This window comes from Coenobita brevimanus, chromosome 47 (assembly GCF_032717465.1).
Source record: "Coenobita brevimanus isolate Jiangsu-jjx chromosome 47, ASM3271746v2, whole genome shotgun sequence".
Lineage (NCBI taxonomy): Eukaryota > Metazoa > Arthropoda > Malacostraca > Decapoda > Coenobitidae > Coenobita > Coenobita brevimanus.
Window position 1 is genome coordinate 10,043,614 of NC_137000.1, and position 65,517 is coordinate 10,109,130.

At 40.3% G+C, this 65,517-nt stretch overlaps 2 protein-coding genes across 2 annotated transcripts; one reads left to right on the forward strand and one right to left on the reverse strand.

Moving 5' to 3' along the window:
• Positions 1 to 5,307: 5,307 nt before the first annotated feature.
• Positions 5,308 to 42,561, reverse strand: LOC145398939 (PHAF1 protein CG7083). Its single transcript, XM_080271676.1, has 9 exons — positions 42,437 to 42,561; positions 38,617 to 38,699; positions 37,215 to 37,342; positions 35,139 to 35,298; positions 18,956 to 19,175; positions 17,934 to 18,136; positions 13,978 to 14,151; positions 6,098 to 6,244; positions 5,308 to 5,832 (listed from the first exon to the last, which is right to left on the reverse strand). The coding sequence occupies exons 1-9, from the start codon at positions 42,498 to 42,500 to the stop codon at positions 5,773 to 5,775; spliced, it is 1,239 nt and encodes a 412-aa protein (XP_080127802.1). The 5' UTR covers positions 42,501 to 42,561; the 3' UTR covers positions 5,308 to 5,772.
• Positions 42,562 to 52,368: 9,807 nt separating this feature from the next.
• LOC145399021 (uncharacterized) lies at positions 52,369 to 60,598 on the forward strand. The gene is made up of 7 exons (XM_080271750.1): positions 52,369 to 52,392; positions 52,762 to 53,007; positions 53,641 to 53,826; positions 55,038 to 55,144; positions 56,824 to 56,904; positions 57,417 to 57,569; positions 60,271 to 60,598. Exons 1-7 carry the CDS (start codon positions 52,369 to 52,371, stop codon positions 60,596 to 60,598), a joined length of 1,125 nt encoding a protein of 374 aa, XP_080127876.1.
• The last annotated feature ends 4,919 nt before the right edge of the window (positions 60,599 to 65,517 follow it).

Sequence of the window (65,517 nt, forward strand, 5' to 3'; positions counted from 1 at the left end):
TCATAGCCTAGTGGTCTAAGGCATCAGTCCTCATGAAGGTCTGGTGTTCTATAGTTTTATATCCCAGTGATGTGGCTGGGAATTTTTCAGTCATATAATGCCACCAAGGATGCAGGCTGATCACATATTCGTAAATATCCTGGATTAATACAGCCAAACCGCATGTCCTTAAATTGTTTCAGATTTTAAGAAATTACATCATCAACTTTTATCTCACAACAGCTAATATAATTTGCTTGTATGATTTATGCAGGTGTACCTTGCTATTTATTTGCCATGTACAGTTTTATGAGCGGAATATATACAGCTACATACAGTATACTGTATATACTCAACATATAATACATGTGCCAATACTGTACTGTACTGTACATAGTTTTTAATGTAAAAAAAAAAAATAATAATAAATAAACATAAACCAACTGTCTAGTTAGGGGGTACATACAGAAGGCTACGTTATAACTGAGATAAAATGTACATATATATATATATATATATATATATATATATTTATTATGAATCTTTGCTTCAACTTCTTAAAATTTTCTAGTCTGAGCCTGAGAGTCTGTTCTGTTCATTATACTGACCTAACCAATCTTCCTTGACATGCACAATAGTTTTGCAAATTTCTTCTTCTTCTTTTTTTTTTTTTTTTTTTCCCCCCCACCTTCTTCAACAAAGACAAAAGCATCTAACTTTATTTTTTTTTTTTTTCATTTTAAAAATCTAGATTATTAATTGTGTCTGCTTTCTATGCAAGTTACATAAAACTTAACTTCAAAACCACACACAAAATACATGACCACAATAAATATACAATGTTCCTTAAAAAAAAAAAAAAAAAAAAAAAAAAAAAGTTTCTTTCTTTCTTTCCTCTTCCTTCTGCCTAAAGGGTGACTTTGCATTCGCTCTTGTCTCTCTTTCCTCTTCCTTCTCCCTATGGGTGACTCTATACTGAGAGAGAAGCCAAATGGATTCCTGTACACCAGAAAACCATTTACTATGCAGGGTGGTAACCATATAACCAAATTATGGTGCCTGGTGGTTTAGTGGGTACTTAAGGTGCTCCAATCGGATTGAGCCGGTGCAGGTTTAAATCCATGGGGTGGTTTGGGTTTATTGCTCATGTAATGCCACTCAGGGATGAGTGAGGCTTGTCACTCTCATTTTAAATGTCAGGACCAACCTGCCTAACTCCGGGCTCCTCACTCCTCATGGGGTGACATAGGATTGGATAATAGATGGATGGATGGACAGTAATAATAATAATTAATGGATGGCAATAAATTAGTCTACAGATTAAATAATACCATAATGTAAAACTACCATCAAGCTAGTGTGCTGAAAGATGTTGATAAAAAGAGTAAATACAGTAAGCTTCAGGTTAACTTTCCAAATTATGTTCAAGAGTGTGGCTTGGAACAACTGTCTTCACACAGCCTGGCCCACTACCATAAGATTGTCCTCCCTCCATCTCACTCCATTCTCCTTCACATTTCTCTCCACCCGCTCCATTCATCTCATCCTGCCTCCCTCTCCACCTCAACCTCCCTCACATACTCTCTTCAAATAGTCTCTTACTCTCCATACAAGGCAGAGTTGATGCTACTGGTTGTAGGGTTTTATACAATACAGAACTTGTCAACAACTGTGATTTACAGGTACTGTAGCATTACCTGACATGTCAAGCAGTAAACATGAACAGAATGTGGCCTCAGTGGAAACACCTCAGATATGGAGTGATACAAACACCTCAGATATGGAGTGATACAAACACTTATGTCCAAAGCTCCATAATTATCTTGTACAGTACTAAGCATGTGAATAAAGAATGGGGAATATATATTAATGTCAATATGATGTGTGCAACCATGTACTAAAAATGTAAATAAATAAATAAATATTTTTACGAAATGTGCAACCTTGTCAAAGAAAAAAAAAAGGGGAAAAAAAGGGCCTTATTCATTTCTATCTAAATAAATAAATAAATAAACATATATATATATATACATATATATATATATATATATATATATATATATATATATATATATATATGTATTATCATATATAAAATGTTACCACTGAAGACACTCTTAGTATCACTCCCAACTGAAGGTATGATCAGATAATTCAGTACTTTTGTCGTGTTAACAGAAATGCGGTCACTCTGGAGAAACTAACAACCATGTTACCAAAACTTACAGGGCAACAGGAAGGCAAGCCCTTATCATTATTATGATTTTTTTTTTTTCCTTGTACACTTTTTAAAAACCATGACAAAGACAGAACAAGCCTGGCTTCTCCATATCGTACATGGCTGCATCCTACAAGGTGAGATGCAAACCATTTAGATTTATTCATCATAATTATCCATTAAATGTCCCATCAAAACTAGGGGGTTCCCCCACCCTTAAAGATCTCAGATCTAATATTACAACCATAAGTGTCCAGCATAATAACCAGATGACCAAGGTACAACTACTTACCATTAACTTTTGAAATTTAGTAGATATTACAGTCTGTCATATTATTTTTCGGGCAATTTAAGGTGGGAAATATATTTAACATTCACTAAAATAAATAATTAAATAACATCAGGGGCATTCAAAAGTTATCATGGAGTTCATCTGTTCCAGGGCTCACCTCTGCATACAGTGCTTGTACAATGTAAATATGTGTAGGTCTGTGTTCCTGTTGTATAAGGAAGCTCCCAAGCACCATTTTGTCACCCATTTAAGTTTGCATTTGGCAAGTTAATATTACTTTGTATGACACTGATGCATTCTAGGTTCACATTTAGTATTTCTCATAAAAGCAGTAGTTCACTCTTCCCATCTCAAGACAGTTCTACAAACCTTAGGAGCAGCTTTCCAAAAACGAGAAGTTGGATACTGTACAGCCTTCATCACCCCCTCATTACATAGGGGCTATCTGGAGGTCCTACATTGAGCTGAAGTTGTTAAAATATGAGCATATTTAATTGCCATATACAAAAATAACTCCTGTAGTAAGGAAGAGGTGCTTGGGAGTCTCATAACCCATACAGTATTCTCACTGGCATGGGAGACTTCACAGTCTCTTCCTTAGCAATTTCTTTTCCTTCTTACATCTAACTTTAATTAGTAACAGTATACAATACAGTTTGAGCTGATTTCACATAACCCCTTTGAAGCATAAGGGTTTGGTAAGCTAACACAGTTCAGAACACAAAAGGGTAATGGTAGATGACAAGCCTTCTGTACTTCCCCTGGTGGCATTGCAAACCCTCAGTCGCCTCTTGGGGATCGAACCTACAATGGGCCATCATTCTGACTGAGGCATTCTAATCCCCAGACTATCGGGCACTCTTGGAGTTATGGCTATCAATTTAATATTGATACAGTTTGCTTCAGTAACAAACAAGAATATAAGAAGATGTAATAAGCAAAGTAAATCACTATGGAGGATGTGTTGCGAAGTCTCCAATGCCTCTCTGAATAGAACACTTAGCCATACTTCACCATGAGTTGAGATACAAACATACATTTTCCGCCATAACCTGTACACTCTCACTGAATTTTGCCTGTTACTTATATTTAGATATCTGTATAACTACTATACAGTACAATAAAATCATCCAAGACCAATTGTATACTTCAAGATTACTGAATGCTAATATTAATATATCTTCCAAGTTGAATGAGCAATTTTAGTAAATATAAACTTATAAAGATTAATAAAAAATTACAAGTCATATAGATTATATAAAATTCATTTGTGCTGGCTTTTCTGTATGCCTTACTTGAACTAAAATATGCCCTTAACATGTATGCTACTCTAGTGGAGATTCACTTTTTTTTTTTTTTTTTTAAGTTATATATGAAATACAGTATCAGTATTTTAGGCAGCCTAAGCATACAGCCTATTATTTGAAGTATTTCATAATACTATATGACACTATCTCCACTTCATATGTTATATCTCTTACTGAATACTTCTTCAACTGTCAAATAAAATGAAGCATACTATAATTAACCATTAACCTACAGTAATAAAAAAGGATATGCAACAAAACCATGCTTGTCAGAATTATGTGGAAACTTCCATTACTGACATAATTCAAGTTTCCATCCCACTCCCTCACTTTTCTTTGTCACTGATTGTCCAATGCTGCATCATATGAAACCATCTAGAATGGCCATGACACAAGATATCACTCCAGATTAAGTCTGCTTCCTACATTTACTCCACAATACAAGCATTCCTCACTGCAAGTTAGGGGTGTGTTCCAAAACATTACCGGTACATCACCATCCATGCATGTAGTACAGTAAAGTGGGGATATGGTGAATGCCCCTGACTGGTTGCAAACAGAAATTTAACATACTTTTAACTTTCTGGGAAAAAAAAAAAAAATTGCTTCCAATAAGGCCTTAATTTATACTCCTAGCAAAGTTTATCCTTTCATAAATTTTATCAAAGTACAGTTGCCAGCAGATGACTTGATATCCAGTTGGTCAATGTTGAGGTGGGAAGCTTCCCATACTGGTAAGTTTGTGTACTGACCAACCTTTACTTAATTTTAATTTACTTCTTTTTATTTAGTTATTTACTCTTTCTTGTGCTCTAAACATACCATCCAGCAACATGCCCCAACACTAAGGGGAACACAGTCACTTGGGGCTTAAAAAATAAAAAATAAATAAAATAAAAAAATAAATAATAATAATAATAATAATAATAATAATGAGGTGGCAGAGGATAAGGAGGGGATGTCCCTGCCGACAGAAGGATATGAACCTGTACCACCTAAAACCTCATAAGAGCACACAATGATACTAACCTCTTGGTTATTCCTGACCACAGATTAACAACAACATGCAAAAATCAAGGCTGCAATGAATGAAGTAAATATGGGGCATGGTCAGGAGATGGTGTTCTTGTATGATCATGACAGCTGACTAATCTTCAGATTCTAATTTTCAGCAATAAGCTAAACATTCACTGAACACTGCCTACTCCTTACACAAACCTAAAATTACCATACAGTATATAAACAATCAAACTACTGAAGATTACTGTGATGCCCATCACAGACACAGCCAACTGGGTGTCCTCAAATAATCTGCTGATAACTGTGGCCTCACACAGCTTATGAAACCTTTTGCCATTTCCTTCCCAGGTCAGGGAATAACAATCAGTTTTCTGGAGCAGCATTTGTCACTTCATACAAACTCATTCTCCCAAGGAGAATGTAAAAGCAGAAATAAATGGAGCATGACCATCTTCTCATGCCATTAACCACTCTTAATAATAAAACTCACTGATAAGAAATATAAGGATTTCTTTACAAACTGCAATAACATATGACACATGAATGAACAAGTTTACCTTATCCAGATGCAGTTTGAGCATTCTGTGTCTTGCCGATGTAAATCTTGGTATATGTTTTGACCTCAGGCGTATGTTCCTGTTTCACCAATAGCACCATCACGTAAATTTTACCTCAACAGTAAAACACAACCTTAACCTTAAGAACATTTTCAGATTAGTCTCCATGAATGACAATGTGTTCTCGCCATCAAGTTCTTCCTAACAACTCACATAAAGTATCCAGTAGGCATTCATAACCACATGATAATTAAATATTTTCTCTAATGGGAGCGCTTTGTATACTTTCCTGAGGTTGCGGCAGAAGTTGATGTGTGTGTTGGGTATCACTACCTCTGGGTCTCTCTCCTGTTGCTGGCACAAGATCACCCTAACTGCTACCCTGTGCTACACCCAGTACTATGCTGCTTCCTCACTCTCATATAAGGTTACTGAAGCTATATGTCCATTTGCCATCACCTGTGGAGAAAATTGCGTCTGTTAATGTCAACACTAAATTAGCCACGTAATATCATCTAGCATTAGTGATAATAAGTTTGCTACCTCACTTTCACAATCATAAAGTTACAAATGTGCTGTAGATCATTCATGCTACAGTCAAACTGACCCAACACTTTAAATGGATGAGGCCATTAACAAAAAAAAAAATCTACATGACTGTCCCTGGCAATAAAATAACTTGAAAATCTGGATCCTTGTCAGTTTAAACTAAATGTTTAAGTACCTCGAAGATGATGTCTTGATATGCATGGCAGAATGTTGAGCCGAAGGGGTTGGAGGTGTTTGTGGAGGAGGAACGGTGAAGGACAACAGGGCCACCTCTGGGCTTGATGCGGGAGCCTAGTGTGTCCCACAAGGTGACACTCTGCACCTGGGGGGAGAACAGGAGTGGTAAGTACAATAAAGCCTCATAATTAGCCATCTTCCTTTTGGTGAGTACAGTAAAGCCTCATTATAAGCCACCTTCCCTTTGGTGAGTACAGTAAAGCCTCATTATAAGCAATCTTCCTTTATGATGTTCAAGTCTATAAAATATAAGAGAAAAATTGCCCACTAACCCCTTCAATCATATAATTATATATTTTATTCTCATCTCTAGATGATTTTATTCAACTTGGGATATATACTAGTGAAAGTGTGACAGTAAGACTTTATCTATCCACTTCCAGCCGAAGAGTTCCTCATTCACTCATTCACCATCAAATCCCAGTTTGCTCCACACATGTAGGGGCCTCCTAAGCTAAATAAACTCATTTGGAGATTATGTGACTAACTAAGTCACCACATTCAATGGGTTAATGTTCTATTGTTGCCTCTCCTGACTGCCAGAATACTTTGGGGTATCAAATCAGCTTCACTGCAAGTCCCTGGCAATTACTTATCATCATCATCATCATCCCAACATCCTTCCTCACCTCAGGGAAGGGTGAGGAGTAGCAGCATCCACAAAGCTAAAGTTTGCCCATTTCAATGAGCCACACTTCCATTCACTCATCATTTGGGGGAGGCGGTGGCTGAATCGGTAGAGAGGCGGCCTGCAGTCCTAACGGACCCAGGATCGAATCCCGACTGGGGCAGGGAACAGTTTAAGGATTTGAATTTCCTAAAAGCAGTCTTTCCTGATCTACCAGATGACCCGCCGACATGTCGTAAAAATACCCCTGCTAATACCAGTACACCAGTCCTGTATGAGACAGCCATAGCATGTATTCAGCATGGATGGTGGGTGTTAGTGCCGAAGTGGTGACATGTGGAGATGTAGGAGGACTACTGGGCCTTGGGATAGGTCACTGCCCCCAAGCAATAGGCCCTGAAGCCTTTGCCCAGAGTCTATCTATCTATCTATCTATAGCCCGACGCCCTAATCCCGCAAAGGGTGGCCGCAGACAAAACGCCTCCAAGTCACTCTGTCACCCACCATTTGACTCCCCTCCCCCCAACTCACCCCCCCCTCCCTCATATACCTCTCAACTCCATCCCTCCACCTCATCCTCGGTCTACCCCTCCCTCTCCCTCCCTCCACCTCACCTACATACACCCTCTTAGTCAGTCTTTCATTCTCCATCCTCTCCACATGTCCAAACCACCTCAGTGTATTTCTCCTTATCTTTTCAACCACATCCACATCTACCCCACAACGTTCCTTCACTTCTTCATTCGTCAACCTGTCCCTCCATGTCACTCCACATGCTCCTCTCAAGTAACTCATTTCCACTGCTCTCACTCTTGACTTGTTCCCCTCTTGCAAGGTCCACGCCTCGCTTCCATACGTCAGGGTAGGAATCACAATACCATCATGCAGTGACTTCTTAACTTCCATACTCACCTCCCTATTTCTCATCACTGCTTTCAGTGTGCCAACAACCTTCCTTCCCTGCTGTACCCTTTCACGTACTTCATCCCCCAAAGTTCCATCCTTACTCATCACACTACCCAAGTACTTGAATGCACTCACATTCTCCATATCCTCACCATCCAACCTCACTGCACACTCTGTGACTTCATTCCTCTCAAACACCATAACTTTACTTTTGTTTACATTAACTTTCAGCTTCCTCCTCCTACACACTGTCCCAAATTCATTCACCAAACCTTGCAACTCCCATTCATCTTCACTCAACAATACTGTATCATCAGCAAACAGCAACACCGGAAGCTTCCAAATCTCACCCTCATTCATTAGGGCCACCCCCACATCCACTGCCCTACCTTGTACCTCCTTGCCCAGAGTCAGAAACTTAAAAAAAAAAAAAAAAAAAAAAAACAAAAAAATCAAGCCACAGAATCCTGGCTCCAGGTGATGGGCCAAAAGGTTTCACCACATACTGTAGCTTCATATATACCTATCTGATAAAGTAAATCTGAATGCTGTCACAATAAAAAGGGGGGCCAAATCCCTGGCCATGCACTTCTCCGCACAAAATTCATCCAGCCAGCTCGATCTCTTGTCAGTCCCTTCACCTTACCAACTTCCATACCTCTTTTCCTCCTACACTCATCCTCCATATCCCTCCACCTTCTTCTTGGCCTACCTTGCCTCCCCCTCCTTCAGATTTGCTCAGATATATCTTTTTCACCACTCTATCACTATCCATTCTCTCCACATGGCCATATCATCTCAACACACACTGTTTGATTCAAGTGTCCACAGACTTCCTCACTCCACATCTATCATGAATCATATTATTCCGTATCCTATCCACTCTCTGTACTCTACATACAATCCTCAACAGTCCCATCTCCACTGCTCTTACTCTTGACTTTTCATTTTCATGCCACACCATAGTCACACCCGTATGTTAACGTCGGCACTAACACTCCTTCATGTAAGCCTAGAGCTGCTGCAACACTCAAACTTGTTTTTCTTATCAAGGCCTTTATAGCACCAGCTACTTTCCTTCCTTGTGTCACTCTACTTTCCATTTCCTTTAAAAATTTTCCTCTCTTTTCTATCACTGTATCCAGGTATTTAAACTCCCTCACTAATTCCACTCTCTTTCCATTCACTGTAACATCACACTGGGAGTCACCTTCTCTCTCAATAACCATCACTTTACTCTTCTACATTACTCTCAAGGCACGACGCTCATGGACATCTACAAAACTCTGCACTATTCTACCAAGCTTTTGTCCAGTATTTGTAATTAGTACTGCATCATCAGCATAGGCTACATCAACTTTGATATATTCCATCCATCACCATTCATTACCAATGCCATCCCTCTCTCCATTACTCGTGTTTTTACTTCTCTCATCACCCCAATCAACATTCAAATTTATCAATTCAACAAAATAGCTTTTCTTTAACCAAAAACAAAACACCAAATGACTTTATACAGTTTGGAGGGTGAAGTGCTTGAAAGGGTACAGCAGGGAAGAAAGGTTGCTGGTTCCTTGAAAGCAGTGATAAGAAACAGGGAAGTGAGCATGGAAGTGAAAAAGTTACTACATGACAGTATTGTGATACCAACTCTAACGTACGGAAGTGAAGCTTGGACATTGTTGGAAGGACACAAGTCAAGAGTGAGAGCAGTGGAAATGAGTTATTTAAGAGGAGCCTGTGGAGTCACGTGGAGAGACAGGCTGACAAAGGATATAAAGGAGCGTTGTGGTGTGGATGTGGATGTGATAGGAAGCGTTATGAGGAACACACTGAGGTGGTTTGGCCATGTGGAGAGGATGGAGGGTGAGAGACTGACGAAGAGAGTGTATGTGAGTGAGGTGGAGGGGGGAAGAGGGAGGGGGAGGCCGAGGATGAGATGGAGGGATGGGGTGGAGAGGTATATGAGAGAGGGGGGTGTGAGTTGGGAGCAGGGCAGTGAAATGGCGGGGGACAGGGCGACTTGGAGGCGATTTGTTTGTGGCCACCCCAAACGGGATTGAGGCGTCTGGCAATATATAGATAGATAGATAGACTTTATACAGGGACCTCAAGCAGTCTGAAAAGTCCCTCTTGATCTGACTGAAATAATACAAAGTTAGGGAAAAAAACAAAATTATTGTAGTCATGTGGAAAAACCCCAATACTGGCAGTACAGATCACACAGAATACAGATTATATTAAAAGATTTGGTTCAAAAGCTTTAGTTATCACATCATGCACTCCAACATCAATCTACTGCATGAAGAGCACAATAAAAAAATCTAGAAATAAACACAAAAATGTTTTAGAGAGGAAAATATACATGACCAGTGACTTATGTGTGAGAACATAAGCATCACAACAGTAGCATCACAGTTTGAGTAAGTTGGGCTACTGCAGAATTCTAAGTTATCAAAAACTTCCACAAGATTATTTTCCTAAAGCTCACCTCAATTGCTGGGATTAAGTCATCTAGTCCCAGCCCTCTATGCTCCTAATGGGTCAAAAAAGGATTGGATGAAGGATGGATGGATGAATGGTTAGATCTTGTCATTAAAAAATGAGTAGGCCTACCATCCTTGTATTCTCTGCTAGTCACTGACAGCTGTACTCTTTCCACTTTAGCCTGGCATAAATTTGATATTTTTCCATTCTGAATGCTAACCAGCTGCAAGAGGCTAACACTATGAAGACAGTCACACAATAATGCCATTTAGCTACAAGAAGTACGCTGCAACATGATGAAAATTTCCACCTAAGTTCAAGTCGTTGAATTATAACATGGACGGAGTAATGGATTAGTACACCCCAACCCACCCTTTTGGCAATGGTGTAGGGAAGTGACAACTCCACTGTCCATTACTGTACTTATATTACATGAACCCTTTTACAGACAGAAGGAAAACTAATGGAGCTTCCTTTCTTCTCTGATATTCTTCCTTAAAGAGATCAAAGCACCTCTCTCTGGAGATTCCCATTCCACAGGAAACTAGGTTAGGATGATGATCACGATGATGGCATTTGATACATTCAAACTCAAAAGCGAGTTCTTAATAAGTTAGCTTTTCAATGATTTGCACAACAAAGCTGGCTACCAGGGTATTATACAGTACACAAGGGGAAGCTGAGGATGAGATGGAAGGATAGAGTGGAGACTGGAGAGGTATATGAGAAAGGGGGGTGTGAGCTGGGGACAGGGCAGTGAAATGGCGTTGGACAGGGCAGTATGGAGGCGATTTGTTTGTGGTCACCCCGTACGGAACTGAGGCATCTGGCAATGAATAGATATATAGATAAATTAAAACTCTCACTTTATAAAGCACCTGAACCTCAAATTATTCACGATTAATGAAGCTTCACTGTACAATACTTATTAGGCAAGAAGAATGTATTCAACACAACATTCTCATGCAAACACAATGTTAAGGATCTCCTCTTACCATGATTGATAACACAGAGTGAAGGGAACAGTGCAGTTGATGTGGCGTACAAAATTCAGCAATCGGAAGCCAGCACAGAATCGATGGTTGGAGGTTAGATGTCAAGAGAACAGAAACAAAAAGAGAAAAAGTTATATAATAAACTCAGGGAAAGAAAGAACAGATGCTCAAGAGAATGCCACTGGTGAGGAATGTATCACTAATTAAGCAGAAGAGTTACTGACAGTTTATCAAAAGTATATTTGACAACTATAGTGTGCACTGAAGCATTTCAAGTGTCATTAACGTCTTTACTATACCAATAACTTGCATTCAAAACTGACATTGGTTGCACTTCTACCATCCATTTACCATTAAGCATGCAAATAAATATCATCTGTTAGGGTATTAGTAACTATCTACTTAAAAGCAACCATACATTAAAATGAACAAAAAGCTGTATAGGGACAGTCAACACTTATCTAAATATTAAGTGATCCAAGTTTTCCTAACCCAAACAGCCAGAAGATGAAATTCTCATTTAGTTCTAACTACCTCCAGATGATTTGCTTAGTTCAACAATTTTTTTCAAAATAGAGAGCTTAGATTTAGTTCTAATTAACCCATCCACAACTACCGGTCCTCTTCAAGTTTATTAAATTCATCAGGTTGTACCCTGATTTAAATGAAAAGAACATCATTGGACTGAAGAGTTTAGACACAGCTTCTACTACAGTACAGCCTCTTAAGATGGCATCAGTAGAACCAAACATGTGCTAGAGAATGGTATTAATTTATTCTCCTGGGGAACAAAAAGATTTCCACCTAAGCACTATTGTGAAGCCTGGATTCAAAAGGTCAGAATAACAGGTGAATGACTGCAGCCCACTTCAGAAGCCATGGTGCTGTATAGTTCTCCTACTTTTGTGCTTTCTGTTTCTGGATTCACATCTTGTAAGTGCATATCTGGGAGGGGATGATGATGGACAATGTTTTTCACTGTCATGTAATGCATTTGAGACAGGCAGCAGGGATCTTGCCCCCTGAAGCTTGTAGTAACTAATGAATTGTGCTATTCCATTATCCAACACTTTAGGATGGAAGCTGCCTCACAGCCCCTAAAATATAGGAGAGGAAGGGAATGTAACTTTTATGACTTTTCCTTTTCAGAACATCCCAAATCACTGAACCAAGCTCTAGAATTCCCTCCCCCTCTTTTCCTCAACACAAAAAGGAATAAGGGCAAAGATGATGACAGAGTTAATAAGACCCTTAACCCCTGTAAAATTTGACATGATTATTTATACAGGTACTACTAAATTACTAAAATTATTGGTCATGACGATGACTAGGTGACACTGTATACAGTACAAGTAAAATTCAAATACAATAAGTGAAATGAACTACTTTACATATTTATTCGTGTGTCTTCATTTTCCAATAAAGCTAACCAGCTATCTGAAGATCTGGAAGGTACTGAATGATTCCAAATTTATATATCATATTCTCAAGGTTGTTCTGTACTAAAATACAACAGACCATGCTAAAAATCAGTGCAATTCTACACTAAATGCAAAACATGGGTTGTTACAAAAATATTGTATCAACAAAAAATCGATAAAATCATGTGGAAACTTGTCTCAACTTCCATGTAAGTGCATATGTTTTTTTTTACTGTGTACTGAAGTATAAAAAACAGCCATGCTCATAATTACATACAGTGCACTGATAAGAAATGCTACAGAATTATTATCTATTACAAAAAAAATAAATAAATAAATAAATAAAAATGCAGAGGCTTTGTGTCATGGACAAGCATGATTACTCAAATATTCAGTTAAACTGTCTCTCACTAAACTTGTTAGTGAATGCAAGGAAATAAAACAACAAAAATGACAACACCAAGGTAGCTACAGGATATCTTTATTCTACCTTACTCTTGCTATCTCCAAATGATTCTTATTCATATCATGATTGAATTTTCTAACTGGACAGGTTAAGTTATGGCCTTGACTTTTTAGGTTCTCACCTAAGCTAAACTTTCTGGTACAACAAGAATAAAATATGAAAGACATCATTCAAAAAGGAGGTTAATAATACACTCTGGAAACTGATGTAAAACAGAATGAATGTTAGGTGTGCCATTATTAAACTTCAAGATGCTAAATTGCACCAATTTAATCTTTCTGTGGTAGGTGGGGGCATTTTACAACCACTCACTCGATGTTGTGCTGCTGTCGGATGGCTGCCCTTTCCTCTCTTCCTTCTCCCCTCTTCTGTTTTATCTTTCCTTCATTCTTTCCTCTTCCTTCTGTCTATGGGTGACCTTACACTCTGTGACAAGCCAAACGTTTCCTGTACACCAGGAAACCATATACTACACTGGGTGGTAACCACATAACCAAACTATGGCGCCTGGTTAGTGGGTAATTAAGGTGCTCCAGTCAGACTGAGCCGGTGTAGGTTTATATCCAAGGGATGGTTGGGCTCTATTGCTCACGTAATGCCACTCAGGATGTGTGTGGCTGGTCACTCTCATCTTAAATGTCAGGACCAACTTGCTTAGCCCCGGGCTTCTACGCTCCTCATGGGGCAACACAGGATTAGATGATATGATGTGTGTATGTAATCTTTTGACAACTAGGACATTTTCTGACTGAATAAATCACTTGGTGTCTGCCTAAACAGGATTCCTAGGCATACCAATTGCAAAGAAAGGGTTAGTTGAGACACTAGCAAGACTCTGACGCAAGAATTTCTATGTTAAACAAAATCCTCAATGGTTAGTGCAACAACCACAACAAAAGGGTTACGGATACATACTGTGATGGTGGTGGGGAGGTCAATGAGCTGTGTGGCATCCTCTGGCTGGCGGGGTACAGTTAGGGGCAGCTCAAACTCACAGCGGTGGTACATGTTGAAGTTGTAGTGGCCAGGGAAGTTGGTGTGCAGCACAAACTTCTTGGCACGCTGGGTCTTGGCATCAAAGAGGATGTCCTGTGGGTATGTGTGAGTACTTACAGAAATATGCCCAGTGTTTGTTTCAATAATAAATTGAGATACAGGGCATTAATGCACTGAAATCTCCTCCACCCCAAGCATCGTATCATACTGTTTATAAAGGCTCCAACATACTTGCATGCATCAGCCTTGGTCACCTGACAGCAGCTTTCCACTTTGTACGATCTCTGGCAGCCCCCCTCTTGTCCCATATCTCTGAGGTGACACACTATGACCTCGTTCCAGGTCTTTTTTTGGTCTGCCGCTTGCAAACCTACTCTCAATGTCCACACTTCTCACCTTCCACACCCAACTGTCATCATCCATCCTTTCAATATGTCCAAACCATCTCTCTCTCTACCCCTTTTTATCACAACATCTACCCCTCTTCATCACAACACCAATACTGTACATCAACGTCCCATCTTTCCTTTCTTCAACTGCAATCCTAGCCCCCCAAGCCTTGCATTCATGAACACACTACACATTCATCTAATCATTGTCATTTCTTTAAGTCTAAGCCAGTGAATATCCTCTTCCTTACACTCTAAGTCTCTCTACTGTACAGCACAGCACTCCTAACATATGCTGCACACAAGGATTCCTTAGCATAGAAAGAACCCTCTAAATGAAGGAAGAGACAAAAGCTCCCTGAACTTCCTCCAACAACTCCTTACCCTAGCCACAGCCCCTCCAGCCCCATTTCCAGAACATATCATCATCACCATCATCATCCGGACCTTTTTTCCCACCCAAGGGCTGGGTGAGGTGTAGCAATGTCCAGACAGCACAACCTTGCCCAAAGCAATAGGCCACACTTCCATTCACTCATCATGCAGGCCCCCAGAATCCTGGCTCTACTGGATATGCCAAAAACATTCATGACATTCTGCAGCTTCACACAAACGTATCCGATTAAGTCAATCAGGACGCTGCCAAAATTCCCGATCATGCATTTCTCCTCACAACATTCATCCAGCCAGCTCGATCTCTTGTCAGTTCCCTAGCCTCATCGACTTCCAAACCTCTCTTCCTCAAACACTCATCCACCATATCTCTCCACCTTCTCCTTGGCCTACCTCGCCTCCTCCATCCTTCAAATTCGCTCAGATGTACCTTTTTCACCACTCTATTGTTTTCCAGTCTCTCCACCTGACCATACCATCTCAGTACACTCTCTTCGCTTCTGGTGTCCACAGACTTCCTCACTCCACATCTTTCACGAATCACATTATTTTGTTTGCTATCCACTCTCTGTACTCCACATACATTCCTCAGCAGTCCCATTTCCACTGCTCTTACTCTTGACTTTTCACTTTCATGCCACACCATAGTCTCACACCCATATGTTATGTTGGCACTAACACTCCTTCATGTAAGTCTTGTGCAGCTGCAACGCTCAAGCCTCTGTTTTTTATCAAGGCCTTCATTGCACCAGCTACTTGTCTTCTTTATGCCACTCAACTTTCAACTTCTTTTGCACATTTTCCTCTCTTTTCTATCTCTGTACCCAAGTACTGGAACTCTCTCACCAATTCCAGTCTCTCTCCATTCACTGTGACATCACACTGAGAGTCACCTTCTCTCGCAATAACCTTCACTTTACTCTTCTCTACATTTACTCTCAAGGAACAATGCTCACAGACATCAGCAATACTCTGCACTAGCCAACCAAGTTCTTGTCTGGTACTTGCAAGCAGTACTGCATCATCAGCATACAACAAATTTGACATATTCCATCTATCACCATTCATTACCAACGCCATCCCTCTCTCCATTACTTGTGTTTTTACTTCTCTCATCACCCCATCCATATATATATATATTGAACAACCACGGGGACATCACAAAACCTTGTCGCACGCCCACACCGATTGTGAACCATTCACTTAAGATGCCCATTAACCCTTACACATGCTTCGCTACCATCATAAAAACTCTTGACAGCACCTTGCAGCTTACTATCTACACCATACATGTGCAAAACTTTCCACAATCCCTCTCTGTCTACTTTGTCGTATGCTTTTTCCAGATCCATGAATGCCATAAACAAACTTATGGTCCTTCTCACAAGCCTTCTCTGCTATCTGTCTCACTGCAAGTACTTGATCCACACATCCTCTGCCACTCCTAAAGCCACCCTGTTCATCACTCACTAGGACTTCAGATATCTCTCTTACTTTCTCTATAATAATTCTTCCATATACCTTCCCTACCACACTCAATAAACTTATGCTACAATAATTCTTGCACTCACTTTGTTCACCTTTATTTTTGTACAGGGGTACAATCACAGCCTTCTTCCACTCAGCAGGCAGTTTCACTCATCCATGCCTTCTTACATAATTATCTCCAACAAGCACTTCATTCCACTCTCTCACTAGACTTGAGCATCTCTGCATACACCCCATCCAACATAACATATCCCTCCACATAACAAAACTCCTCCACACACCCATGAAATTCACCAGCAAGATCAACCCTTTCATCTCTAAATCTTTACAAGCTCTCCCTGACACACTACATACATGAAATCAATACTATTTCACAGCCCCCTCTAATATCACAATATTTCTTATGCACACACTTACCACAAACACTGCAAAAGATGGAGTTACTTCCCACACCCTTATGGCAAACAGCACATGGCCACACTCCCACTGCTTTGACAGTACCATCACCAGCCCTAGATATCATCACTTTTTTAACCCTTTAACCGCGGGTGTCATTCCAGAATGACTTTGCAAAAACTGGACCAAACCGCGGGTGTCATTCTCGAATGTTTGTGGATATTTTGAATACCCCGCGTTTTTTCCGTGCGCCAATTGTTTCAAGGGAGAGTAGCTATTAAGTTCTTTCACTCCAGCTGACCCCCACCTCCCTCCTCCCCCCCCTGGGGCCCCACCTCCCACCCCCTGGGCCCCCCACCCCACCCCGGACCAAACACGCATCAGTATCTGTCCAGCTGTGTGAGTGACAACACTGCTGATGTGATAGTGAAGTGCAGGCAATTACAGTGCCTTTTACCTGCCTCAGTGAACACAGAGTGGGTGTTTATCGTATGTGCAGTGTTCATATATGTTTATAGTATTATTATCAGAATGAGGTTGGCATTTGGTAATGGTGTATGAACGAAGGTAATGGTGTGTGAGCGAAAAATAGTGATTTTAGATCGCTCACTTCTAATGGCACTGCCCATCCAGTGATAGTCAACGAAATCATGAAACCTACATCATTGCAAAGCCGAAGGTTAGTACTTACTAATGGTACCTTATTTTTCGCTCTACATTTATTCTGTGCAGAGTTATAAAGGTTTAAAGTTTGTTTACATTTTGGTCGAAACCCCCGCGGGAGAGGACAGTCGGGGCAAAACAATGCCCGCAGTTAAAGGGTTAAAATCTGCATTCACTCTGAAACTCATGTGCCCCAGTCAGTCTCCGTTTCCTATGCTCTTCCTCTGCCTCCCTGGATACTAGAATATTTTGGACAATGAAACCATTTAAAAAAAATTTTATCAGGGCCTGCCAGTAATAGAGTTATAACTATTGTCCATGTCAACTTGACCTCAAACTGCCATCTCCTGATCTTGAATGCTGAGTTAAAATAAGAGAATATGGTGCTCACTATGAAGAAGTGCTATGGAAAGGATATTATGCCTTAGTACTATTTTATTTTGCCACTAAACTGTGTGAATATAAACTGTAATGAGACAAAAGTCTCCACCAAGTTAAGGTAGGTACTCTATAGGTAGGTAAAGAAATGTAAAATCCATGACTCACCAGGCCTAAGGTAAAGTAGTTGAAGAAGAAGTCGGAACGTGTGGTTGCCTTGCGAGCATGGGCATTGTGTATCTTCATTTTGTCTTCTGATTTGTAGAAGATACGGGAAGGGGCCCCAAGTGCTGTTGCTGCCTCCTGACACGAAGCCCCAAACATAAGTGTGCGTGTGAAAGTCTGACGAGAATCGTGGTGACGTGACCTCCCTGCATAAAAGACACAGTTTTAGGAATACAAAGTATCTCCAATGATTATCCAATATGCTTCTCAACTGCTGGTTCAGAATGTCTGGCAATTTAAATGCTGCTATGAAAGAAAGTCAGCCTGTTACCCCTTATTTGATAAGGAATACTGTAGCTTAACCTTGGGGCCCCTTTTCCTACAAAAGGAATATTATGAGACTGACTTATTTTCACACACACGTTCTTTCAGCAGGGGCTGCAACTATTTTAATACCATATTAGGAGTGTGGAGATGAGGCACCTAGACTAATAAATTTGGGGCAAGTGACCAATGGGTTTTACATATATATATATATACAGTATATATATACATATATATATATACACAGTATGTAGGCATTGAATTTATATATACAGCTTCATACAGTATTGTATTTACATATACAACTTCATAAACCATTGAATTCTCCATGTAAATCTTCATTGAGTTAGTTTAGGTTATGTTTGAGCATACGGGACCGAACGACTCCCCTTATATAGCAAACTGAGTTCGGTAATCCCCCAGAAATACCGACCCCTTGTACATAGCAAACTTTCAGATATAGCGACCCACCCCTTCCCCTCAATTAGTTTGTTATATTGAGGGTTTACTGTATGTGTGTGAATATATATACTGTATATATATATATATATATATATATATATATAGATAGATAGATAGATATATAAACACCGGTATATACATATAAATATAAATATATATATATATATATATATATATATATATAAAAGTGAGAAACAACAAGGACATCACCATACTAAAAAGGTTATTTTCACACCCACCGTCATCAGTGAAGAGACTAAGTCGCAGCCCCTTGGTCCGTCCCATATCTCGGAGGACCAGCAGTGAGTCCAGGTGGATTAGGTTATGGATGCAGGAGGCCGGGAGTGGTGGAGCGCGTGTATCATTGGCATTGTTACCACTGTAGATCTTCATCTTGGACACTACTGGCGACACACCACTAGGGAACTGGAGTGACCCCAGGCCCTTGTTGAGGCTTGGCTGCAGTAGACACAAGTGGATGAGTAAGCTCGGTAGAAGTCATGAACATTAGTACTGGGAACCGAGGAGGGAAGGTACAAGTAGTCCTCATTACTCAGGAACAATCAGGGTCAAAGTCAGCTTACTATTCCACTGCATCTACTTCAAACTTTGGGAATGTCCATCACTATCTTCCCTAGCACAACACATTAAAGACAAACACCTGTGGGCAGCAAGGCTCTCTCAGTTTAGGAATATTAGCAAGCAGAGGAGAAAGAGATGTCCATCCATCCATCATCCAATTCCACGTTCCCCCATGAGAAGCATAGGAGCCCAGGGCTAGGCAAGTTGGTCCTGACATTTAAGATGAGAGTGACCAGCCTCACTCATCCCTGAGTGGCATTACGTGAGCAATAAACTACAGGAGGTAATATATTAGGAAAACTTTATCCTCAACTGTACTATCACAATCAAATGTTCACTAAAACTTCCCTGCCAGCTAAGGCAATGGAAGGTGTTAAATGAAATATTAGTAAATTATAGCAATATGAAGCACACCAAAAGTGAGATGGATGGACAGCCTGACATCTGGGGTGGAATAAGAAGAGGAGTGCCTGAAAGAATGAGATACGTGTGTAAGGATGGAGATGCTTTTGTCACAGCCATCCCTTGTCCAGTGGCTCGCGGGAAGAAGCAAGGTGTCAGAGATGGTAATGATGACTAATAAATACAGGAGGCAGGCCAAAGTTGGCAGGGAATTTCTGATGAACTTTTGCTTGTGACAATAGTGCATATACCAAAATATCACAATTTTCTCTTGACAATTGACACTGTAAACTGGAAGAAATTGACTAATGCGTTTAACAGGTACCAAAAGAAATTTAAAGGGGAAATTATTCTGTATGACAGTGTTAACGTGATAGCAAAAGAAACTCTAGAAATGTTAGGACTTACTGTACAGCTGACACATTCACACCATCATACATAAACTTAACTGCATACCATATATCATCGATTGTAAGACGAGGGGTAAGCAAAATTGTTGTCATGAGTCATCAACAGCTCAGATCCAACCATTATCCATTCATAAAATAGGGTATATATTAACAGGTACCAACATTCTTCTCATGTATTCTCTTATTACTGGCAGACATCACAACGCACCAATAATGCAAGGTACTAGTTTACTGTGTTCAGGATTCTACCATTGTCACTGCTAACAGAAACTGCATAACCCTTTCACTGCCTGAGATTGGTACACGAAGGAAGACGAGAATATGGAACACGAAGTGAAGAACAGGGAGGAGACAGGGAAATGAACAACTGAGAGGATAGGGATGGGAAGAAGAGAGAGAAAGGGAGTTGAGATAGTGGTAGGAAAGGGAATTAAAAACTGATGTCAGTCCTCAATCAGAGTCCTGCATGTGGCTGGGTGAAATGTTGAAGTATTTTAGTTGAAACAATGTGAGAAAGACTTTTGGTTCATGGTTGGAGAGTTAAAAGCATAAAAATGCACCCACTAATGACTTCAACTTTATAATGATGTATGAACAACTTTGAAGAATAGGTACTGCTTCACCAGCAATGTAACCTTTTGAATCTGAGTGATGTCCTTTTAAGTTAACTGCTGCTTCCCAACTATTTCATTCAACTTAGGAAAGGTATTCCTTCAGAGTTGGGTCAGGCTAGAAACCCATCCCAAGCTATTAAAAAAAAAAAAAATAAAAATAAAAAAAAAATAAAAATAAAAAAAAAAATCCCCAGCTGCACTGGGTTAATCATGAAACAAATACTACTATTTTTTATTTTTATTTATTTATTATTTTTTTTTAAATAGTGTGCCTGACAGTAGCAGAGTCTTGATGGTCTGTTCCCCAAGGCCCAACAATCTTACAGAACACACACCTTAACATCATCACTTCAGTGCCAATGCCCACTGTCCATATTCAATACAAGCTACGGCTGTTTCTTTCAGAACTGTTGTGATAGTATTATTGAAGGTGGGGAGACTTTAATCACAAGCTGGCAAATCTCTTCGAAGATCAGTTGTGTCTGCTTTAAGACAATCAAACTGTTCCCTACCCCAGCTTAGGCAAGCAACAAAAGGGTTATGGAGAAATATGCAGATGAACATTATCTCATCAACCACCAAATGAGTTATGCTTTAATCCTTTCATAGGTTGGCACTTACACGTGAAAACCAGAACTGCTACTGTAACATGACCACTATAGCATCTGCCAATGGAAGCATCCCACTGCAGATCACTGTGGCATGGTATGTATAACATCTGATTTTGTTAATAAAATCACATTTATAATGTAAAAAATATACTCATTTATTTACTTCAAAGTTTTCACATTAAAGATTCTAATAATGCATTTCAATGATTAACTTCTTGCAATAATAATTATAATATGATACAGTAATTACCGATACAGAGTAAGATATTATGGTTTCACTTCACACAATGCATGTATGCATGAATGGCATACATGTAATTTCAATTCACTAATGACTGTTCTATTCTTGGATAAACTGTTACTTGGTACAAATAGTTTTAACAATGGAATAATATCTTTTAATCATAAAACGTATATGTACTCAATATTAGCTGATAAGAAAATACTGAAAGTCTATGACAAAGAGTGAGTAAATCAAGGTAAATTTTGTCCTCTTATTATGATGAAGATACTACTCTTCCAGCAGTCAACAATACTGAAATTACTGTATTAATATCAAAGTCTATGACAAAGAGTGAGTAAATCAAAGTAAATTTTGTCCTCTTATTATGATGAAGATACTACTCTTCCAGCAGTCAACAATACTGAAATTACTGTATTAATATCATTAACCCCTTAAATACAGTGACATTATTTAATTCTTGCTATCTCCAAACAATTTTATTCCAACTAGGAAGAGACTTTTCAACCTGGAGAGATTAAGTATAAATCTATGTTTAGCAATCATTAACCACGCAAGCAAGGTCAGGTCTTTTCACCTGATGACAGTTTTCCATGTCATGATCTTGGCCTATTACTCTAGCCCAGGGATCTCCTTACACGACTTAATCCAATGATGACCTTGGTCTGGCTCTGGGTATTCTTCCCTCCACATTCACACCTGTGATCTTCCTCACCTATTTCCCCCCCCCCCCTTCAACAAGTCAAAACTGTCTCAACCTACGAGTTTGCATAACTTCTTTAATGTTCACGCCCAATTTCCCCTGCAGTACACTGTCACTCAGCGAAACCCTACCCACCCTTATGAAGATTTTCATTTCCGTACATTCCAATCAGCAAGTACCATCTTCCCTCACATCCAAATCTCACTGCCATTCTGCAGAACATTTATCACATATGTTTCATATGAAGTACCCCTGGCATGTGAGATGAGCCCCTTAATAGCCACGAGGCAACAATTCCTTAAACTTCTTCCATTCACTTTTCAGTCTTGCACTGGAGTTAGCTTTCATTATATCTTGAGCATGACAGGTCTTCCAAAGTTGAAGAAAATTGTGTGGAGTCAACAAAAAAAAAATAATAAAGATGAAATCACAGGACTTTAGGAGTTAAATTGTCAGTAATGAGAGAAAATGAGAGGATGCAATTATGGCATCGGCCTGCTGGATTTTATTATCAGAGAATCTTACTTACCCCATTTATTATTGTTACTAAAAAGGTTAATTGTCCATTATGTATCCCAAAGGCCCTTCTCAGCAATTCTGGTGGTACGTCTTCTATACGATGATATAGGATACTGGGTAACTAGGAAGGAGGGAATAAACAAATGACTTATCAGAAATAAGCATCCTCGCACACACAATGCTACAGTAAATAAAACAGCCAAATGGTTTCAGGAACTGAATATAACTTTTAAAGGATATAACACCTAATCTGGGCTTTCATTAAGGGTTCTGAAGATGTATGAAATGTAGCAGCTGGTTTGCAAACACCTGCCTTGGATGGGCAGCTCTACATACAAGTTTTAGCCATGTTTTAAAGGTTCTGAAAAGCACCTGACCTGCAGAGCCAAGGAACACCATTTTCAATCACTGGAAAATAGAACTGCTTCCACCCACTGCTTCATCCATGGGTACTGTTGTGCAAGACATCGGGAATGCATGGTACAAAATGCATGTTGATACTGTGTTGGAGTGGGTGTGTCTGAGAATGAAAGAGTTTGTTTATTGCACGGACAATTTCAACAGGGTGAAGACAACAAAACAAAAGGACTCACTTTTATACCATCTTAAGTATCTGCCTCAGGTGGGATTGGTCTTGATGATAAAACAAGTATATTATATTTGTCAACTGTACAATCTTTATTGTACCATAAAGCAATTAAAAGACTAGGTAAAGGAATGGGGATCGTAAGCAAAGGAATTATTGCGACAGACTGGAAATTTGGTGGACAGTGCAGTTGAACCAGGAAAGTATGCCCCATGAAACTAGGTGTTGTACAGTTATTAGCTTGAGGACAGTGAAGGTTTATTTCAAGATACCCCCCAAGGAATAGTCCCCCCCCTCCCCCCCCAAAAAAAAAGGGGGGGGGGAAAGGTGTTGAATGAGCTGGAAATTATGGTCAGGGGCAGGAAGGGGATATGACTACATACCACAAAAATATATGCACTGTAGGACCGATTATTTGAATGCCACAATTTTTTTTTTTTTTTTTTTCCCAAAATGAAGAAAAAGAAGCTCATACTGCTCTCTTACATCTGGCCCTTTGTGACACGGGTAACAGTTAATCATCATCATAATTGTAGTGAATCAAACATCTTGCTTCCTCCTGGATAACATCCCCTCCTCCCACAGGGAATGTCTATCTATCTATCTATCTATTGCCAGACGCCTCAATCCCGTTTGGGGTGGCCACAAACAAATCGCCTCCAAGTCGCCCTGTCCCCCGCCATTTCACTGCCCTGCTCCCAACTCACACCCCCCTCTCTCATATACCTCTCCACCCCATCCCTCAATCTCATCCTCGGCCTCCCCCTCCCTCTTTCCCCCTCCACCTCACTCACATACACTCTCTTCGTCAGTCTTTCACCCTCCATCCTCTCCACATGGCCAAACCACCTCAGTGTATTCCTCATAACGCTTCCTATCACATCCACATCCACACCACAACGTTCCTTTATATCCTCATTCGTCAGCCTGGCTCTCCACGTGACTCCACAGGCTCCTCTTAAATAACTCATTTCCACTGCTCTCACTCTTGACTTGTGTCCTTCCAACAATGTCCAAGCTTCACTTCCGTACGTTAGAGTTGGTATCACAATACTGTCATGTAGTAACTTTTTCACTTCCATGCTCACTTCCCTGTTTCTTATCACTGCTTTCAAGGAACCAGCAACCTTTCTTCCCTGCTGTACCCTTTCAAGCACTTCACCCTCCAAACCTCCATCCTTACTCATCACACTACCCAAATACTTAAACGTACTCACATTTTCCAATTCCTCACCATCCAACCTCGCTGTACATTCACTAACTTCACCTCTCTCAAAGACCATCACTTTACTCTTCCCTACATTCACCTTTAGGTTCCGTTTCTTACACACACTCTCAAACTCATCCACCAAGCCTTGCAGCTCCCCTTCGTCTTCACTCAACAACACAGTATCATCTGCAAACAACAGTACAGGGAGTTTCCAAACACTATCCTCTCTCACCAGGGCCACTCCAACATCCACTACCCTACCTTGTACCTCTTTTATTACCCCATCCATGTACAGATTGAACAACCATGGAGACATGACACATCCCTGTTTCAAACCAACTTTCAAAGAGAAAAATTCACTTAGTTCACAGGGAATGGCCATGACAAAAAACACCTTTAAGCTCTTTTGTCCTCACACTCATCTCTCCCCTTCTCAATCATTCCTCTACTTCTTCCTTCTCTCTTACCAATGTTCTTTTATTATATGGCCCTCCCTGGCAACCTACCTATGGGCACCCTCTGAATATGCACACAAAGAGAATTGTACTTCTATTTTTTGATCATGTTTCCTTAGATGGCCTTGTCTTTTACCTTCCAACTCAATGTACACATGAAATACTGGATTCTGATGACAATAATGATGACAATCAAACAGTATTCATAGGTTAGTATGAATGTGTTACGTAACTTGATCATTTACCCTTAAACTGAAAAAAAAAAAAAAAAAAAAATGAAAGGGACAATATATGCTATCACATACCACTACTTAATTCAAAGGATTCTTTTACTCTTTGAACCACAATATCATACAAATTTATATCCACTTAATGAAAGCCCTTCTTAACAAACCATACTGAAATTATCTAAGTACATGCATTTCATCCAAATAAGCAAAATGTATAAACATAAACAAATTCAAAAGTGCAGTGCTCAATGGAGACAACAGCTTATTACAATACCATACTTGGTACTACTACACTAAACAATATTGCATAAAAGTGAATGAAGAGTTTGTGCTAAAGTATGAAAACCAGCTGATAGACCTTAATGAACACTGTTGACCAAACACTCAATCACACAGTCACTGGTCATCGTATAATGATGTACTGTCATCGTAAACTTATGGCATTTTACATATATTGGGAATGGCATATCAAGGTAAAAGAATGCTTATTTATAATTTCTAAAAATAATTAAGCAATGATACAACCTATTCGTTGATGTCTAATACTCTCTCATTCATATGGGTAACTTATCAGTTTACTGAGCTTTGAGCAGGACAAAATATCTAGTTTTACAATAAAGAGCGGCTCTGGTGGTGACTCAACTGTTTATCATTTAATAAACAGCAATGCCAATAGCTATATTAATTGATTCAATCTGACAACAAACTTCATATTTCATTAATGCATCCTTAAGATGATCTTATTTTTCTTAGGAAGAGAAATCAGGGTGTGAAGGGAAGATTGTTTCTAGGCCTGTTACTTCAAATGGTCTCTCCAAAATTGAACACAATCATCTGGCGATGGTAAGAATTGTAAAAACACATCGTCAGACAGAAGAGGTTAAATACTGTTGTCACTGCAGCTGCTGTTAATACTCCTGATTCATAAAAGCATGAAACTCATTGGCTGCAAATATCTGACCATTTCAGCCAGGTGCTCCACCAAATATTCTGCTGAAGTTATGCTGCATGACCTAGAAGATGTGGTGAAGATCCAAAACAAAGAACCAGAAAATATTAATGTACCTAACTTGAACTCTTGGGTGTGAATGAATGTTGGTATGATTATACTGAAGGAATGTCTGTGTTGTTAAGATATGGTACATAGGGTGTGTAACAGCTAAATGTCTTTTAGTACAAGAGGTGGACTGAAGGATTGTGTTCAGTTCAGCTTTGCACTGGTACTAGTGATGTGGAGGGAAGTCATACTGCACTCTCCCTAGGTGAACTTTGGTCTCTCACAGAAGGGCAATATCTGTTTGACATATTTCTAAAACTGGTTTCTCTACAACAAATTCTGGCATGAGATTATTAAGTCTGTCAACCCTAGGACAATATTTCTGGCTTAAATTCATTATCTCCAGATGACTTAATACAGTTTAGGGGAGATCTCTTCAAATGATAGCATAACTGAAGGCCATAAGCAATCTCTCCAGTTTGATGAAGTCTCTGAAAGGCTGAATAAAAACTGTCTGGAGACAGAGAGAACTGATTACAAATAACATCACTGGATTCTAAGAACTGAATGACTGTGGTGGTTACATCTGTGCACAATGAATAACAGTGTGTAGGGCCGTTGTGGAAATATTTTCAAGATATCCAATAATGTCTTGAGAATTTGTTCTTTCATTTGATATAACAGTACTTTGTGTTGGAGTGTGGTGTTAACAAGCCAAGTCATTGCTGCTGCTGAGCAATCCATGTCTGTCCAGCCAAAAATATCTATCAACCACAGGCAAATAAGCACCCCTGCAGAGCCAAACCGTGAAGTAAACCAATGTTCTTTGTGGTCAACAGCACCTTGCAAAGGGAAGTGTGGAAGTTTGGTTCCTAGATGGATGCCACATTTGTTTTTCTCTACTCAGTTTACAGGGGTGCCACGGTAGGCTCCAGTCCACTCTTTTCTGGTTATATGGTTACCATCCAGCACTGCAAATGGCTTCCTGGGTTACATGAAACCATTAGGCTTGCCACTCAGTGTAAAGTCACCTGAAGTGGAAAGATGAGTACAGTACAGTAATAAAAAGTGACAGGAAGGATGGGAAGAAGTGGGAAGAGAGGAGGGCAGACAAAGAAACAGAATGATAAAGGTGATGGAAGTAGGCAGCGCTACATCAAGTGAGTGGATGATGGGCATCCCCACCTATCATCAACAAGTACAGTGGTTAGTTACAATGATGGGATGCATCTTATGCTTAAGCAAGAAACTGCATGCCTAACAAGTTCCTCTTACCCTTGAGTGAGAGTAAACTACCTCTGTTTCCTTGATACCTATTAATTATATCAATAGTCTTTGTACACTCACGATCCAAAGAAAGTACCCAGGCCATGTTGAAGCCGTGGCCAGGAAACCGAGAATGATCTGGTGTTTGGACACAGCTCTAAGCCTCCTCCCCTATCCATCAAGTCCCAACTGTAACAACCCTTCTTGATCACTTGATCGAAAGATAGCTCACTCCTCTGCTTCGCGATATGAAGCTCTCTCTCTCTATCTCTCTCTCTCACACACACACAGACACAAATGTGTGCTAAATAAGAAAAGACGATAGGTCATTATGAGCTTGACTCAATCCTGTTAAAAAAAATAATACTTGCTCTATCTTCCAGAGCATGGGTGCAATTAATGTACTGTAATTTAGTAAATAAAAAAATCTGTGCAATAGGTGAGGCATGTTCTACGCTAAGCTTAGTAAAACTTTCAGCCAGCAACAAGAATAAAAAAAAAGCAGTCTACTTCATGAATGAACTACAGTATTTGGAGAGTGTTTGTCTATTATTCAGCATGTCTTCATAATATGCTCTACGTCTTCCTCCCCGAGAGAGTCATATTTTCACTCCAACTGAATAAAAAAAATCATTTGGCAGTAACAGTACTAGAGTACCAATTAATGTGAGCTGACAATTACAGGTAATGTGAGCTGGTAATTCAGAAACTGTCTGCCTCATTTTCATTCTGTTTATTTTGCCTGCTGTTCTGTCTTTCACATCTTCATCTACAGAAAGAGTTTATTCTCATTTATGCTAAATGAAATTGCTTGTTTTTATAGCAGTGAAGCAGCAATCGATGTGAAATAATGGTTGAGAGACTGCCGGTCTGTCTTTCCCCTCGTCTGTCAGCACAATTTCCTATCACGTTTTCTTCTACAAGAAGGGTCTGTTATCACCTGATCTGACTAAAGTCATCTAGTGAAATCAAGCATATAATATAATAAGTCAACGTGAATTGATAATCCAGAATCTGTATCTTTCTGTTTGTCTGTCTGTCTTATTTAAGAGGTGATTTCTTTCCGAAGATGCATGTAATCATTTGTCTTTGGCAAGAATAAAATAACACTTATTTGTAATCTCTAATGACATGTGTCTGCATCTTTCCTTTTCCTTGTGGGAATAGTTTGTTCAACCTGGCTTACTAAATGTTTGTTGATATTAAGAATAAAATAACAACACTCACAAATCTCTATAAGGCATATGCCTGTCCTTCCGTCAGTGTTTCTATTTCTCTGAGGACGACTTCTATTCAACAACATGATTCTCTGTCAGACAGAATTCCAAGCAAGCTTAAATGTCACAAAAAATATTACAATACTGTATTTTACATTTGATGCCAATACGAGTATGCATCACACACTTTTATTATGTTACTGCAGAGTTAGAATTCTTTCAATAATCTATCTATCTACCTATTGCCAGACGCCTCAATCCTGTACGGGGTGACCACAAACAAATCGCCTCCACGTCGCCCTGTCCCCCGCCATTTCACTGCCCTGCTCCCAACTCACACCCCCCTCTCTCATATACCTCTCCACTCCATCCCTCCATCTCATCCTTGGCCTCCCCCTCCCTCTCCCCCCCTCTACCTCACTCACATACACTCTCCTCATCAGCCTCTCACCCTCCATCCTCTCCACATTGCCAAACCACCTCAGTGTGTTCCTCCTAACACTTCCTATCACATCCACATCCACACCACAACACTCCTTTATATCCTCATTTGTCAGCCTGTCTCTCCATGTGACTCCACAGGCTCCTCTCAAATAACTCATTTCCACTGCTCTCACTCCTGACTTGTGTCCTTCCAACAACATCCAAGCTTTACTTCCATACGTTAGAGTTGGTTTCACAATACTGTCATGTAGTAACTTTTTCACTTCCATGCTCACTTCCCTGTTTCTTATCACTGCTTTCACAGAATCAGCAATCTTTCTTCTTTGTTGTACCCTTTCAAGCACTTCACCCTCCAAACTTCCATCCTTACTCATCACACTACCCAAGTACTTAAACATACAGTAATCCCGCATTTTTTGCGGATTTTTTGTCTACGGTTTTGCCCTCTCGCGGATTTTCTTAGCATTAATAAGTTCAACAAAAATATCCTTGAATATACAGAAAAAAAAAAAAAATTGAAATTCCCGCAGCTTCCAATTGTAGCGCGGTAAACTCACGCCACCCTCTGTCCCTTTCCCGTGGCCCCTCTGCCAGTGTTACCATATCTAGCATAATTTTATTCTTTTAGCATAATTTTGATCAAATTTTCGAGTCTGGAATATTTTTTAGCATATTAGAAGTTTTAGAATCATTCTAGCATAATTTAGAATGGAATGGAATATTTTTAGAATAATTTTATAAAAGCTACAAATCAGAGAGAGAGAGAGAGAGAGAGAGAGAGAGACAAATAAGGTAAGATGTTTGAATAGTTGGTTACTTTCAGTTTGGGCTTGGTTGGGTTGGATTAGGTTAGGTTAGGTTAGGTTGGATTAGGTTAGGTTAGGTTAGGTTTTAGGTTAGGTTCGGTTTGGTTCGGTTAGGTTAGGATAAGTTTGAGCTTTGTACTTTACCCATGAAACTTAGGTTTTTCCGATGGATTTTGGTATGATTCATTCGATTTTCAGCTTCATTTCAGTCGGAAATGACCATTTTCTGTGTTTCCCCCCCTCCCTATAACCCCCGATTCCCCAAAGATCCCTCATTATTTCAGGGGGATGGGGAGGGGTCATATCTCAAAATCTGGTTATTTCCGATGGAAATGATGCTCAAAATCGAACGAATCACATCAAAATCCATCAGAAAAACGTAAGTTTCGTGGGAAAAAGCAGTATGGGTAGATACCGATATTTATCCTCTTACTGTATGTAGGTTCATTTTAATATTTTCATAGTAAACAATATATAATTAATATGTTGCACGAATATGTATAGAATTTTATCATTTAGCTTCAAGTTAGCATAATTCATTTTTTACTTGGAACAAATATGCTCAATCTAGCATAATTTTTTCATTGCCCTAGCATAATTTCGTTGTTTGGATATGGCAACACTGCTCTCTGCCTCGCATTCTTCAGTCCACGCCTGACTGCCTTAAGTGGCTGTTGTGGTTGTAACCACACTATGATATGAGCCTCTTGCCTCCCACTTGCTTTCCACATGGCCCCAGGACGTAAGCCAGCCTCACCAAAGGCTAATAATACAATTAGTAAGAACTCCAAAGTGACAAAACGATCAAGTTATGACCTTAGCAGAGAAAATTGTGTTACTGGACAAGCTAAGAAACGACCGTGTGAGTGTTTGCTATCACCAGTTAATGCATCTTTTTATTTTGTACTGTTTTGTTAATAAATGTGTAGATAATTGTGTATTACAGTACGGTGTTTACGTTTTTCCTTCATAATGGAGTATGTGCTTTCAATCTTGTAAGAAGGTATTTCGGGATGAGTATGGAGGTTTCGGGACAATTCGCAGTCACAACAAACACAAAACAATTCGCCTTCATTAATGAAGATAGCTGTGGGTGACGCTAGAATATAATTCAAAGGCGACTACAGCGAGGAAGAAACAAGTTAATTATTGACTAAAGGTGCAACTAATAAATAATATCCAGAACCTACGCTACTGAACATAGACTTTGCTGGATCCCCCGGAAATATAGTTATTAAAGTATTGATTAATTAATAATAAGTATATTGATGAAAGTATTGATTAGTATATTTATAGAATGGCGGGGAATCGTCCAGGGTGCGAATTGTTCTGAAGGGGAATCGTCCATGTTTTGACGGGGAATTGTCTGACGGCGAATTGTCTCGCAATCAGTATGGACATGGACTGTGTGATGGGCAGCATGGTGGACACAAGTGCAAGTTTTCAATTGTTAATAGAGTATTCGCGGAATTGACTTTTCGCGGGGGTTACAAGAACGTAACTACCGCGAAATATGCGGGATTACTGTACTCACATTTTCCATTTCCTCACCATCCAACTTCACTGTACATTCACTGACTTCACCTCTCTCAAAGACCATCACTTTACTCTTCCCTACATTCACCTTTAGATTTCGTTTCTTACACACTCTCTCAAACTCATCCACCAAGCCTTGCAGCTCCCTTTCGTCTTTGCTTAACAACACAGTATCATCTGCAAACAACAATACAGGGAGTTTCCAAACACTAACCTCTCACCAGGGCCACTCCAACATCCACTGCCCTACCTTGCACCTCTTTTAATACCCCATCCATGTACAGATTGCATAACCATGGAGACATGACACATCCCTGTTTTAACCCAACCTTCAAAGAGAAAAATTCACTCAGTTCACCATCCACACGTGGTATTTAAGTTATATAAATGTTCCCTCCCTCCCTCCATCCATCCCAAACTACCACTATCCCGCTTGATCAGAGGGTAGCTGACTCCTTTACTTCGTGGTTTGAAGCAGCTTACGATACTCAGAATGTGTTGTAACATCTATATAACGTTATCACATCCGAAAAAATTCCGATTGTACAGTAATATAATACTGTAAAACAGCGTGATGCAAATCAAAATACGCATTATACTTGTACTGGCTTCAAATGCAAAATAGTTATATTTTTCTTAACATTTAGGCTTGCTTGGAATTCTGTCTGACAGAGAATCACATTGCTGAAAAGAAGTCATCCTCAGAGAAACAGACAGAAAAACTGACAGAAAGACAGGCATATGCCTTAGTCAGTGTGGTTATATTATTCTTAATAACAACAAACACATTTTGTAAGCCAGGTTGAACAAATTATTCCCGCATGGAAAAGGAAAGACACAGATACAAGTTATTTGAGATTACGAATAATTGCTATCTTATTCTTGCTAAAAACAAATCAGTACATGTATCTTTGAAAAGAAATCACCTCCTAAATAAGACAGACAGACACAGATTCTGGATTATTGATTCACGTTATTATATTATATTCTTGATATCACCAGATGACATTATTCAGATTAGGTAATAACACCCCCATCTTGTAGACGACAACGTGATAGGCATTTGGGCAAACGGACAAGGGGAAAGACAGACAGACAGTCTCTCAATCATTACTTCACATACATTGCTACTTCACTCCTGCTAAAAAAAAAAAAAAAAAAAAAAAAAAAAAAAAGGCAATTTTATTCAGCATAAGTAATAATAAACTCTTTCTGTAGATGAAGACGTGAAAGACAGTCCAGCAGGTAAAATAAACAGAATGAAAGCGAGGCAGACAGTGTCTGAATTACCAGCTCACATTAACTGGAATTATCAGCTCACATTATTTGGTATTGCAATATTGTTACTGCCAAATGATTTTCTTCAGTTGCAGTGAAAATACGACTCTCCCGGACATGGAGACGTAGAGCATATTATGAAGACATATTGACAAACAGACAAACAATCTCCAAATAGTACATTCATGAAGTAAACTGCTATTTTATCCTTGCTACTGGCTGATAGTCTCATTAAGCTTAGGGTAGAACATGCCTCACCCATTACACAGATATTTTGGCTTACTGAATTACATTAATTACACCTATGCTCTCAAAGACAGAGCACATATTATTTTTTAACAGCACTGAGTCAAGCTTGTAATGACCTGTCTTTTCAAGCTCGTACTGACCGGTCCTCTTTCCTTATCTTATCACACTGTGTGTGTGTGTGTGTGTGTGTGTGTGTGTGCGCACTTCATACTGTGAAGCAAAGGAGTGAGCTATCTCTTGACCAAGAGATCAAGAAAGGTGGTTGTAGTTGGGAGTGGATGGAGGGAGGAGGACAGGAGGGGGTTTAGAGCTATGTCCAAAGACTAGCCCATTCTTGGTTTCCAGGCCACGGCATCGACAAGGCCTGGATACTTTCTTTGGATCGCGACCGTACACTTCACTCTGTATTGACGCTTACTGTGTATCAAGAAATGTCAAATGTACATTCAATGTAACTACATGAAGTCTGCTGAAACATCTAATAGGAGTGGTATGTTCACAAGTGATCCAATGGTGAGTTTGACATTCATATCTCTTCGGGGTTAAAAGACTAGACGTTTCTGTATTGGTAGAGCAATCAATCTATTCTGTATGAGCCACAGGAATTATGAGGGCATGCATTGTTGGAGGAAGTTTGCAGCATGGTGCTTTGTCAGTCCATGGATTGAACTGCTGGAGGAGGTGAGGATGGGAGGTTTGGTTTAGGTCAGTTATTTTGGGCTGCAAACAGATTTTACTTGTATTCTAATAAATAAATGCATAAATAAACAAACCAATGAACATAAAACTGCAACAAGACTAATCTGTAACTTCAAAATTTGACAGGTCAAATCTTTTGCTGGTGTACAGCCATTTATGGGGAAAATCTGGTCAACATAATAATGTCACCTACCAATCATGATGTCTACAAAGTATAGACCTAGCTCTTTTTATTTTTTTTTATTTTTATTTTTTTTAAGATACTGGACTCACCTCACTGATACAGGTGATGGATTGCAGTTACATATTCCTTTCTGTACATAAAAAAAAAAAAAAAAAAAAAAAAAAAAAATAATAATAATAGTAACCTATTTATCTATCTATCAATTGCCAGACGCCTTAATCCCACACGGGGTGGCCACAAACAAATCGCCTCCACGTCGCCCTGTCCCCCGCCATTTCACTGCCCTGCTCTCAACTCACACCCCCCTCTCTCATATACCTCTCCACTCCATCCCTCCATCTCATCCTTGGCCTCCCCCTCCCACTCTCCCCCTCCACCTCACTCACATACACACTCCTTGTCAGTCTCTCACTCTCCATCCTCTCCACATGGCCAAACCACCTCAGTGTGTTTCTCCTAATGCTTCCTATCACATCCACATCCACACCACAACACTCCTTCACATCCTCATTTGTCAGTCTGTCTCTCCATGCGACTCCACAGCCTCTCAGGTAACTCATTTCCACTGCTCTCACTCTTTGACTTGTGTCCTTTCAAAAATGTCCAAGCTTCACTTCCATACGTTAGAGTTGGTTTCACAATACAATACTGTCGTGTAGTAACTTTTTCACTTCCATGCTCACTTCCCTGTTTCTTATCACTGCTTTCATGGAACCAGCAATCTTTCTTCCTTGTTGAACCCTTTCAAGCACTTCACCTTCGAAACTTCCATCCTTACTCATCACACTGCCCAAGTACTTAAGCATACTCACATTTTCCATTTCCTCAACATCCAACCTCACTGTACATTCACTGACTTCACTTCTCTCAGGGACCATAACTTTACTCTTCCCTACATTCACCTGTAGATTCCGTTTCTTACAAACTCTTCCAAAGTCATCCACCAAGCCTTGCAGCTCCCCTTCATCTTCATTTAACAACACAGTATCATCTACAAACAACAGTACAGGGAATTTCCAAACACTGCCCTCTCTCATTAGAGCCACTCCAACATCCACTGCCCTACCTTGTATTTCTTTTATAACCCCATAATAATAATAATAATAATAATAATTAATAATAATAATGAGGTTTGTCATCGTGCCTGAATACAACTTCGTGACTCCAGATATCAGTAATTCACCTGGTATTTTTGACTGATGGCAAATTCAAAAGAAAGCCCTGGGAAGTTGATGGATAAAATTTGCCGCTCATAATCGTAGACGCCTGGGTGGGTGGCACCAAAGGAGTGGTCAATTTGTTCAATGCTTGGGATCACTTCAGGGGAGTTGAAAGGATTCCCACTGAAAAGGAAAATGACTTCAGTTAATAATTTTTGGTGAGGGGAGACAGAAAAACTTAACTAATACTGGTATACCACCACTTATTACTTATAGTGGCATCTCCATATACCATACTGTATTGATATAATATAAAGAATCTCTGCTATATTAAATCCCCACATCAAATGTTCTTATTGGAGCTGGGAACTTCCACAATCACTGCTGCAAACCGCAAATTCCACAATTGCGGAAGTGTGATTTTGTTTGTGGATTTGCGCCTGTGACAATTTTTATGCAAATACAGGATGCGGTTTTGCGTTCGTGGAGAAGTGCATGATCAGGGATTTGGCACCCCTTTTAATGTAGCTGTGTCCGGACTGACTCTGTCAGATACATTTATGTGAAGCTACAGAACGTGGTGAATGTTTTTGGCATATCCGATAGGGCCAGGATTCTGGGGACTTGAATGATGAGTGAATGGAAGAGTGGCCTATTGGCCTGGGCAAATCTGGGCTGTTTGGACATAGCTACTCCTTACCCTGCCCTAGGGTAGGAAAGGAGGTCCGGATGATGATGATGATGATGAATATTCAAGCAGTGGGAATGACTCAGTTTTTTCATTCATTCAGTCATCATCCAATCCTACGTTGCCCCATAAGGAGCGTAGGAGCCCGGGGCTAGGAAAGTTGGTCCTGAAATTTAAGATGAGGGTGACCTGCCTCACTCATCCCTTAGTGGCATTACGTGAGTAATAAACTCCAACTACCCCTTGGATATAAACCTTCACCAGCTCAATCCGACTGGAGCTCCGTAATTATCCACTAAACCACCAGGTGCCAAAATTTGGTTATATGGTTACCACCCAACGCAGTAAATGGTTTCCTGGTGTACAGGAAACCATTTGGCTTGTCACTCTGTGTAGAGTCACCCACAGGCAGAAGGAAAAGGAAAGAAAGAAGGAAAGAAAGACAGAAGAGGGAGTGTAGTCACCCATAGGCAGAAGGACGACGAAAGAATGAAGGAAAGAAAGACAGAAGAGGATGGTAGGAAAGAAGGATGGAGAGGAAAAGGCAGACACCCGAGAGCAGCACTACATCGAGCGAGTGGATGGTGAGTGCCCCCACCTACCACAAATGGCCCATTTTACACGGCAAAACAAAATGACTATAAGCCTATCTGTGTTGTGAGTGAGGTGCTGGACAGGGATACTTTCACGCAGTCGTCCTGAGTAAATACAAACACCACAAAATACCCCCAATACCCTATTTGGTAGGTGGAAGGTTGCAACAACAGTTCAATACATGTGTCGTTCTGAAAAGCTTTGTATAGTCAGGATCAAAAGTTCATTTCCATTCCAATGTATCAAATTCACATCTATGGCATGTCTGCCACTTTCCCCCTGATGCAACATTTCAAAGAAAATCATCTATGGGCAGAGAAGCGTATCAAACTTCTCTCACCTTAAAAATAGTAGACAGCAGAGTTAAGAGAGATGGAAGAGAAGAAATATGCAAATTACTGTTCTCCAGCCATACAAACTGGCATGTGTCAGCCTTGTCCATCTGATAACAGCTCTCCATGCTACATGATCTCTGGCACCACCTCTGTTCAATCCTGATGTCATTTGGAAGAGCTTCATCCCTATATGTTCCTCCACATTCACACTCCATCTATTCAATGCACATTCTCTAATCTCTCCAAATGTCCAAACCACCTCAACTCTGTCCCACACATGACATCATAATCTGTGGAAAGTGTGGACAACCAAAATAATAAATCAACACACAATCACACTAAGCTGCAACCCATTATATGATGGTTACTGTGTACAGCAGCTGTGGACAAGTCAGTCTAATACTTAACTGCTTCTAATTTTCACTTTCCTCTCCTGGCTCCTATTAGTGTGATGTCAAAAATATCAGCAACCAGGATCTTACCAGTACTTGAGTTTGACTGCCTTCATGTTATACACCTCAATCATCTTTAGCCGCTGACACACGGGATCAAAGTACAGTTGAATACCATCATTGGATAAGTTCAGGATAAGGTCAGTCTCCAGCGAAGTCTGAAAAATGTATATTTCTGATAACCCTCACTCTACTGAGAAGATGAATAACAAGTAAATGCAAAAGCATCAACACTCAAACATAATTCTATGTAATCAAAACTGCAGCTGATGATGCATAACTCTTGCCACTTAATGATATCATTTACATACAATACTTATCACTTTAAGTAGTCCTCCACATTAATCAAAAGCAGGTAATACAGTAAAGTCCCTGGCACATGAAAGCTTCTTTGTTTCATTATTCTTTTTGATGTACGAGTGCTAAAGTAAGTACAGTACCCTATACTGATACGCTAATGTGGCAAAAGACAGTATGCTTAGGTATGGTCATATGGAAAGAGTGAACATAGTCATTCCTGGTCTGCCTGGCCAAGCAGACCAGTCCTGCAAGTAAGCAACCGTGATGAAATGGGTATATGCAAGTGAGTTTTGCAAGACAGAAATGTGGGTTGATTTGGCAACTGCATGTGTTAGAAACCTGAATATAGAAGTTTATGAAGATATGGTAATGAATTAACAAAGGATTGAAATGGCTGGATTAATCCCTCTTTCGAACTTCACAGTTGATAAAATGAATTACCTGATTGGCTCACGTGAAGTGCATTTATAAAGAAAAAATTGCACATGGTTACACTTGTGGGGTGCAGCAATGATTCTGATGACGTTTATGATGTACAAACAAAACAGCTGTGTGGGCCACTTCACTGTGCATGCAGTCAACTTTTTCAACCTTTTACTTTATTCCTTGTTTTTGGCTCCTACCTTACCCTGTCTTTAGGTGTGATAAGTTTCAGGTCATACAATTTAGTCATCCACCATTATTTAGCCGATATTTCATTAATCTTGCAGCTCAATTCCTATAGCTCAATGACACAATAAAATAATACTGTAGTATAACTCCACATCCTTCTCACCAAGCTTTTCTGTGATAAACACCATAATTTGGCGTTAATTTTTTGTAACAGCTCTACTGTATGTTAAAAACTGAGAAATGGCAACTTTTAGGCCAAGTTAAAAATAGACAGGAGTAAGGTCAATCTGCTGGTTCATTAACCGCAGACAGAGCATCCATCCATGCACTATGTCTGGTCAAGGTAAGAGAAACTCTTGAAGCTCAGCTGTCTGGCTATATGAATGTCCCTCAACTCCATCCCTATCCTCCCAAAGGAGGATAATGAATTCTAGAAGAGTAACGTTAGCCTGCAGTCCACCAGAGTCACACTCAGACATGCCTGGGGTCACAACAACAGCAGTAGTACTATGGTACTTACGGTGTCGCTGTAGAGGACCTGCACACCTCGGATGGTGCCAACTTGGTGCTGGATTATGGCCACAGCCTGGCTGTAGTGCATCCCTGCAGAATGGAGCATAAGCACAGCAAAAATTGCATTAACATCAAGAAAATATACTGTGCTAATATCTATCTAATTGTTTACTGGCCCAACAGAAATGTAGGGGCTAAGCTATATATTCCAAATGTTAGAGTGGGAGTAACTAGTCACTTTTCCCTGAGTGGCATTATGTACTGTAAACAATAAATTAAGCACCAAGCATCACCCATCCTCAGATTAATGCCTTCAACCCTTGCTGGACTGATTCATTTTAAAGCAGTTTACCTCCCCTAAGTCACTGTTTTATAATCAACATAAACTGTACCTTATATGAGGCTTGCAGCTTGGCCCATACGGACCTCGTTGTGCCTCAGATGAGATCTTCAGTTTGGCAAGGGTTAAGGGCCACATCTGGTGCAAGCACCTTAAATTGCAGGCATCCATACACACACTAACATCATCCAATGAATAATTATTGCTGTAAATGAGCTACAGGTACAGTAGGCTATATAACCCTGTTACTAAAGAGAGGTGTCTCATACTTCAGAATAGGATGCCACACTTCCTCTAAAGGAATACTCATACTGAAATTGGCCATGGTACAGCTGATGTCTTCTAGAAACTGGAAGCTAAACTAAGTGCCAAAACCAGCTGATTACTTCCCAACAGCTGCTGCAAGCTGTTAGGAAAAAGAAATCTGCAGTACGTAATAAAATCCGTGACAATGTGGGATTTTCAGCTTGGACTTGACTCGCATCTTTGTAGATTAATGTTTCCTGCTTTATGCTGCATACAATCACCTGGCAGCAAAAATAAACCTCATGTTGAAGGATTTTATGAGGAGAGTTTCAAACCCTGGGGGGGGGGGGAACACACACACCAGGTGGCAGCAGGTATAAAATCTGGATGTCATCAGTTAGCAGAGGTTAACAAATAGGTTGCAACCCAATTATTCTAAGGCTACATTACTGGTATGAATTTTAAAAGCTGTATTAAATATGTGTATGAAAAATCAGCAATAATTTGTCATAACACAAGTATGAACTTGGTACTTAACAGGAAGGCAAGAAAGTGATATGATCCTGTGTCTCTGCTTGCCTGACCTTCAGTTGGGACCTGTCTCAACATGTCCTTTACCTCTATAAGCATCCCTTGCTTAACAACAGGGTTACATCACCCAAACTTTCTCAATCATGAGCCACAAGCAGATTGCACGTAAAGCTATTTCATAAAGAGTAGCACATTCCCTGCACACATCCTAAATGTCATAATTCTGGGGAATAACTTCACAACCAAACAAGTTCCTTCAAACATCGCTGTTTTCCTTGGTTAGCTGCATTTTTTCCTTTGTATAGAGATGGTGCAATTTTCCCATAACATCTGAAACTAAATCACAAGGTATAATGTATACCTGACTTTATTTTAAAAAACAAAAGTTCTTTGCCAGTTCTTTGCTCCTTGGACAAAACGACTGGTCACAAAAGTTGCACTCACTACTGTGAGGAGCTGTTTCATATCCTTTTGTGTTAGGAAACCACTGTTTTTACTCTACTGGCATTGATATCAAAACAACGGCCTTTCCTCCCCCCCCTTTTCCCCCAGGCAACTTTTGCGTATTGTTAACTTGCTGAGGCGTTGGAAGAGGCAACAAATAGCAATACTTAATTGTGAACTCATAAATAAATAAACAGCATTTTCATTACAGGCTAGTGATGAAAAAGTTGAAAATTCAGAGAGCACATCCTCAATGCCCAACTAAAAAACCTTACATAAAAGGAAATTTCTTAAACCCCTAGGAACAAGTGGGTCACGTAATTGTATTCTGGCTACTACTTAACAATTACACCTAAACAACAGATGCAATATATTATGTTAAGCTGGCTAAACATCTACCAATCACTTATATAATTCTAAAGGGACAGTTGACAGGCTAATCATCTACCAACCTCTTAAATAATCCTAAAAGGACAGTTGGGCCATGTAATTATTTTATTATGGTTTGTGGTTACCACCAAATGAATCTATTCAGCTGAGGGGGATATGGTAGTTGTATGCTTTACTTTGGGCAGCAGGAAGATCTTAACAATTCAATTCATATTCCTCATTTTTTTCTGTAGCTTTCTATTTTCAGGGCAGTAAATGACGTTTTCCTGCTGAAAAATGTCTCCCCTGTTATCATCATCATGTTCCAAAGTCATACTTATGGTTGTCTGATTCAGGCATAATGGAAGAATCTTACTCAGAGTACTCAAAAGTGGATTTCATTTCCTATTTCCCAACAGGAGGTTAGGTTAGGTTGGTTTAGGTTAAATAATTAGGTACAGTTAAGCCAGGTCAGGTTAGGTTTAGGTAAACTGTTAGGTTGAGACAGTCCCTTCTACCATTACGCCGATGATTCAAAAGAGCTGTCATGATGGAATACAGCTTAAAACAAAAAGGAAACAGATCTCACAAGAACCATTCATTTACCACTCCATTAATAATCAGAAAATTATAACAGATTATCAGGAAGATGAAGAGCTAATCTGGTAAGGTGCTTCAACTGCTTAAAGTCAAGCGTATGTTTACCGAGATACTATGTACTTCAATCAGTGTACAGTATCAGTGTACAGTATGAAAGTCATGGTTATTCTGATGGCTTTTTCCTGCAAACTTAACCTCCCGTAACCAACCTCAACATGCCTACCAGGCCCATCCTAAATAATAAACAACTAATCTGGCTCAGTAGGTTAGAGCGCTCCGCTCTGACCGAAGGGTCAGAGGATCGAATCCACCCAAGGGTCATTGGTAGACATCAGGAAGGGCATCCGGTCATAAAATGCTACACGCTCCAAACCAAAGTCCTCTACCCAAGGGCAACGCCTTAGCCCTTATCCAAAAAGGGGAACCTGGCGTAAAACTCACTTTTAATCTAACTTAGGTAACTTAACCAAGAAGTGTGACTGTTCCAAACTGCAAAAATACCTTATCCTCTTGCAGTGAACAAGAACAAGGACTGAAGTCCAAACTTCTTAACCTACTAAGCTCTTATGTTGGTCAACATCTGACCAAAACAGTTACACTCCCACAATAACCTCAATTTGCATTAGTCAGTTATTTTTCATCTATTTTGATAATCACATCACTGCAAAACAAAACACATAACATCTTTCACTTTAGCTCTTTTACAACTACTTTGTTTCTGTATTACACAATCTATTTTTACTGGTACCCATAGTTATCATACATAAAATGACAGCTTAACAAAAATCTCAGTTCAAGATAATCTTTAAAAATCTTCCCTGTCTTAAACAATCCCTTTAATTTAATGTAATGTTCTAAAATAAAAACATATATTAGTAATAACAATAAAGACCTTTCACTAAACCATAGACCTTCACCAGTAAAGTCTGAACAAAACAAGAAGAAACAGCAGATAAAACTTCGCATACTAGCAATCCTTTCCTTTGTTTAGTACACCGAGTATTCTAAAATGTTTGACTGATTTCTAGCAGCCACATGCAAATTAACATAATGAAGACTTCAGGAAGATGACAAAATTAACAAAACGGCAATATGAGCTGGGATAATGAATGCTAATGAGAAAGATGAAATAACTAATACAATAACGTAAATCTATGCGACAAAAAATCAATAAATACCATGAACTGTATGATTATGAGCATTATGGGATCAGGTCCATAGCTACGAGTAACGTAACACCATGCCAGTCTAGTAACGTAAACAAGGAACATTAATGTTATTGTGTATTGCCACTTACCTAAAACAAACTCCCATTTTTCTGAGCTTAGTGACTGTTCTGGGTAAACCTCAAGCTCCAACATACTGTTTACCTCACACAGCCTTGGTTACAACGTCTCAGGCGTCTTCATTACAGTTCCAGTGTCTTTCTCACAATTTACGTATCAGAACTTTTGTGCGTCCTTTATTCTGGCCTGCCTCATCTCTTCTCAATTTAACAACATAAGTAAACTAAAACAAATAAGAGTTTGGCGTTAACTTATTATTTATAGAGGGCTCTTAGTTGCTGTGAAAACACTTGGATCCCTTAAATTACTAAACATTGTTCTAAGTTCGTCACAACGTAGATTCCAGTCCTCCTTGACAGGCTCGTGAGTCAATACAAGGTATCGCGAGGTCAAAAGTTTACGCCTTTATAGAGTAACAGCTGATCAAGCGCATGCGCAAACATGCTTGCAGTTCAAGGTGTTTTTACGTCATTTGGGTGTCTTATCTTGGACTACATTAAGTGAAACATACTTCGTCATAGTTTTTTAACGACCTTGAAGTAAAGACAGGAAAAGTGGCTGGTCACGATTATCCCGTTGTAAAGAAAAAAAAAAGTTAACAAGCAATAACTGGAATCCTAAAAGCTTGAATTCAATAGCTCCCACTGGGATTGTTTTAGGGCATCGGATTCGCGCAGTAGTTAAAAAAAAGACATATTAACCCCTACTGACATAACTACTGTATTTTGAACTTGGTCGATAAATGTTTGAAATGACAAACTATATGTAACTGGAATAATGTTTACAGAAACACTGCTTGCTACTTGGTTCTCCTCACGCCACCAAAGCTGACGTGTAGTTACAAAACAAGAACTTCGGCTAGTTTTCTCCATATATGGTCAAGATGAACACTACATGAGTACCTACTTGCAGATTTTTTTGCTTTTTCCATTTCTCTGGTTTTCGGAAAGAATGTGGAATTTCTGTTCCTCCATTTTATTGATTAATGCACCCCTTTTCAATGCTGTTGGTTAAATATGGATGATAAACTATTTTCTATCTATACTGCCAGTCGTCTTTATCCCATAAAAGGTAACCTCATTAAATAGCTTACACGTCGCTCGTCCTCTCCCATTTGGTTGCCATCCCTTCAAGTTACCACCCCTCCTTAATGTATCCATTGCATCCCCCCCTCCTCCTCCTCTCCCCCCCCCACCTCACTCATGCACTCTTCTAGTCAATCTCTCATTCTCCATCCTCTCCACGGGTCCACATGGCGAAACATCTCAAAGTATAAATTATCTTAACACTTTCAAATACATCCACATCGAACATCACTAGCTGTGGTGTTTGATGTGGCCACAACGCTCCTTTACTTTCTTGTCTCAGCTGTAAATCTGTACTCCTCAAGCGAATATAATACTTGGCAACCCATTCCACGGGAGAGTGGTCTCTGGAGTGGCGACAGACGCTGTTATAAGGACAACAAACAGTTAATAAGCTAAGTATAACTTAAAATGGATTTCTCAAGAATAAAGTTGTGTTCTTGGATTCCAAACTGCGCAGAGTTTTATCTTGCTCTAATGCGCACACGATATCTGCTGCGCATAATAACTCTCCTCTGAAAGGGGGGGTCAGGTCAGGACAACCCAAGGGGCCATGACCAAACCTCCTCCCCCAGCACCACCACCACCACCATCTCTGACTCACAGCCCCACGCCTACCATCTCGACACCACTCTATCTCCAAGACACCCACCCCGGATGACGATTTCAATCCAGATTAATTCTAATGAACCTGGGGAAAATGCTTTGTTCTTATTTCCTTTCGGTAACATAATATTATGAGGACTGCAGTCGATAGCTTACCTACAAACAAACACACACACACACACACACACGCACACGCTGGTATTTCCTTCGAGTTAACTTCAGTACGATGACCTTATAGCCTTGGTAGCCCTTCCGTACAATGATCTCATTACATTTTCTTTCTTGTTTCCACCATACGACTGTATTCTGTTCAGGGGAGACCTCTCGTAGTACAGTGATTAGACCGTGGTTTGAAACAAGAAAACAAAGGCCTCTCTCTCTCTCTCAACCGGATTGGTCATACACGTCTTACTCATAGGTATTAGCTGTCATGTGGAGAGGATGGAGGGTGAAAGACTGACGAAGAGAGTGTATGTGAGTGAGGTGGAGGGGGAAAGAGGGAGGGGGAGGCCGAGGATGAGATGGAGAGATGGGGTGGAGAGGTATATGAGAGAGGGGGGTGTGAGTTGGGAGCAGGGGAGTGAAATGGCGGGGGACAGGGCGACTTGGAGGCGATTTGTTTGTGGCCACCCCAAACGGGATTGAGGCGTCTGGCAATAGATAGATAGATTAGATGTCTGGCGATTCGTCGCCTTTCTGCCCTTTTTGCAATGTTGCTCTGTCAGTACACCACATTCTCATTGCCTGTCCTCGACATACAGGAGTTCGGCTTCGACTGTTCCCGTTTTTATCCTCCCTTTGCCGACCTCGTTTTATGTGATATTTTAAGCGAGTCTCCGTATTTTTCTATTACCCGTTTAATGTCCTTTTTAACTAATTTAGGGATTTTGTATGATTATTAATTTTATCTTCCGTTTTTCCTTTATTTTCAGTGTTTACCATATTTTCCTTGTGATGCGACTTAGTGCCATATGGTCATCGTTACCTGGTGCTACCTTTTCGTTTCATTTCTCTCTCTCAACCTTCGTCCCATGGATCAAAGCCGTCTGGAAAATGTTAAACAAAGAAATAGAGGCAGTTGATGCCGGCAGGAAAAATGAGAGACAAATAGTAAATGACGAGAAAACGAATGCGCTCGCAAAATGCAGCCCACTATTATTATTATTATTTTTTTTTTTTTAGTATTCTCTACAGGTAAAAGTGGAGTCCCTGCACAGGTGTTTTTGCGAACGTAGTTGGAAGGATGTGAACTGAATTATGAATAAGCTTATGTGTATGTAAATGATGTGTGTGTGTGTGTGTGTGTGTGTGTGTGTGTGTGTGTGGCTGGGATGACAAAGGATCCTGAGGGAAAGACGGTAGACTGGAGACAGGAAGGGTAAGGGGAGGAGCGAATGGTACTGGTGGGGGAGGGGAAGGGGAGAAGGGAATGGTAATGGTGGGGGAGGTGAAGGGGAGGAGGGAATGGTAATGGTGGGGGAGGGGAAGGGGAGGAGGGAATGGTAATGGTGGGGAAGGGGATGAGGGAATGGTGATGGTTGGGAAGGTGAGGGGAGGGGTAGTGGGCATAGTGCGGGTGGACAGGAAGGGGTGGAAGGAATGATGATGGTGGGGAAGAGGAAGGGATGGGATTGGTGACGGTAGGGGTAGAAGAGGGAACACCCAGAGGTAAGGGTGGAGGAATGGCCGGTGAGGGTGTGGGAGGAACACAAAGGAAAACAGACCGCAACAAAACTACTAATGCTCCTTTCGTGACTATTTTACAAGGAAAGCTAAAAAAATGATAACTTTTGTATTGCACGAGTGGTAAACAATGGTAGTAAAGCAAAGACAGGAGTTGTGAAGGGTGGAGGGAAGGGAGGGGAAGAAAGGTCGTCGGGAGGTGATGGGGGAGGGGGAGGGGGAGGGAGGGGAGGGACAAAGGGGCGACTTGGGTCCAAAGATAAGGGAGGTGGAAGGCGTGGGTGGCGGGGACGAGGTTTCCTGCGAAGTTGGTAACGGGAGAAGTATTTCTGAGGTGACATCTTTTTATATATCAGTCTTGCTGTTTCCTGGCAATTATATTTCTCCAAATGAAAATCTCTCGATGAAGATATAAAGACAGTCTCTTAATTAATTTCTCCAATATGTGACCTGCTTTGTGTTATATTTTGTATCATAAGAGTATTTTTTGACCAGAGATGAATATACTGGGTTGACATGAACACGTGCCCTACCTGTCTTCTTCCCGTACCGTCATCTCGTCGCTTTAGATGATTGCCCAACACTGCCTCCTCAGCGATCTAGTCTGCACCTTGATTCGTTCACTACAGTACGAGAATTATGATGAATTACCTATTATTATTATTATTAGTAGTAGTAGTAGTAGTATCATCATCATCACCCGGACCTCCTTTCTCACCCTAGGGCAGGGTGAGGAGTAGCAATGTCCAGACAGCCCAAGTTTGCCAAATCCAGTGGGCCATACTTCCATTCACTCATCTTTCAAGCCCCCGGAATCCTGGTTCTATCTGATACGCCAAAAACTTTCACCACATTCTGTAGCTTCACATAAACGTATCCGACAAAATGGTAGGTGGGGGCCGGGGGCGCCCATCATCCACTCACTCAATGTAGGGATGCCTTATGGTCTCTACGCTGAGTGACGAGCCAAATGCTTTCCTGTACCCAAGAAGCCATTTACTACGCTGGGTGGTAACCATATAACCGGGGTTTTTGGTCGGGTTAAGTGTCCCCCAGATTCCCCTATCTAAAATCACTTAATCATGGCAAACGATTCGGATTGTATTATTATTATATAATTATTTCTACTACTACTGCAACTACTATTACTACAACAATTACTACTACTACTTATAAATCGCTTTTATGCATATTAAGCCGCACACTTGGAACTGAAGGAGTTAGCCTCGTCCTCCACTGATCTCTTCACTACCAGGGGGATCTCTTAAAATGAATTAGATTATATGGCGGCAAAAGCAAAACACTCATCACAGTGAATGGCATAGTGTTCTTGTTATACATGCAACATACGCCGATAGTAGTAGTAGTAGTAGTAGTAGTAGTAGTAGTAGTAGCAGTAGTAGTAGCAGCAGTAGTAGTAGTAGTAATAGAAGTAGTAGTAGTAGTAGTAGTAGTTGTAGTAGAAGTAGTAGTAGTAGTAGCTGCAACCCCAGGCTCATCAAAGTGTGAACCCAGTGATCTCCAGGCTGAAACTACCCCTCCTGCAGTCCACCATCCTCCTTTCGGGGGGATACAGAGGTAGATGAGGTAAGTCTATATAACACGGCAGCTACACCGACCATTTATATCAGTGCCACCACATGAAGGCGTCCCTCTCCAGCACCACACCATTATGAAGATACAAACAACGTAGATTAGTAAATTGTAATACGCAAAATAACTCGCTACGGAAAAGGTGTTACGAAATGAGGCATGAGATTACGGCTCCCAGAAGATGACTCATAAGAGGCCAAACGGTACACTTCAGTTACCTATACTGCTCAATCTTATCTACCTTACTTAATCATATCAGTGGATGGTTCGGTACGTCATTACACATACCGCTGGAGAGAGAGAGAGAGAGAGAGAGAGAGAGAGAGTCTGGCAGTGGGAAAACTAATCCAAATAGTAATCAGACAGATCGCGTTTCAAACAGGATTATTTTTCCTTACACTCCGATGACGAATGCTTTATTTCAGTCTTGCTACCTTGAGATTATTATTATTATTATTATTATTAGTCAGACTAAGAGAAACTTTTAAAACTTTCAAACTGGATTGGTTTGATACGGCTTCCCCTTCAGCAACAGAAGCTTTTCCTATGCTGAGTAAAATCGTCTTTATATAGCAGGAATACGTATATAACTAGAGGAGTTAGTATAGCTCTCATAAACCCCTTCAGTATCTTCAGTAAAACTGTCTTATACTGCAAGAATAAACTAAATATTACACGATGTGGTTGAAGGGATGAGTAAAATCGTCTTTCAATGGCGAGGGTAAGCTGAATATTAGGTCATCAGCGTTATGGGGTTGTATGATAAATCGTCTTGCTACAGCAAAATACGTCACCGGGCTACATGGGTGAGAAAAATCGTCTTCATATAGCACAAATAACAAAATTCTCCCTCATCGGACTGAAGGTTAAAAAAAAAAAAATCGTCATATAATAAAAATAAAGGAAACACTAAGCCATCTAGTAGGAGGAGGGGAAAAAAAAAATCGTCTTCACAGAGTAAAACCAAAATACTACGTCCTTGGAGTGAAGGTATTAAACTGTCTGTTGCCCGGTGGAGCCAGGCTGTCTGCCAAGACTGTTTGTTTACACTTGGGTCCGGATTCCCGCCAGATAAGGAATTTTCTAGCATCTTCTCAGCGATTTATTTTGCGTATTACAACTTGCCATTCCCTCTTATGATATAAAAATACTTCTAATATTAATATACTCTGCATAAATAACGTACAGACGGATATTAACAAGCCGTATGGTATAATAAAATTGGTACGGAAAGGTGGCAGCGAACCCCAAAGAAAACGAGAATATGAGGCTGGTCATTTTTTCGTCGGCTCCCTAGTACCTTTTCCTAACCTGTTTATTTCTCCACATAGTGTGTTAATAAACCTGTGTCTATTATTTATGAAATCTATATCGATATAAAAAACATAATATAATAAAAGAAAATGGTAATGGTGTAGCATGCAAAATAAATCGTAAAGGGAGAGGTGCCAGACAGACTCCTAATATGAAACTAGACGTGTGGCTCGTGCCAGGCTATGTCGACACGCAGCCTAATTCGGTTCATATATAAATCTTTGACAAAAAAAATATATAAATAAAAATTATGTGCGCTTCTAACTGGTGAAAAAATCCTCTATATATTAATCAGTGAAAAAAAAAAAAAGCCCTGATACTAATCATAGGTACTGGAATTCATTAGATCAATTGATCAGAATCTTAATCTACTAATATACTCGTATTTTCTGAGTTATTACTGAATGAATACACACTCAGCAGGTTATTACTGAATGAATACACACTCAGCAGGTTATTACTGAATGAATACACACTCAGCAGGTTATATTCATACAATATTCCAAAGAGTGCGCCATTTGCAATACACACATCTGCTGTATCAGTCATCATCAGCAGTGTTGTTAGAGAATATTTACTTGAAATCTTTCACCATGATTCCTGAGTCAAGTCTCCAGTTCAATAAAACAGCTTTGTTGGTGGTTCTACATCGAGTTTGTGGGGAGGTTCGGTATGGTGACCTGTCGTCAAGACAGGGTACAACGGGCTACCCTGACACCGTCACTGTGCCCCGAATTCATGGTCCCAATACTACACTAATCAGTGACAAAAACAAACAAACAAACAAACGCCATACACTAACTATAAAAAAGAAACTCCATACACAAATCAGTGATGATAATAAATATAATCTCACACTCCATAAGCAAATTAATAAAGAAGGAAAATCTGTTCATTAAAATGCGCTAAACGGCGAGGGCGCTTGTTAGTCAATGCACTGGGCGATTTGCCTAAACTGGCAGTTGACCGGTGGAGCCAGGCTGTCTGCCGACCTGGTTTGTTTACCCTGGGAATGTGTCACGGGTGCCAGCCACTGTCGTCACAAACCTACTTCGGCTCATTTCCCCTCCGACAGTCACTGGAGGGAGGTGGCAAGCTGTTCCTACCTAACTATTTTGGCTATATGGATTATATTTATATTTTCCGAGTGACATTTACAAGGACAGGGATGAAGGGGGAGAATTTGACTAGGCAACACGGGAGGTTGGGGGTGGTGGGGGGTCGGGTGGAGAGGGCGGGTGTTTGGGAGGGGTAGGGCAACCACAGTCAACAGCGAGCAACACAGGCATACACACACGCACTCCACGACACACACACATCCTCTCTACCGGCCTGTGCACCTTGACTTATTTATCAGGTAAGCGACAACAGAGTGTCCTACACCTACCAATTACTTCTACAAAATTAGGCAGATAACTGAGCTTATTCATATAATTTTATTATTAAAATTTGTGCTTTCTTGGTGTGGCGTGGGTTACGTTCCTACTACTAGAGGGCAAATATGCAACTTGGTAGCTTATTTAACCCTTTGATGGGCAAGACCACCTCAGCTGATTATAACCATCCGGTGCTGCCAGCCAGATTGACACACAAACGTATGATCAGTTCACCCTTGTCTGTTTTTGCAGACCAAAATGGGAAACTCGGCCCTGTCCTTTCCATGTCCGTCCAGCAAACACAAACACTTACGCCTCGTTCGTGACAGTTCAGTATTATATACCTGCTCGCCCCTCAATACCATTATAGAAATAAAACTCCAAACATCCCTCTGATGCTAAAAATCTGATGGTATAAAAAAAATTATTGACGTAGTTGATCATTTTGACAGTGACGTCTTTATTTTTGTTACCATCGGACGATTTTCTTCAACCTGGTATTGGTCGATGGTTAAGGGTGTATTTTATTCATCTCAGAAAAAAAAAAAAAAAATCCCATGTTCAAGTTGCTGTAAACACCAGAGGGGAAAAAAAACGGCAATTCAGGTTCTTGGATTTTTTTTCCCCTTGAGTCCCAATTCTTGATTCGGTTAATCGAACCAGTCCCAATAAATCCTCCCAACTCTCCCCTTATACTTAACCCGCCTACTCCCTTCTCTCACTGATTATCCCGTTTCGTCACCAGCCTGATTCGTCACCAAAGATCCCGTATCGTCACCAAATCCCGTCAACAACCCGTTTCGTCACCTGAATATTTCAATACAAGGCAACACGCAATCTATACGCATAACCATTTCATTTTTTACACCTTAAGTAGAATCCAAACTGCTGTAACTTCACAAATATAACTTCATGCGGGTACAGAAACGTTTCTTTGAGCGAGACACGGCACTGAAATAAAGACACTAACTCAAAATAAAGATGGCACTCGTTTCGTTTCGCTTTGTCTCTACAGGCTCCAACATGCCTGCATGCGTCGGCCTTAGTCACCTAATGGCAGCTCTCCATGCTGCTCGATCTCTGGGAGCTTCCCTATTCAGTCCTTCATCCCTGAGGTCACGCTCATTGACTTCATCTCAGGTCTTTTTCGGTCTACCTCTCGCAAAGCTACCCCTTACGTTAACACTTCTCACTTGCGCAACCAAGTATCATCCCCCATCCTCTCCACATGCCCAAACCATCTCAATCTACCTCTTATCACAACACCATAACACTCTAGTCCCATCCTACCTCTCAACTCTCATCGTAAACCTTGTCCCCCAGGCTTCGCGGACTGCACATCCACCTAATCACTGTCATTTCTGTACGATTGAGGCAGGGAATATGCTTTTCCTTTACTGCCCAGGTCTCACTACCATACAGCATTACACTCCTAACATATGCCGCATACAAAGATCCTTTAGCACGGAAGGAGAGCCCTCTCAATGTCTGGAGTGGCAACAGCACCCTGAACTTCTTCCAATCACTCCTCACTCTAGGCATTCTAGCCACACCTCCAGCACATAACACTCTAAATCATAACAAAAAATATAATAAAGATATTGGCCAAAGTCTTGCGGTGCTCCCATTAAAAAATGCTGAACTACAATCTGCTGAAATAAATATGATACTAGGCCACCAAGATGGTTTGTTTATATTGACAGTGACCTCCTGCAAGGGCAGCAACTCGTTTCGGTCCAAAATCCACTGGTCCCAAAGTTGTTCCGCTTAGGTTTGGTTATCTTAGGTCAGTCTGGGTTAGATTAAGTTACCTTAGGTCAGGTTGGGTAAGATTAGGTTTGGTTAAGTCTATACAAACGAAACGACTGGTGACGGACTGACTTTGGGGACGAATCGATCTCAAATCATTACAGGGACGAAAACCACTCTGCGGCGGTTTGGTTGTAAAATTGTTTACTTAATACCTTCATGATTAAGCATCTCAGCAAGTTTTACAAGCTATCACGATAATAATTACGCTATAGTTTAGGGAGAAAATACTGCCAATTATACGTATGGGAGTCCTCCTAAATATTCACCAAAATATCATGATGTTCATATAATTTTTACACTAATGACCCCCTACCTCCCTGGCCAGGTGAAGAAGTTATCATGGAGGCAACAGAGGGCGTGATGGAGCAGCCTATGGAGGTGGTGGAGGAAGTGGAGGTGGAGCAGGGGGGCGCCGCGCCACCTCCTTCAGAGGACGCGATGCTGCAGGAAGGACTGGTAGGTCTGGCAGGGGAGATGGGGAATACTTATACTGTACATGTAGGTTGATTGGCAGGGGAGGGAACAATGCAGATAATTATATACATATAGATAGATGCATAAACTGTAGACAGGAAGTAGATTAACAGGTATAGACAGATATATGTATAGGCAGATATAAAGAGAAGTATGTATGTTATATGCCTACCAACTTCCTAATCTAGCTTATCAGTATACTCACCTGTTTATCAATGTACAGTGCATAGTACATATGGTGTACAGAATATCTGTCTAGGGTTTGTACTTATATTTACTATGTTAATCTAAACCACCCCTATATTTCATTCAATTTATAGAGTAACTATCAGCGTTTCATGTTTACCTATCATTCTACCTATCACACTCCCTAACCCACAAATCCTCCCACAGGACGCGCTCGGCTTTGACAAAAACTCCCGGCGAAGCTCCCTTGGGGCCGACTCCGTATTAGACCAGGACTTCAGCGAGGATGGAGGGTTGTTGGAGGGGGCAGGGGAGGGCGAGGCTGGTGGCTGCCCCTACCTGAGCCCCCTGGACGCCGTGCTGGCCCTGCAATACGCCGACGATTTGTTTGCCAGCAGGAAGGACATGGAGGCGCGATTCCATCCTGTTAATTGTATGGCAGACCAGCCCCAGGTGACCATGGAATTATGTCTCGGTTTTCATATCACACTAGTGGGAACTGGTCTAATGTAAGAATTATATCCACATAATGAAAAGCTGTTCATGCAAAAGGTCTGACTTAGATCTCACCTGAATAAAATAATAATAATAATAATAATAATAATAATGATAATAATAAAAACTTCCATAGGTGGGTATATTTCTTACATATGAACTCTATAAGGTTTCCAATGTTTGAAGGACCTTCGGTGGGTCAGTAGTCAAGCTGTCGCCACCCGCTTTACAAGCGCTCTGGGATCGACTCTCAAGCCGTGATGGGCATTTAAAGTGGGTGCTCGTTCAAGTGTGGAAATGTTGGCATATGTTTTCCACCTGTCCACTAATATCAATGCCATAAGTTCTTAACACACACACAGTGCACCTTCACATGCACTACTCACCACAGGCACACCTTCCTGATTCCTATTTGACCAGCATGTGAAAGAGATGCCTGTAAGCTAGGACTGATATATATGCACGTTGTTACCTTAATCTGTGCCTGTCTATTGTCTGTCTGCCTGTTGTTCATGCTTGAAGACAACAGTTCGGTCCATTTTAATTTTGTGAGGTGCAGTTCGGTCCAGTTCAACTTTATTTTCTGCCTAGGTGACGGAGTACATGAGGTGCACGCTGGTCCACTGGCTGATCAAGGTGAACCAACAGCTACAGTTCGGTCCAGAGACAGTGTTCGTGGCGGTGAACCTGGCGGACCGGTTCCTGGCCCTCACCCCGTTGGCCCAAGACTGCCTTCAACTCCTCGCCGTCTCAGCCCTGTTCCTCGCCGCTAAAATGGTGCGTTAGGGTGTTTAGGAGTGTGCTCTGGGGAGTGCAGAACTGTACTGAGGAGAGCTGGGGTGTGTGAAGGTGTAGTGAGGTGTGCCTAGGTGCTGAAATGTGCTAGGGTGCGTTCAGATGAGACAATAGGCGTTATGATACATGGAATACGCACTGGGGTATATGGATAGGTGTGCTGATGTATTTAACTATGTACTGGATGTATTAGTGTCAACAGGGGTGTCTGTGTGGAGGGGTAAATACGTATCAGGGTGTTTGGATAAGTTGGAGGTGCATTAAAGTGTTTGGAAACATGTATAAAGGTCCATGGATAGCTTATGGATAGACGGATAGATGCTCTGAGGCTGTCGAGGAGCGCTGGAGTGAAACGAGAGGGTGTGGGGATTTATGAATGTGCTGGGATGATCTGCGATACGTTGAGATGTGCTGTGATGTGCTAAGGTATTGGAACATGAGTGTGGGAAGATGTCACAGTGTGCTTACCCTAACCTGACAGATCCGTAATCCCTTTCTGCTCGACTAATGGCCAAGTGTAGTTAGATCAGACGGCTCCACATTCTAGTAACCAAGGAGACTAATTCCAACCTCATGATACAAGCTTAACGAATTTCATGCAAGCACGTCTTAGTATTCACGTTATAGGAGTGGCCTAGTAAAGTCAGATGGAAAAAAAAAAAAGTAATGCATAAAGACTACACAAATTCATACCTTGACTATGAAAACGATGTGCTCTTCATTGTCCGTGTACTCCTTTAGCTCTTGTTCGTGTCCTTGTTTAACTCTTGTCCTTGTAACTCATGTCCTTGTTTAACTCTCGCCTTTGTCACTGTTTAACTCTTGCCCTAGTCCTTGTTTACTCTAGCTTTTGCCCTTGTTTAACTCTTGCCTTTGTCCTTGTTTAACTCTTGCCTTTGTCCTTGTTTAACTCTTGCCTTTGTCCTTGTTTAACTCTTGCCCTTGTCCTTGTTTAACTCTTGCCTTTGTCCTTGTTTAACTCTTGCCCTTGTCCTTGTTTGACTCTTGCCTTTGTCCTTGTTTGACTCTTGCCCTTGTCCTTGTTTAACTCTTGCCCTTGTCCTTGTTTAACTCTTGCCCTTGTCCTTGTTTAACTCTTGCCCTTGTCCTTGTTTAACTCTTGCCCTTGTCCTTGTTTAACTCTTGCCTTTGTCTTTGTTTAACTCTTGCCCCTGTCCTTGTCCTTCGTGCAGGAGGAGAGTGCAGTGCCGGGCATCAGGGAGCTGGTCACCATCTGCGGGGGGACATACAAACACCATCATTTCAGGCGCATGGAGGTCCTGATTCTCTCCAAGCTGCGGTAAGTCCTCCAAGGGGTTACTATGTTCTCTTTAATTACTCTCTTTAATTACTCTCTTCTCTTTAATTACTCTATTCTCATTAACTACAGTTCTTTCACCCTAACCCTTTGAGACCAGGGAAGTTTTTTTTTTTTTATCGTTATGTTCTGGCCATTCTCTGACGATTTTCTTAAGCTTAGGACAGACTTTTTTCGAACTGGAGAGGTTAGATATGACACTGATAAACCCCTTCAGTACGAGAGGCCTGTCTGAAGTTGAGTGAAATCGTCTGGCAGCAGCCGAAAATAAACTACGAAAAAAGTTACCCAGATTCAGTGTTAAATTGGACCAGATTTCCGTCCCTTTTCGGCTCATTTCCCGTAGCTCACTGAGAGGGGAAGATATCACTATGATTGTTATATCCTTTCCATATCACTTCTTCGTGACTTGCATCATCTTTCAGTTTTAATCTGTTAAGTTCAGTATTCAAGGAGAAGAGACTTTAATTTTAGGTCAAGTTAGAGTTTTATGGGTACAGGCGTAAAACTGCCATCTCCATCTTGACTGCTGTGCTCTAACAAAGGAAAAAAAAATATTAAATTAGGGTGTTAGTCACGAAGAAGTGCTAAGGAAAGCATGTAAGCCGTTGTGTTGTTCTCTTCTACCGCTGAGCTACGGGAAACAAGCAATAAAAGGATGAAAAAAACACAAACTGAGGTGTTCTGGATGAACTGGAGGGGAAGGTGGGGATGCAAAGGAGGCAAAGTGGAGGAATCCATCAGGAAAGGCGGCTTGGAGGGACGGGAGGGTTGGCGGGGGGAGAGGAGTGGATAAAACTGAGTCTGTGAGGGTGGTAGGAGAGAGTGGATAGGAAGAAGTGGAGGAGGTAAGGTGGAGCAGTATACGTGAAGATGGTTTATAGTGGCTGGAGGGACAGAAGAAAAAGTACAATGGGGCATGGTGGAGGATTATGAGGGAGTGTGCCTTGGACTGGGGAAAGGGGCTTGAGAGGAGGAACGGAATGATGATAAAGTATGAGGTGGACCCTACGAGGAGGAAGGACACGAGGGGATAGTTTGAGGCACACCATTAAAGAAAGTCCATGGAAGTTAATCTCCATATTTTGATCACACCAATACAAAAAGTCTATGGAATTTAATCTCCACATTTCTTAAATCTTATCCCTTGGCGTTGACGACAGCCTCCTTAGCTGAACAAAATCATCTCAAGAACAAAATGAAGACGTGATGGTAGTTATGGGACTATACTCTTTTTACTCAAACTTGGCCGAAAACTGCCATCCATCCACCTAAAATACTGATTTGCAACAACAGAGTAAAACAAGAATATAGTACTAGTCATGAAGAAATGCTATGGAAAGGATGTAGAGCCGCAGTGTAGTCTTTTTCTGCACTTCAACTATGTAGTACCACTAAAATATGATGCCAGTCACGAAGGTGTGCTGTGGGAAGGATGTGGTGCAGCAGCATCGTCTTTTTCTACCGCTGACCTGCGTGATATAATTTGCAAAAGGACGAAAATCCTGGGCCAAATTAGAATAAAAACAGTGTAAATAGCCACTGCACTAGAGAGGTTGGTGTGTGTGTTCATAATGCGTGTGTGTTCAAAGTCTGCGTGGTCAGATTGTTTCATAAGTCTCCACCTTAGTGAAAGATGGTAACGAGTGTGTTACTTGCAGGTTCGCACTGTACGGGCCCACCACCTGGTTCTTCCTCAACCACCTGGCGCTCAAGGCTTCCCAGCTGGGCGTCATAGACAGGTAATGTACAGTTCCGGGCAAGAAAATCGATCCACTTTTTCGTGGAACAATTACGAAACTCTTATACAGTACTCTGAATTTTTTTCATGCCTCTGTTTCTCTTCTGTGAAAAAAAAAAAAAATCACCAGTTTCCCTTCTCGTGGACGCGTTGACAATCATCCTCAAGAATCTGAAAAGCAAACAAACAAGCAAACAAACGCATTACCGGTGTTTGCTCGTTTGGAATGCGAGACCAAATTTTCAAAGACACTGGGGAAAGCAGGATGAGAGGAGACATGAGTTCTGCTGCCAACAATACACCATGGTTAACGGCAACTGTGTACCATATTTGTATTGTATTATACTGTGTATCGTATTGTCATATTGTGGATCATACTGTGTACCGCATATGTATTCTCAGATTGTGGGTCGCATGCCTATCATAATGTCATTTTGTATCTCATATTGTGGGTCGCAAGTCTATCATATTGTCATCCTCTATCTTCTTTTCATTTGTGTATCGTACTGTCAGACGTGTGTTAGGTGTGGCCAAGTACATGGCTGAGACGTGTTTGAGCAGCTACGAGGTGACACAGTTCTGGCCCAGTGTACAGGCGGCGGGGGCACTCCTGGCGGCACTGCACATCATACCAGCACCACCACTGGCACTCGCTACACGATGCCTGTGAGTCCAAAGGTTATCACTGAAGTCCTTCACCCTTATCTTCACAGTAACAGAACCTTTGTTGTATTCTTGCTATATTATCGCTGTACTGTCTTCTTCGTTTTTGCTTGCTATATTATTTCTAAACTACCATTTTCTTTTTACCTTTCTATATTATCACTGTTCTGTTCGGTTTAGGATATATTTAAACTTAGAGGGGTCCTAGTGGTAGCCTGTCTCTGGTTGAAACACAGATTTATAATGTTCCCAGTTCGTTCTCTTCAGGTCAAGACAAATTTACATCTCTCACAACATTGTACATCAATCAATCAATCAATCATTTCCTGTGGCACCCTCGGGGATGCATAGGGCCTCGATGAACTCACACCACCACATCCTATCTTGTGCTAACTCCTCAAGATCTCCCCAACACTCATCTCCAGCTTCCCGTCTCATTGTCCTCACCCACGTCTCTTTTGGCCTTCCTCTACCTCTCCTACCAAGTGCCACCCACCCTGGTGTACCTCGTACTATTCCCTGTCTCCTATACACATGTCCTAGCCACTTCCATCGTGAGAACCTAACATATTCATCGACCGGCTGCACTCCCGTTATTTCTCTAATTCTACTATTTGGTATCCTTTCCCACCACTTAACTCCTAATATTCTTCTAAGTGCTTTGTTTTCAAACACCAAGAATTTATTTTCCATAGTCACTGTGCTGTACCAAGACTCGTGTCCATAAATTAAGATACTCCTAACCATTACCTTATAAAGTTTGATTTTTGTATGCACAGAAAAATTGTTATTATTCCAAATATTTTTAAGCATTCCCATTGCCTGATTAGCCTTCTTTAACCTTTCCTCGAATTCAAAGTTCAAAGAACCATCCTTGGCTAAATAAGTACCTAAATATTTAAACCTATCAACTTGCTTTACAACCATACCTCCAATTACACATTCCTGCGCATTTTCCATATTCATATTGATTATTTCAGTTTTTCCACAATTAATAACCAAACCCACCTTGCGACCTTCACTCACCAAACAGTCCAACACTCTCTGCATCTCTTTTGGCCCATCACAAATCAAAACTATATCATCTGCATAATCTAAATCCAAAAGTTTCCTGTTCTCTCCCCAAAGTATACCTGCACCGGTTTCTGTTCCAACGCGTTTCATAATGTAATCAATGACCAATATAAATAGTAAAGGCGATAGAACACCACCTTGAATTACTCCGGACTTTACTTCAAACGAATCACTCAGACAATCATCAACCATCACTTTACAAAATGTGTCCTCATGCATGTTCATAATGACCCTCACAAACTCCTCTGGTATTCCATAATGTCTCATGATCTTCCCCATAGTCTCTCTCGAAACACTATCAAAAGCCTTTTCAAAATCAACAAAACAAAGACTTAACGGTACTCTCATTTCATTAACTTGCTGCATCAAATGCCTAACTATAAAGATCTGATCATTGCAACCACGTCCCTTTCTAAAACCAGCCTGTTCATCCCTCAGAATACCCTCAACCACCGGCTCCAACCTATTTAACAACACTCTACTGAAAACTTTCAAAGCTATCGGTGACAAAGAGATTCCCCTCCAATTACCACATTCACTCAGGTCTCCCTTCTTCGGAACTTTAACAATTACACCATTCTTCCAAACTGATGGTAGTAACCCCGTCACCCATATCTTACTGAATAGCTTGGTCAAGATCATTATTAATCTATCCCCCTCCACTTTAAACATTTCCGGAAATAAACCATCCACCCCTGGTGCCTTATTATTCTTTAACTGTTTTACTGCTTTCTCCACTTCTGCAAGCCTCAACTCTTCTGTTTCTATATTTAAATCTTCCTGAGCAGACGGTATATCCTCTTCTGGTGGTATTGGTCTATTAAGAACTGTCTCAAAATGCTCTTTCCATCTATTTTTAATATCTCCATCTTTTGTCAATAAATTTCCTTCCCTGTCTCTAACTGGTATTTCCTTGCGTTTACCTGCATTACCACTCAGTTCTCTAATCGATTCATATGCTATTCTTTGACTCTGTCCATCATTTTGTTTATGTAGATGAAATAAGAACATCCAAACTTTCTCACACCAAGCATAATAAAAAGGTAACTGCGGTAGGTTTGGTGACTAAACAAGAACACAGTAAAAAAAAAAAAAATCAGAGAAGCTATTACATACCTCATTAAACATTTGCTACTTGATACACATGCTCGACACATATTCACTCTTCAAAAAGAAATTCTAAAGCTTTTCTAAACTACATGATATACCGGTACAGTTCGTGATTATAATGTTATTCACGCAGTGCAGAAAAGATCCTAAGCTACACAAAACTGATCTACATCCACTGTGGAACTCTGGCTACGGCCTCCTTTTATCCAGAGAAAGAGGTAGATGGTAAAAAGGAACAGTGAGGAAAAGGGTATATGGTGAAATGGGACAGTGACTCACAACTATAAGAAGTAGATAAAGTTGCAGTCACGAATATCACTTCACCTTTTAGTAGAACAGTTATGAAACCCTTGCACAGTACTGTATTTAGAAGAGCTTGTTGAGTTCATAAGACTGTATCACTAGGTTTTGCAAGCCACTGTTCACTGTCTCGTTCTTTATCGTTAAGAAATGGATCTATAACAGTGCCCAGAATAGTGTCTTTGAATTATCCACTAAGCGCTTGAACCCATCCCGGCAGACTGAGCGAGTTGTACAGTAGTGCTGAACAGGAGGAGGCTCGAGTGTGTTCCTCCATCATGGTCCACTACATGGCCCCCTTCTTGGAGTCCCTGGCCATTCCCTCCAGCACCCCCATGGCCAGTCCTCACCCCAGCCCTAGCCCTCACTCCAATACCACCACCAGTCCTCACCCCAGCTACCTGCACGACCATCATCAACATGAACCACAATATGAACTCCACGAACTGCCAAAGTCTCCAGGCGAGCAACAACATCAACTATCAGGTTCTCAACACGAAGAGGCCACAGAAACAAAAGACAGTCAAGCAATTGCCACTCCATCGTAGATTTGATATCACGATGCGAGAGAAAAAGTGGTATTTGGTGTTAAGTGACAAGCCCAAATATTGAGTTCCCTGAGCCATGACACGCATTTATAGTTGAGGTTGTTTTAGCGTATATAAGAGACTGGTCTGATTCACAAAATAACTTGTATCATTTAGACTCATTGTTTTTGCAAGATCAAGACAAAGATGCTGCTGTCTCCCTGTCCTTGCAAAAACAAAATACGTTAACAAGAAATTGACTAAACTTCTGTTTCTAAATGTAAGAAAACCTAAATAGTGTGTAATGACCTTAGCTTTTCAAAAACAATATTTAGGATAAGGAACTGACAATAAGTTTGCTTGAGAATCAGTCCTGGCTAACTGAACCACGGACCTACCTTATGATAGCGGAATTTTTTTATTTAGCGAATCTGAGGTAGGCGGCTCAACAGAATGCGAATTTGGCAACAAGACTGCTAAATCTGTTTTATCTGAAACCCTCTCTTATATACGACGCGATGCTCTGCCGCGATAAATACAAAGTTCAAGTAACCTATTGTGCATTTGAGGTGGACGGATTCAGCCAGACTGTTAATGTGTTAGTGATGAGTGAGTTACCCCTCAACGTTGGCTCAATGTTGATGTTAAGTTCGTTATTGTTGTCATTCTTGTTGTTGTTGATGTTGATGCAGGTGTACAAATTTAAACCTTGCCTGCTACCTTTGAGCGTACATATATAGACCCGTATCCTCGCTAACACACGTGGTCTCATAGCAATTTTTCATCAATCATGTTGCAAATTACTATTACTATTTTCTTGTTATTCACAGCTGAGATATAATAATCTGGATATCAACACACTTTGCATTAGTAACATACTCGAGGATAAAGTGTAAGAGGCAACACCATTCGCTAACAACTACAGTATATCAGTGAGAAATTGGCTCCATAGATGTACTAAGGTGAGATATATGTCTGGTGATCTAAAAGTCCAAAATGCAAGTCGGGGGTAAAGGTAGTGTTATATGCATTGTTTTGTCTCCACTGAGGTCATACTGTGGTCACCTGTGCTAAAATTTTCTGGACTACACTAGCGTAATCATGGTCCCCTACACTTCACCAGAGTTAAGAAGGGGAAGAATGTTTTATAACGTTTGCTGGATACTATCATAGGAATTTAAATCTGTACACAACGTTGCTTTATAAACAGCAGTATTATGGGAACGTAATTAGAAAACTGAAAATGTACATAATTTCAGTAATGGATGTAATTTGTTCATACAGGTACTCACATCATTATAGAATAAGGTTCGACGCCACATCTTGTAATGAGTGACTTTTGCTGACAATTTGCTTAACTACCTTTACTCGTACGGATCCCTCTTTCCACGTCAAATCACCCTCCCTCATATGCTGCCCTGCCTTATATCACGACTTTCCTCTCGCCCTTCCCTTACTACCCTGTTAGCTCTGTCACGGTGTTAGTCTCTTATCCTCCACGTACTGCCTATGGTCGAATCACCGTAAACCACAAAACTACTTCCTTCCATACATTCAAAGTTGGTGAAATATGAGTGAAATTTCAGTCGCTTCAGTGATTCTCCTTTACATAATTTACGAGGACTTAGAGGACTCCAAAAAAGGTTAACGATACTTACCATCATCGCCCTGTAAAAAAAAATAAAAAAATAAAAAAAATAAAAAATAAGCCGAACAAAAACGTCTGTAAAAGGACTGAATGGGTTAATAAGCTACTCTTTTCGTATCTTTATTATAACTGTTACTCTTTGCCTATGTTTCTCTTTTCCTTTATTAAAACAGTCACTCATTTAGAATATTTATCATAATGTTCACTCTTTTTATGTTTATTGTAATCTTCACTCTTTTCATGTCTTTATTATAACTCTTCCCATCTTTATTATAATCACTCTTTTCTTATCTTTATTATAATCACACTTTTCCTATCTTTATCATAATCACTCTTTTCATATCTTTATTAAAATCACTCTTTTCCTGTCTTTATTACAATCACTCTTTTCCTGTCTTTATTACAATCACTCTTTTCCAATCTTTATAATAATCAGTCTTTTCATATCCTTATTATAATCGCTCTTTTCCTGTCTTTATTACAATCACTCTTTTCCTATTTTTATAATAATCACTCTTTTCCTATCTTTATTATAATCGCTCTTTTCATATCCTTATTATAATCGCTCTTTTTCTGTCTTTATTATAATCACTCTCTTCCTGTTTTTATTATAATCGCTCTTTTCCTATCTTTATTACAATCACTCTTTTCCTATCTTTATTACAATCACTCTTTTCCTATCTTTATTATAATCACGCTTCTCCAATCTTTATTGTAACTTTTCTTTATTATAATTTTACTATCTTTATTATATGTAAACTTCCCAATGATATATTGAATTCCACCACTGCTCAGGTAATTTTCATAGGTTAAGATAAATTACTGTTAAGAAGAAAATATATGTAAATACTATAGTAGGCCAAAGTTATTTTTTTACTAATAATATAATTTCAGAATCTATTGTTAAAGTATGGATTTATTTACGTTTAACCACAGGTGTTATTACTAAAGATGAAAAGTTATATGTAATTAGGTTAGTTAAGGACAGATTTATTTTTTACTAATATATCCGAGTCTATTGTTTATGTCAAAGTATGGATGTATTTAAATTTAACCACAGATGTTACTATTACTAACCTTATTAATAAAGATAAAACAGGTCCTTTAGTTTATCATAATTTATCCTCAGGGAAAAAATATGACTTTTCTTCTTTATCTTTCTTGCCTTCTTTTCTTCCTTTATTTTCCGACTCGCTCTTGGCCAAATAAAATCGTTATGAAATGCCGTAAATAAAGCAGAGGTGCGCCTACCATGAGTTTAACCCCATCACTACGATTACTTTATATCAGTGTTCCTACAGCCAGATGATTTGATGCAGCTTGGAGGCTTGTCGATTTAGAAGTGTAAGATACGGCATTAACTTTCTTTCTTTCGTTTTTTTTTTTTTTTTTAACACGACGGAAAAAGACTAAAGCACTCTAAAACATATTTAATCTGCTACCTAACTATCTATTGCCAGACGCCTTAATCCCGTAAAGGGTGGCCACAAACAAATCGCCTCCATGTCCCCCTGCTCCCCGCCATTTCATTGCCCTGCTCCCAACTCACTCCTCCCCCCCTCTCATATGCCTCTCCACTTCATCCCTCCATCTCATCCTTGGCCTCCTAGGGTAAAAAATAGGACGAAACAAAATAATCATTCATTCACTCTACAGTAATATATTTCACAGTAGCAGCAGAGGTGTTTGTTACTTAGAATCACACACCATAGCGAAATACAAAGAAACACGACACAAGGAAATATAAACACTACTTACATACTGGAATTACAAACAGCGAAAACGAGAAACACGACAAAGAAACACTGCTTAGATACGAGAATTACACGACAAAGCAAAACATAAAGAAACACGACTTAGATCAAACACCATCTACGCAATACACTCAGAGTAAGAAGCCAGTACATAAGCTGTACTTGTTTTCCTGAGGGAATATTGTCAATTAAGAGGGCGTCATCGAACTGAAAGGGCTAATTACGGCGATCTCTACCTTCCTGACCAGGTATGAAAAGTCTCTCCGAAGTTTAATAGTTTGCAGATAAAAAAGAAAAAGACAAGTCTGGAGAAAAATATATAAAATGATATGACTGTAGTGGAGGTTAAAAGAGTGACATTCAGACACAGAGACACACTACTCTGATCTCGTTTCCCTGCACCAATATTTGTAACCATATTTCTTTGGCGATCTAACCTACCGTGGGTATGGGTGAAGGACATTTGGTACGCCCTACCCACGAAGCCACCCACCGGAACTAATATATACAGGGCAAAAACTAGACGCCACGATAGCAACCAACACGAGGATAACGCATGCACATTCCTACGTCAGGATGGTGAGTGGATGAGAGTTGGATCCGTCTCCCTACTCTGGTATTATCACCACCACCACCACCACCACCATCACCACCACCACCATCAGCAGCAGCAGCATTCAGCATATTCCAACCCATCATCATCATCATTATTACCATTATCATCATCAATGTAATCCATCATCATCATCATCATCATCAACATCACCGTCGTCATCATTCTAATCCATCATAATCATCATCATCACCATCATGATCATTCTAATCCATCATCATCATCATTCATCATAGTCCAAAACCACAATAACATCATAACATCAACATCGCTAGCCATCATCATCATCATCAGTACTTTATGCGTTAACAATACAAGGCCTTGTAATGGCAACCTACTGTACCCGCCAACAAGAGAACAACACCTACGCATTCCGGTGTCAGTCTGATTGCTGATAACGTCCTTCTGTTCAGAGGTCAGACGTCTCAATCCTATAAAGGGGTGGCCACAAACAAATCGCCTCCATGTCGCGCTGTCCCCTGCCATTCCGCTGCCCTCCCCCCAACTTACACCCCTCTCTCATATACCTCTCTACTCCATCCCTCCATCTTATCTAATTCACTCTGATAACAGTTGAAATTAATGAAGTCTATGGCCACTAGTCTGGTCATATAACAAGGCTCCCTAACATCTCTTCCTTAGCGATTTATTTCTGGGTATCGCTGGTTAATATCTCTTTGCATGTTATCTATGTAGAGTATGGCGATATTAGAATGAATTACGTAACACGGAGAAGGTCAGAAAGGAGTAATAAGGAAAATAAATCGTTAAGGAGAAGGTGTTTGGGAGCTTCCTTAACCGACGAGAATATGGGCCTTGAGCTGAACAAAATCGCTTGGAACAAAAAATAAATAAATAAATAAAGACACAAAACGTCATCAAAATTGAGGGAAAAGAGCTTAGTATTATAATTCACTTTAAAGAA

Coding starts and splice junctions, on each gene's coding strand:
- LOC145398939 (XM_080271676.1), bottom strand. CDS start 42,500: ATGTTGGAGCTTGAGGTTTACCCAGAACAGTCACTAAGCTCAGAAAAA. Junction 38,700..42,436: donor AAAATGGGAGTTTGTTTTAG/GTAAGTGGCAAT, acceptor TCCATTCTGCAG/GGATGCACTACAGCCAGGCT. Junction 18,137..18,955: donor TAGTCTCTTCACTGATGACG/GTGGGTGTGAAA, acceptor TCTTTTATGCAG/GGAGGTCACGTCACCACGAT.
- LOC145399021 (XM_080271750.1), top strand. CDS start 52,369: ATGGGGAATACTTATACTGTACAT. Junction 55,145..56,823: donor CTGATTCTCTCCAAGCTGCG/GTAAGTCCTCCA, acceptor TGTTACTTGCAG/GTTCGCACTGTACGGGCCCA. Junction 57,570..60,270: donor GCACTCGCTACACGATGCCT/GTGAGTCCAAAG, acceptor CCATCCCGGCAG/ACTGAGCGAGTTGTACAGTA.